General features: G+C 37.9%; 1 protein-coding gene across 1 annotated transcript; it reads right to left on the minus strand.

Annotated features, from left to right (window-relative positions):
* Positions 1 to 28,343: 28,343 nt before the first annotated feature.
* LOC120527779 lies at positions 28,344 to 31,157 on the minus strand. Its single transcript, XM_039751632.1, has 8 exons — positions 31,073 to 31,157; positions 30,855 to 30,952; positions 30,563 to 30,739; positions 30,336 to 30,472; positions 30,117 to 30,210; positions 29,329 to 29,497; positions 29,115 to 29,176; positions 28,344 to 28,664 (listed from the first exon to the last, which is right to left on the minus strand). The coding sequence occupies exons 1-8, from the start codon at positions 31,155 to 31,157 to the stop codon at positions 28,344 to 28,346; spliced, it is 1,143 nt and encodes a 380-aa protein (XP_039607566.1).
* Positions 31,158 to 72,089: the final 40,932 nt, after the last annotated feature.

Raw genomic sequence — 72,089 nt, forward strand, 5'->3', positions numbered from 1 at the left:
GGAGCTGAGTTAAAGAAAAGCTTATGTATTACTAGTATGTGTGTGAGAATGGAGACAGCTTTGTTATTTGTAAAATATAACAGTATGAAAGAATGCAACACATGTTATAATCAGGCCATCAAACAGGAGTACTTTAGTTTGAATTACTAGAATCTAAGTTGCCTAAATAACTCATCCAGCTGGTTGTGAAAAGACATCAGGGTGTCCATATTAACTGCTTTCTTCAAGATTTCTTAAATCTTTTTTGTGAATAATAACTTCTTTGATTTGAATTTGAATGTCGTTGCGATGACCTTATAAATGTAATGTTACAGTCAATATGTGCTTACAAAGAGTGGATAATCACCAGAGCAAAGTAGATTTAAGATCTTATAGAAATAAGTTGCAAGCTTGCAATGGACAAGTTCTGTGCTGCTGACAACAGGTATAGTGCATTACAGTGCTGTTCTGTTCCCAAATTGGCAGCTGTTACCTTGAGTGAATTTCACTATTTTAGATGGAATTACACCACTCGATCAGCTTTATCAGTGCCATTAAGAATTCTGGAGACTGGTTTTTTGCCAAACTAGTCTACACTGTTCAAGACTAAAGGCATTCAATTCAATTTGCCTTCCAGAGAAGACCAAACCTTTTACTACAGGGATATGCTAGGCTTGTTTTCTCTGAACAGCCTTGAGTCATGCTGTAGCTTTTTGGGTTTTGAGAATAATTATTTTAGACTTGCACTTAACAGTTTCTATGATATAACCTTACCTTTTATTAGCCCTTAAATTGCTTCTGCTCATTGCTTGGAGGGTAATCATGCATCAACATAAACCTTTAAATTGCATCTTGTAAATCAGTGTTGCCTACTGTGTATTAATTAGTTTTAACCGCCAGAATTTCTTCATACATGTTATCTAAAATTTGATTTTAAAATATTTATTCATTTTTGAAGTTAACCTGGATTTTTCCACAATGTTTGTTGTTCAGTCTTGGATACTACTCTGGCTTTATGTCTCTTGCAAATATTACACATTAATTATGCCTACATTTAAGAGTAACTTCACAAGTGTCGATTTCTAATGTGATCCATCAATGTGGAGTATTCTTCGCCTATTAGCACTTACTGATCCCTAACTAGCTAGGTTTAGGGTTTATCTTCTCAGCAAATAAATAAAATGTATTATTATTATTATTATTATTAAAACATTTTAATAGACCTTTCGAAAGTCTTCATAACTTATATTGTACTTATATTTTTCACTGTCCTTTTTTATTCTACTACACCAGTGAACAGTTTGAAAACGTGTAATATTTTCCATGACTGGGTCCTTCTTTTCTAAATATATGCAGGTTCTTATTTATTTTGAATATTTTGGTCAAGCAAGTAGTCTGCCAGCTTCTGATTATAGTATCTATTATTGCAAAGTGGATAGAGGAGTAGCAAGTCTAATTTGGCCACATATTTTGTGGGTTGGAGAATATTTTCAAAATTTGAATTACCCTTATTTTCCCATCCATCCATCTATCCATCCACCCAACCATCCATCCATGATTTCTATTTAATCTAATTTTCAGTTAAGAATAAAAGCTAATCTTTGCAGTACTAAGCAGTGACCATTCCTAAAAACTGTAACTAGTCTTAGGCTTTAAGAGCAGATATTTTAATGGTAAAATTTTAAATGGTTTTATCTAAATATTTAAATTAATCCCCATTGTATGCTGTATTTTTGATATTCCCCATACATTCTAGTTTGTACAAATATCCTTTGGTAAAAAGTAAAATGGGACATCCACCAGCAGCTAAAGACATGAGCAATTCGCTACGCTGCTGTTTAGATATGGCAGTGCCATGATGCCGGTGTATGTGCCCAAAAAGAAGTCTGTCTGCATTCTCATTACCATGCACCATAACGCAAGGTACAGGCAAGATAAAAAAAACATGTTCAAATGACAACTCATGTTCAAATGGCATAGCATTTCCAAATAGTGACGTTTTCTTATATGAATGTGTGTGCATGTGCGAGAGTGGCAGAGACAGATTCGATCTCATTCAAGTGGTTACTGGAATATAAAATAAATACTTTCTCAAAGGTATAAGGAAACAAGTGTGCTTTTATTCAAGAATGAAACTGAATACAAAAAATTCAAGTGACAACAAAATACCAAGAAGATATTCATCGTGTGTGTCTGCTGATATGCCTTCTGTGATATTTTTTACAGGTTGCAAAACTTTACACTAGCTGTTAAGGACTGAAATCACAGGCTTCTTCTTTTTGGGCACATACAGTACACTGTCATCATGGCACTGCCAGATCTAAACAGCAGCATGGCAAATTGCTTGTGTACTGAAGTGACTTTAGCTGCAGGTGGAAGTTCCATTTTACTTTATGGTGCCAGCAGAGTGCAGCAGTCTATTAGCCAGTGCAATCTCTGTGACAAAGCTGTCTGTTCTTATGGTTCTGCCTTTGTCCAGTCTGCTAGCAGTCAAAGGAACATCGTATTTATGATTGCCAGTACAACAAATAGTTCTGAGCAGGCATCACCCACAGCGCTGCTCTTGTGAAAAGAATGGAAATAAATGCCATCAACTCAGATAGGGAGAGGTAAGTTTGTTGTACCACGTAAACGTCACTGAGAGAATAAAACTGAATAATAAAAAAAACAAATGATATCAAAGCTTACACTGGGTGTTACAGACTCAAATCAAATGTATGTTTTTATTATAGTATAAAATAATAATAATAATAATAATAATAATAATAATAATAATAGCAGCTCACTACTCAAAATGCAGAGCAGCCAGTCTCAAACCTGGGACCTTTGGTTTATAAGGCTGCAGTTCTTACCTCTGCACCATTCAAGAATATGTATAAACTCCCTGTTGTTTGACATTTGAGCTTGGGTTTTTAACTCATTAAGAGAAACATGTAAGTCAATTTTTTTTTTCTTTGTTTATATTCTTGAATAAAAGCGCATGTGTTTATTCGATATTTGGGCTAAAGTCTTCACACATTATGCACTTCACGCCATTATTAGTATAACATGGAAAAAGTTTCTGCATTAGGTATGTGTTCTGCATTTCTTGCCTCACATTTATTTTCTTTCATCATACACTTACCCAGATCATTGTAGACACAGAACACACATGCATGCATGTATTCTAAATAACAATATACCATATTATTTACCCTATACAACTCCAAGCACTTCACACGCAGATAATGAGCCTTGGCTTGAACTGGGAGAAGTTTTTGCCAGAGTTAAGCTCTGTCAAGGCGGGGGATGGGACAGCTGGCTTCTTGCTGCTTGTGCTGATCGACACATTTACAAAACAAAAGACGCTAATGGAGAGGTGCGAAGGGATTTAAGGTGGGCCAGAATTCTGAGTTTTTTCGTAGGCTTCAGGAATTCCAGTGTTAATATATTCAGTTAGGATAATTTAAATCTATTGTGAGTTCCTACACCGCTATATTCTTTTCCACATTTATTATATATTACAATCATTTTTAAACATTTTTCTCCATTATAGGGTCACAAGGAAACAAGGCGTCACTCAGTTGCATCTGAATAGACCCCATACAAGAGGTCAGTCATCCTCAATCTCTTTTATTTTAGCTTTCATAATAAAATTAACAGAGTGAAGGTGAGAAGAAACTCAACTGCATATAAAGTACATTATCTGTTGGGAGGTACTCTGGGCATATTTGGGAAACATGCTAAATCTAAATCATTTAGTAAGACAATGAGTTTATGCTATGAATTAGATAAAAAAAAAAAACTTTTCTGACATCAGCAGACAAAGACATTTTTTTGCAAAACTTACATAACTCTATTGCCCTTGACTGAGGCCAAACTCAGGACTGTCATATGTGAAATATTACAGGCCTAATAATTTGCAAGGATGACCTTTCAAGTGTGAAAGTGCAAATAATGCTAAGTGGTTCTCTTCAAATATCAGTGCATGTTTTCTGTATGAAAGTGAATATTAACTACTACATATGTCTAACCATATATAAATGTGCATTAAATATAATTTCACTTAACACACTTAATAATGCAAAACAAAAAAATGTAATATGTCGAAACCTTGATTTTAATAGGATGTTGGCTACCTGGACAAGTTAATACATTTTACCTGTTTTAATGTAACCATTAATGCAAAATAGTTCATGTTATGCTTTTAAACACTTTAAGAAAGATTTGCCTTATGCTTGACATATACATTTAGCCTCCTCTGGTCAATTTAAGGCTATGGTTATAGTAGCCTCGGTAACTATGTTGTGTAATTTAATCTTTGAATTTAGAAGTAGCTGAAAACTACAGCTGTGCTAAGACATTTTAGCCTCTGATGTTTAGTACCAGACATATTCTCACTTTTGAGCATATCTTGAGGGCATTTAAGGTATCGGAGAGTGTTGACTTTGTCAGAAATGTTATTCTACACTGCATTTTCTTATGCATTTTCAAAGGTGAAAACTCTAGGGATTACTGAAGACAACCCCAAATGGCTTTAATCTCTTATTATGGTTCATAGAACATGCATTACTACTGGTCTCTGTCCAAACAAATCAACTTTATGTTGTTTAATTCCATTTCCTAAGGGAATTCATCTGCCAGTATTAAGCATTCCCTGTGTGACAGAAGCTGTTCCTAAATCTGGAGGCAGCCTGCTGTAACTAAGGTAACTGCAACCTACAGAGCATTATTTCTTATATTACCTACTGACAAACACCAAAGATAATAAAAAATTGCAATAAAATATGTTTGTAACAAATTGCAAATAATCTGGTAGCATCTTTAATGACAATGTCTTATAATATTTTTCATTTAATTAAAACTGTACAGTATGTGCTACTTTTAATTATAATGTTAAAAAATCTCCACATAGATAGATAGATAGATAGATAGATAGATAGATAGATAGATAGATAGATAGATAGATAGATAGATAGATAGCAACCTGTAAGGAGAGAGAGAGAGGGAGGAAGATTTTAATTTTATGGTTAGAATTTCCTCACTATTACATTGTTTTAAATAATTAATCAGTAACTACTTGCTTTTCTCTTCAAACATCAGTCTCTTCTCAACCTAATAATTACACAAACCTAAGGCTAAAGCAGGGTCTTATTATATTGCAGAATAACCAATCAAAGCACATCTTTCTGACAGGAATGTGACTTGTATGTCTGCACCAGGTCCTTCAAAGTGAATAATTTATAGTCACAAATGTATTTAGGGATTAAACTCATATCACTGATAGAGTACATCTAAAGAGAGAACATATATCAAGATGACACAATGCACCTTCATTTGTTCACTGTTTTACATTGTGCATTTTGAACATTGACTGAATCTTTTATACATGCCCTGCTTTGGCCTTTAAGTGAGTACATGGCTAAAGAAATGTAACACAGATAAGTATTGGGAGGTGGATCACATGCAACACTGAACTTACTGTAACACCAGGCCAGCATCAATTAGGAGGTGAAGTGCCAGGTGATGAGCAAGTGGCACCTCACCAAAATTGGAGTGAGCAGCTGCAAGGTCTTCTGAGTTCAACACAAGTCACACTTCTTGATCAGCCATGTGTTTCATTCCATGCAATATAAAGCTGTGCCTCTGCGAACAAGCTGTTGCCATCTTTTTCTCGTTCTAATGAAAAAAGAAAATTGCCTAATACCTACTGTGTTTCAATATTTATTTTTCAAAAATATGATTCCAAAATTGTTTGAACTTCAGTAACATTAGTATTGCATTGCAAACTCAGCTCTCAGCTGTGAATTAATTGAAACTGTCAACAGTTAAAGATAGAAGCACAAAGAAGTCAGACTGATTTACAGCACTTGACAATAGGAATTGTGCAATACTGCAAGACTCTTTCACCTTGAGAGGTATAATCTACCAAAGGAATTGTGAAAGTATTCTTCAAAGGCATTCGTTACCACCTGAAGTAAAAGATAATCAGTCAAATATTCATCCACTGGAAAGAAAACAATACAAAGGTTTATCTTTTTTCTGCAGTATATTCTGTGTTGTAATTGGTGAGAGAGAAAACAATAAGTGTCCTCATATATCATGTAGATGTGGACTTGATTTTAGTTTTTCAGTTTTTACTGAAGGAGTGGACAGAAATGTAAAAGCAGGGTTTCAAAGAAAGAAACCCAAGAAATGGCTTTAATAAAAAATGTAGGCATTCAGGGAGTTATTTTGCTTATGTCAAGGAAAAAACAGCAACATTGCACTACTTGTATGACATAATTAAATATACACTAAAACTTTGAATGCAAGGTACAAGTTAAATTGTATGTCATTGACCCTGTCAAGGATGTGACATACGAGAGAAGTCGTATCTCAGCATACATCCACTATAGATGTGGGCAGCTTGCTGGTGAGCTTTGCTGCCATGACTGTCATGTACTACAGTGCTGCCATAAAGCAGATAGACAATTTTATTTTTTGGTGACAGCTGCTTGCAGAAAATAGTGTTATATAAATAGACAGTCCTTAGTTAAGTTGTCATGATTAAGGTATAAAGCTAATGTTTTGAAACAATACTGCAGCATCCTGGTATTAACAACAACAACAACATTTATTTATATAGCACATTTTCATACAAAAAAAATGTAGCTCAAAGTGCTTTACAAAATGAAGAATAGAAAAATAGAAGACACAATAAAAAATAAAAATAAGTCAACATTAATTAACATAGAATAAGTAAGGTCCGATGGCCAGGGTGGACAGAAAAAACAAAACAAAAACTCCAGAGGCTGGAGAAAAAAAAATAGAATCTGTAGGGATTCCAGACCAAGAGATGATGCCCAGTTATACTTTCCTTTTGGACCAAATGATGTTTCCCTGATGTTGTCCTTAATTAGACGTGTTAGTGAGTTAAAGGAGTGGATGGATGAGAACTACTTGTCTTTGAACACCGATAAAACAGTTATGTTAATTATTAGAGGGAATGATGCTGATCACAATATTTTGTCATTATTTATTCTGTTGGAAACATCAATAGTTTTAGGCATTATATTGGACTTTATTATGTCATTTAAAGTGCACACTAATAAAAAACTATTCAAAATGTTTTTCCTATCTTAAAAATGTTGAGAAATTGAGGCATTCTCTAAATATGCACGATTCTGAAAAAATAATTAATGCATTTCATTTATTGACGATTGCAATGCGGTGTTTACTGGCTGCTGAAATCGTTCTTTATAAAGCCTTCAGTTAGTTCAAAATGCTGCTGCAATAATTATTACAAGTACGAGGTTGTACCTGGCTCCTGGTTAAATCTAGGGAAGATTTCAAAACTCACCTATTAACATATAAAGCCTAAAACGGCCAAGGCCCTGCTTACTTATCTGAACTTATCATTACTTATAACTCAGAGTGCACCTTAAGATCTCAAGATGCCAGTCTGCTTATGATTCCAAAGATTAATAAAATAACAGTAGGAGATCAAGCTTTTAGCTACTCGGCCCCGCAAGTTGTGGAATGGTCTGCCTAGTACTATAAGAAGTGCCCCTTCAGCTTCAGCTTTTAAATCCCAACTGAAGACTCACTACATCAGTTTAGCATACCCTGAATAGAGCTACTGATTAGCTGGGCATACAGAATCTCTGTGTTTAGTCAATAGTACTAAAACATAAGTAATATATTTATAAACTGTCCAGTTTTGTTAGAACCTGTGCCTTCTGCATCCTCTGCTTCCTGTTCTTGGCTGAAAAGAGTGCAGACTGACATGGTCTTCTGCTGTTGTAGTCCATTTGATATGTTGTGCCTTCTAAGATGCTTTTCTGCTCACCACAGTTGTACAGAGTAGTTATCTGAGTTACCTTAGCCTTTCTGTCAGATTTAACCAGGCTGGCCTTTCCCCTCAGAACTCTGTCATTAGCAAGGCATTTACATCTGCAGAACTGCTGCTCACTGGATATTTTTTCTGTTTTTCACCCCATTCTGAGTAAACTCTAGACTGTTGTGTGTGAAAATCCCAGGAGATCAGCATGTACTCGGACCAGTCCGTCTGGCACCGACAATCATGGAACAATCACAGAGGTTATATTTTATTCCTCATGCTCATGTTTAATGTGAACATTGCCTGAAGCATCCATCTATCTATCTATCTATCTATCTATCTATCTATCTATCTATCTATCTATCTATCTATCTATCTATCTATCTATCTATCTATCTATCTACATGACCGTATGTATTATGCTACTGAGACATGACGGGCTGACTAGATAATTACATGGTTAAGCAGGTATACAAGTGTTCCCAATAAATTGCACCATAACTGTATTATTCCATTCTCCACAAGGATTCAGGGAAAAATATTGTTTTTTGCTTTCCCTTCCAGGTGTAAGTTTGGCCTCGACCCCAATTACTGGAATGCCGGAAGTACATCCAAGTAGTGACTTATAAGGACTCTCCTAAACCTCAGTGGGGGAATTTGTTTTGCAAGTGTGATTGGAGTGTGATGGAATGCTGACCTGGCAAAATGAAACAGTTAGCCAAAGGAGGACAGAAGAAATAAAGTTTTGGAGGTAGAATTGATATTCAGATAGATAAAGACTGATAAATGATAACAAGGAGGACACTTTTGTTTTGTCAAGCCCCAACTGGGCGTCATTGTGTCTATTTTACCTGGTATTTCCTGCTGCTATCCCTCCATTAATAGCCCGCTTTTGTACTATGTTTACCTATGTAAATATAATTTATTTTGGAACTCTGGAGTCTCTCCTTCCATTTATTAGAATGCTACAAAAATCTGATATTCATTATTAATGTTATGTATAATAATTACAAGTGTAAACATTTGGAAAGAGTGTAGGAACTCAAGAAAATAATAACTTAAGACAAATATGATTCTACTGTACACTGAAGCCTAGTGAAAAATATATCATTCCCTTTTATTACACATTTGCTGCAAAAACTGAAGACACATATTCCCTACATTGTGTATGTAGAGAGAACTTCCATTGTCACTTACTATAATAATACTTGCCCTTATTCCTTAAAATCAAATGATAATTATTGGCTTAAAATGCTATATCAAGCTGTTAAAAAAGATGACCACTGTTACAATTTGGTATTATCTTTATTTAAAAGATGATAGAAAATCTCATAATTGAATGTCATGCCATAATACAGCTCAGTGTGAAAATCATTTTAAGTTCTGCAAGTGAAGAGTAGCTCATACTGTATTTATGTAGTGAGATGAGATCACGAGCAGTTCTGTTCGATTTGTATGACTCAAGCAGCGTAGGAGACACTGCTGAATAGATATGGAGGCTGTGAAATTTAGTTTGATTTGTGAAAAGCAGTAACTTTGTCCCCCTTATATTCCATTATGAGTGGAACCCTCCTGATTGGTTGATGCATAAAGACATCAAGACAAGTCAAGTGGTATATCATCTGTGAAGATTTTCTCATATCAGTGAGTAAGTAGACTTTGGACAAAAAAAAAAACTGAAGCCATTTCAAAGCATTAATTAGTAATTCTTATAACAACGATATGATTATAACCCATTAATGCAGGGAGATTTACTTGAAAGAGGCCCCAAATATTCTGTAATAATTCTAGCTAGGACAAAGCAATCTGTACAAAACAACATGCAATATGCTCATCAGTATATGGAGCTTCGAACAAGCCAGGATGCCCCTGCATCAGAGCAATGAGGTAGGCGCTGAACAGCTGTTGCAGTGTTTAACTTCCATTTGCAAATTCTGGGTGCATACCACCTGTACCCCTTCACTCAGTCAATTGACTTCTCATCAGGATGGTGGTGTATAGTACTGAGCAACACGTCTTCATGGTGCAAACCTATTAGGTCACCAATTCATTTAAGCATGTCAGATCATGAGTTAATGGAAGGTTACTTCCAGCACGATGGAGCAATGTGTCACACATCAGCAAGATCATGGCAGAAATTGAATCCTTCTTTGGCAACAAGGGTTTTGGCCACTATGGTCGCCAGACCTGACACCACCAGACTTCTTCCTTTGGGGTATGCTCAAAGGAAAAGTCTAATGGAACAAGCCTCACACTTTGGAAGATTTGAAGGAAAACATCCAATGTGAAATTGCAGCTATTACCTCCCGAGATGCTTGCCAACACTGTGACGAAATGTGTCTGGCAGAAAACGGAAACCACTTCTAGCATCGCATGTAATGCAATTGATTACACATACGTCAAGGTATATAGCGTATTTTTTGGGTTCAGATTGCTTCATCCTAACAGGAGTTACAACAGAATATTCGGGGCCTCTTTCAAGTGAATCTCCCTGTATCTACATTTATAAAAGATTTGTTGATGCAAAAAGTCATATTTTACCTTGCATGTGCAGAATGCAGAACTTACACATTGTTCATAAAAAGATATGTGTCATGTTCCCTTGTTAAAAAAAAAATTATTCTCTAGTAGGCATTCATTCACACATATTTAGCGTAAGAGTTTCTTAAATTAAAAATAAGGAACACTTTTTTTTCTTTTTTCTTTTTAAATCTCAGTGAACTAGATTCTCTGACCAGAACTCATTCCTGCCATATACCAAGTGCTGCCATGATAGGACCTATCACACTTTGACACTGAATTTGACTAAAAGTTCTTGAGATGGTATGTATTTATGAAAGTTATTTAAGGAGTATACACTATGCTACTATGCTATCAAATTAAAATATGATAACTCTAGCTAAGTATCTTTAGCAGCATGTGATTCTTGGCTAAAAATATTCAAGCAGATGTACACTTGGAAATTTGCATGATTTATTACTTGTTATAATGTTTTTAGCTTAGAGAGATCCAAAAATCATCAGCTGTTAATGAAGTAAAGCAGGTATTCCACAAGAGCGTGGAACAAAGAATCCTTGAGTGCAGCATATGCTTTTATAAATTACCTTGTCTTGTAACTGTTGCAGTGACCTTTATGATGAAACATATGAGAAAATCAATTTGAAAGATACATTTTTCAAAACAGTAGGCCTATAAGTAGATACAAAAACCAAGCCTTGTATAACTGTAGATTTGTGGGTGATCTTGTTCTCAGAAAGTCCTGTCTCAATTACTATAGGAAAATGTACTACTTTTTCTTTCTTTTTTTTCTAGCTAATAGATCTTTTTAATTTAGAGGCCTTCAAAGTTAAAGCTGTTCATGTATTTGCTGGGCATATTGCACTAGTATAAGAAGGAGTTGCCCCCTTTTTGCTTTTGTTGTGGTTCATTATTGTTTATGCTATTTTTTCCAAAATGCTACACACTATGGGATATGCTAATGCTATCTTATTTAAATTTCAGATTTACCTTGTCATGGCTGCTGTTCAATATTGTTCAATATTGTTTCTTTTTAGGTTCTTCAGGGTTTCACTCCACATACATTTTTTTTATAAATACCGCAGGTAAGGGGAGCAGTTTTCACTCTACAGTTTTGGAAAGTGATTGAAGGTGCGTATTAAAATTACATTGAGCAATCTTAAAGTCACACAAGTATTTTTGATGCAATGAAAAGTTAAAATACTTTCCTTAGCAAATAAAAAAAAAATACATACATAAATTATGACATACGCAGTGGAAATAATGAAAAAACATTTATGACTTTGTCAGGGTAAAATGCTACACATAAATATTTTTGTATTTAAAAAGGAAAGCAATCAGAAGAGGTGTCAGTCAATTAATTAAGTGTCAATTATCATATCTTAATAAAAATGCTTCCTGAAGTATGTACTGCAATCAAGGACAAATACAAAGAAATCTGACACAAAAACAGCCGTAGTATTAAACTGTAAAAACCCATTGATAAAACTATTCTTAAAAATAAAACATAAAGAAGTTGTTTATTTAAATCAAGATACATAACATTCTGAAACTCACTTAATCCAATTCATAGTTGTGGGTGGCTGTAGGGTAAATGGCAGCATCAAGCATGAGAAAGAAACCTGCTCTGGACAGATGGAATCCATTTCAGGGCCATCAAGATAAGATATAGCTGTTAATTTTAAAAATCCAAAAAGGATTTCCAGTATGACAGCACCTTAAATGAATCCTGTTTTTTAATCGACTCTGTTCACTTTCAGTGACAAATATTTGCAGTTTTTTTTCTGTGTTATGTTTTAATCTTTGGTAATGAAATGGTCTACTAGTTGTGCAATGATTTCATAATTCTGGTTAGTCTTGCCTTTAAGAAAAATACTATTTACAATGTTGTATATTAAAAATAAATGTTAAGTTTAATAGTCATTTCAAAAGTGCACAGTATCATACTTCAATTGTTGAAACATAAATATTGTCTTTAAGGCACTGATGTTTCACTAAGTAAATAAACTGTTAAGAAAATAAAATCATAAAGCTGCAATATACTTTAAAATAAATAAAACTTTACTAAGCACATCAATGCAGACAATGTTTTTTTAAAACAGATATTAAGATACTTCTTTTGTGATTTGCCTAAAAGCAAATGCCAAAGAGAGGAAAAACCACCGGAAGCCTTAGCCACAAAAAATAACCCCAATTATGTAATTCATTTTTTCAAAAATTTAAATAAAGAGGAGTTATCTAACACTTTACTGGGATGGGCGGCTAGAGCTCGAGCTACTTCCGCACTAAGTAGAGCCCATTATTTGACATTCTGTCACATCATACTTGTAACGTTTAACTGACAAACTGTGTAGCGCTACTTACAGTCACAGGGAATAAATGTCTTCTTCAGACCGGAAAACCTTTTCATTTGCTTTAACTCGCCACAGAAGCTGCAGCATCCTCCAATGGAACCCAGTGACACTTGGGAGTTGATGAGAACTCTCCTTCTTGAACAGCCTACCATGCTGAATAGTACAATGCAGATCAACTTCATTGATATACATTTCGACATGAAGGCTATTAAAGAGGTGCAGGTGAAACTGAATAGTGATGTACAAGCTTAATAATAATAACACTTTGCATTTATATAGTGCTTTTCTCACTACTCAAAGTGCTCAGTAATTACAGGTTAAGGGCCTTGCTCAAGGGCCCAACAGAGCAGAGTCCCTTTTGGCATTTACAGGATTCGAACCAGCAACCTTCCGATTGCCAGTGCAGATCCTCTAGCCTCAGGGCCAACATTTCGCCCTTTACTGTATCCCAGTGCACCATGGAGAGGATCACACTCCGGAAAGTGGCTGACTCTGACAGACAAGTTAAGAACTGAGGTACTCTAATGAAGGTGCTGAGAAGAAAAACCCAATTTATTTTCTCACTCAAATGGGGTCCAATTTTTTTTTTTTTTCCAAATCTCTCAAACTTTACCCCAGCGATCAACACTCTAGTTCTATATGTATAAAGCATTCCATAATTTAAATAAACATCTTTCATCAATCACATACAGTATATCACATTCAAAATGTCTTAAGTGTGCCTTGGGCAGTGTCATCTGGCTCCATGCAATACATTAACATAGTTCTATACAAAAATTCATTACATACTTCTCAGAAAGCCACAATCACTCCCAATTCATTACCAACAGTATTTGGTGTAGTCCAGGATCGTGTGATGCTCTGGGTGCCCCACAGTCTTGGCATTACCCATTTCCCAGGACATTAATAGTCATGTACTAAGATAGACAACAGCAATGAGGGCACAAACAAGCAAGACTGGTGCAAAAAGTGCTCAGTGCATTTTATTCACAATGTGTCTCCGAAAGTGTGCAGTGTGGTCTTCAGAAAATAAATAAATAAATAGTACAAGATAAAAACAGTATCCTTGTAGAGGTTAAAATCAATTAATAAAGGGCCAATAAACAATCAGGTTAAAATCAAAAATTAAAATACACTCAGGATTAGCTATTTTTTAACATCCTCAAGATCTCAAGAGCCATTGTGTCCCTCTCTTAAACCTGTCTCATCTGCTCACCAGTCAGGTCAGCTCAGCTGACAGAGACGCTGGCGAGTGCTGTCAACAACCTTCAGCTCTTGTCCCCACCACTATCTCTTGACATACATGGAGACCAATGAGCCCTGCTCCCTTGTCCCAACACCATTCTTCGGCATCTATGTATCAATCGCCAGAGTGATCGGTCACTCCAGCTTCTCTCCAGTGCTCTGGATGAACAACCCTACCTTTGGAGTGCTCTTCCTTTCACATCACATTGGTTTTCTTGACTGCCTTGCCTTCTTTCCTCTGCACCCATCTCAGCCCCAATCCTAACAAATTTCCTTCTCGTTGTCTTTTCCTTAAATTACCACCACTCTTTCAGTTTCCTTTTTGCTCATCCTCTCTTGAACTCATGCTATCAGACCTCTTTTATACCTAGTGAGTTTAGGTATGTCAGATGACCCATGAAGCCTTAATGTGGGAGAACTGTGCTAACTGCCTTTGTGCAAATTACGCAGAATTAGAGAATTCTGTCATCAACATATCAGCGGCTGCACAACTTTTTTCCCAAACACTCATACTCAAGGCTCTTGTATCTTACTGTTTTTTCCTAAAAACCCTTCACTGTTATGACATCTAAGGTGCTGAACCACAGATGGCATTAAAGTCCATAGATACAAAACATGGTGAAATTGCCCATACCATAATATTAGCATGTAGACTTACCTTGTTTAACTCGAAGAAACTTACCTTCTATAACTCAGTGGGTAAGAGGCATTCTTATTATCTCAAATTAGAAAAAGTCTAATTCTTATTTAAGAGAAAATGTCCAAAACCTTTTTAAAACAAGGCTAGAACTGATTAACAGAATTTTAGACTAAAAATGCCAGGCCCATAATTGACTCTTGTATTCATTGGTATATTATATTTAAAAAGTTAGATGCAGTTTTTGAGCTTTTTCTTTTGGCTGGGGGTTGAATCTTTTTTTTCTTTGAATTTCTATTTTACTTTTGTTTTCTCTGGATTGATTTTGAGGTAAATTGTTACATCGCTTATGTTATAATTATAAGTTTGATTGAGTTGTATACCTTTGTATTGTCATGCTTTAATAAAACAGGTTTCTGCAAAGTGGTCTAAATGTATAACACAAAGAAATTAACTGCATAAGTACTGTATTCAGCAAGATATAACTCAACATAATATGACACACCTAAATTATCCCTGGTGCAGCCAATTGGTTTTATAAGTCATATGATTAGTTAAATGGAGGGATTTCAACTGAAGGTAGTATAAATGTCCCTGTATGTGGAAGGTCCAATTAGTAGTGAGTCAGTATCATGGCCTAATCTCACACAATGAAGACAAAAGAACACTGTATGAAAAAGTGATTGAAAAGTACAAGTCAGGGGACTGAGACAAGAAAATATCCAAGTCACTAACCCAAATCTAGTTAAATCAGTTACTAAGAAATGGAAAGAGTGTGGCACAGCTGTAAATATGCCTGGAGCAGGCCATCCATAAAAATGTGCAAGTAGACTAGTGAGGGAGGCCAGTAAGAGGCCTACAAACTAAAGGGCTGAGGTTGTGGATTGTGCAGTGAACAACCATTGCCTGGGCGCTTCATCAGTCACAGCCTTAATGAGAGTGTGGCAAAAACAGCCACTGAAAAAATAATAGAAGAGGGCAAAAAAGAGTCTCCGGAATCAGCTGGAAGAAAAGTTTATAGTCTGATGAGACCACAATTAGTATTTTTGGGCCAGATCTGAATCTGATCACATTATGAAACACATACCTTCCGAACTGTAAAGCATGGTGGTGGCAACAGCATGCTGTGGGGATGCTTCTCTGCAGCAGTCCCGAGAAAGGATTTTGATGGTAAAGGGTAAAATGAATGCAGCAAAATACAGGGAAATCCTGGAGACAAGCCTAAAATAGATGTGTTTGCCAGGAAGACAACAATCAACAGCATAAAGCCAAAACTTCACAAGAATGATTTAAAAGCAACAATGTTAATGTTCTGGAATGGCCAAGTCAGAGTCCAGATCTCAATTCAATTAAGAATTTGTGGCTTTATTTGAAAAAAGCTGTTTAGTAATGGTCTACTGCAACATGACAGCGCTTGAGCAGTTTTGGACAGAAGAATGAGGGAAAATTGTAGTGTCCAGAAGGGCAAAGCTAATAAAAAGATACCTGTGTACACAGACTCCAAGCTATAATGATTGCCAAAGGTGCATACACTAATTACATCAAGGGGGTGAATACTTATGTAATCAATTATTTTAGGTTTTATATTTGTGATTAATTTAGATTAATCCACTGTGATTCAGTGTTGTATAACATAAAGATATGAAAACTTCCAAGGGGGTGAATACTCTTTTTTGGCACAGTATACAGCATATTGAAGCTTTAAATGAGACAGGAGATGCATTTTGTTTCTGGGTAACTCCGTACCCAACTCAATTTAATTTCAAAGTTTTATGTTTCGTTCAAAAATGTTTACTTACCTAATGAACATTATTTCACCGTGATAATGTTTTTGCACCTGTTTATATTACTCAGTGATTGGTTTCTTCCAGGGGAAATCTACACAGAGGAAAGGCGTTTAAAATAAGTAAATACTTGTACAAAAAGAAATAAATAACTTAAATAAACACAAATTCATTTAACCTAAATTGGTCCCTTACTTGCAACTGAAGGTGGCATTGTCAGACTTGCCATATTTAAAGTGGGCAGGTGCCAATGGAAACGTATTACAAAGCTTAATACACTGTTAAAAGTAAAGCTGATTACTCATTGCTTAAAAAAATGTGTTAAAAAAGTATTCTTAAGTGTCAGCAATGCAGATTCATGCACATACTTTTATAAAACAGTAATGCTTATGAAATATGTTATACAGGTTTACATTGAGGTATAAGTTTTACTTTCATCGAAAATAGCAGTAAGATCATTTGGATCAAACCTTACTTTTTTATTTAATGTACCCAAAAATCTCCCCCTTCATGAAATGTATAAAATATATTACAGAAAAGTATTCTGCTTGTTTGCAGCAGTTCTGTGCATTGTAGCTACTAGGGGGCGCTCTGCCACCACAATTCAGACACAGACAGGCGGGAGACAAGCTTGCCACACATCATACATTTGTTTACAGCATCTACCTACACAACGCAAGGCACCGCACCAACACCATTCAGTCCCTACTTGCCAGTCCTTCTCCCTCCACTCCTCCTCAGGCTTTGTCCTCTCCTCCCGACTCTGGCCCCTCATGGAGTGAGGCTGCTCCTTTTTATAAGGCACCTGGATGGACTCCAGGTGTCTAATGAGCTTCTTCCGGCCACACTTCCCTGGCGGTGGTCACAGGTTCCAACAGGGTTGAGCCTCCATGCTCATAACCGGTGGCCCCGCTGAAAACCAAAGGGGCTGCCCTCTATTGGCCCGGGCAAGAAACTGTCCCAGCAATCCTTTTTCCCCAGGTCCTTCCATAGTTTGGGCATTCAGGTCAGGCAAGGGTCCCAGCCATCCACCACAGCATAAACCAACATTAACAAGCACAACCTTATGTTCTCCTGGTTTTCCTTCATACTTACTACTGTAGTCCAAGATTATGGCATCAGGTTGCTTGTTGTGTTCCTAAACTTATTTTAATTGAGTATCTTTGTGTACTTGATTATACTCCTCAATACAATGGCGATTCATCTAGGGGGTTGTTTTGGTTTTTGTGCCATTTGCCTCTGATTTGCACAAGAATTATTCCAAGTACAAGTGCGGTTTATGCTACTCAATTGTACTGAAAAGGGAAACAGCTCTTTCATATTAAATTTGGCTCATTCTTTAACCAGTTATTTTAGCAGTTGATATTATGGATAATAACTTATTGAAAAACATCACACTGAAATTCTTTTGCATTGCCACACTAAAACCACATTCATGGCATGCTCATATGCCTCGTGTCAAGTACATTTTTTATAAACATGTTTTTTCCAACAAAGTTGGTAATCTCATCAGTCTATGTTAAATCCTAACCAGAACTGAGTTCACTCTGGAAGGGATGTTCTACAGTGAGATGCTGTTATTTGGCAGCTGGACAAAACCAGAAACACAAGCCCCTGGCTGAGGAGCAGGTGTAAATCTGCTTATGCTGATTTGTGTGACAGTGTCTTCATCAGAGGTTCCACTGTGACATAAAAAGAGGAGATCTGGCTTGGTACAATGTGGAAATAAATAGTGGATCATTTTTCTGTGGAGAAATTTAAGCTTTCAATTTAGAGAAGTTAGAAATTGTTCTTGTGCATTCAGTATTGTAGTAGATAGATAGATAGATAGATAGATAGATAGATAGATAGATAGATAGATAGATAGATAGATAGATACTTTATTAATCCCAAGGGGAAATTCACATAATCCAGCAGCAGTATACTGATACAAAGAAACAATATTAAATTAAATAGTAATAAAAATGAAAAAGCAGACAATAACTTTGAGTAATGTTAGCATTTACTCCCCCGGGTGGAATTGAAGAGTCGCATATTGTGAGGGAGGAACGATCTCCTCAGTCTGTCAGTGGAGCAAGACAGTGACAAAAGTCTGTAACTGAAGCTACTCCTCTACCTGGAGATGACACTGTTCAGTGGATGCAGTGAATTATTCATGATTGACAGGAGTTTGCTTAATGCCTGTCGCTCTGCCACAGATGTTAAACTGTCCAACTTTACTCCTACAATAGAGCCTGCCTTCTTAACAAGTTTGTCCAGGCGTGAGGTGTTTTTCATCTTTATGCTGCCACTCCAGCACACCACCGCGTAGAAGAGGGCACTCGCCACAACCGTACAGTCCCCTGCGGCACCCCTGTATTGCTGAACACAATGTCAGACCTGCAGTTCCCAAGACGCACATATTGAGGTCTGTCTGTAAGATAGTCCACAATCCATGCCACCAGGTGTGAGTCTACTCCCATCTCAGTCAGCTTGTCTCTAAGGAGCAGAGGTTGGATGGTGTTGAAGGCGCTAGAGAAGTCCAAAAACATAATTCTTACAGCATCACTACCTCTGTCCAGGTGGGAGAGGGATCGTGTAGCATATAGATGATGGCATCCTCCGCTCCCACCTTCTCCTGGTATGCGAACTGCAGAGGGTCGAGGGCGTGGCGGACCTGTGGCCTCAGGTGGTGAAGCAGCAGCCGCTCCATGGTCTTCATCAGATGTGATGTCAGAGCAACAGGCCGGAAGTCATTCAGCTCACTAGGACGTGATACCTTTGGGACAGGGTGATACAAGATGTTTTCCAAAGCCTTGGGACTCTCCCCTGTTCCAGGCTCAGGTTGAAGATGCGCTGTAGAGGACTCCCCAGTTCCAATGCACAGGCCTTCAGCAGTCGTGGCGATACACCATCTGGACCCGCTGCTTTGCTGGCACAAGTCTTTTCAGCTCTCTGCTCACATGGGCTGCTGTAATTGTGGGTGGGGATGTCTCACCTATGCTGGTATCAGCAGAAGGATGGTTGGAGGATGCAGTACTCCGAGGTGAGAGTGGGTTAGGGTGATCAAACCTATTAAAGAAGTTGTTCATTTGGTTTGCTCTCTCCACGTCTGTCTCGATGGCTGATAATCTTCATCCCATCCCACACTTCCTTCATGCTGTTGTTCTGCAACTTCTGCTCCAGCTTTCTCCTGTACTGCTCTTTCCCCGCCCTGAGCTGGACTTGGAGTTTCTTCTGCACGTGCTTGAGCTCATGCTGATCACCACCTTTAAAAGCCCTTTTCTTCTGGTTCAAAAGGCCCTTGATGTCACTTGTAATCCATGGCTTGTTGTTAGCATAGCAGCGTACTGTTCTTACTGGAACTACAATGTCCATACAGAAGTTGATGTAATCAGTTGTGCATTCAACAGCCTCTTCAATGTTCTCACTATGTGACCCAGCAATATATCCCAGTCTGTAGTTCCAAAGCAGTCTCTCAGAGCCTGCTCTGCCTCAGGGGACCACTTCCTGAATGAACGTGTGGTTGTAGGTAGCTCCCTCACTCTTGGTTTTTATTGAGGCTGAAGCAGAACCAGGTTATGATCTGCTTTCCCAAGCGCAGGCAGCGGGGTGGCGCTGTATGCGTCTTTAACGTTTGCATACAGTAGGTCGATAGTCCTGTTTCCCCGAGTGTTACAATCCACATACTGGGAGAAGGCAGGTAATGTTTTGTCCAGCGTTACATGGTTAAAGTCTCCAGCGATTAGCACAAGTGCCTCAGGGTGCTGCGTTTGTAACTTAGCAACTGCGGAATGGATGATGTCACATGCTATCTCCGCGTTCGCTTGAGGGGGGATGTAAACAATAACAGCAATCACGTGTCCAAACTCTCTGGGCAAGTAATAGGGACGCAGACTTACGGCCAACAGTTTGATGTCCCTGCAGCAAGTGGAGATTTTAACGTTTACATGTCCTGAGTTGCACCACTTTGTATTGACATAGAGAGCGAGTCCTCCTCCTTTCTTCTTTCCGCAGGTACTTGCGTCTCTGTCGCTCTAACTGTGCTAAACCGGGTAGCTCCACGTTAGCATCTGGGATGGTAGGCGTTAGCCACGTTTCACTAAAACACAGCAAGCTGCATTCTCTGTAGGTTCTGACATTTTTCACCAGCACAGCCAGTTCGTCGATCTTATTTGGTAGTGAGTTTACATTTCCCAGGATCACAGAAGGCACCGATGGTTTATAACGCCATTTTCTCTCAAGTTGTCTCGATTTAATCTTACCTTTTATCTTTGCGGCTCGGCTGCCCCGATATCGTCTTCTTACCTCGTCAGGTAAATAAGGAACCCCACCGGCATAAGCATTTCTTCTCAGTGCTTTAAGCTGACTACTTGAATAGGCGATTCTCGGAGTGTAAAAATCCATGTCAAGTAGTAAAAAATAGTAAAAAGTGTCCAGGGAGCAATTCCACATAAAAGAAAGTGGTAGAAGTGATCAGTGAAATAGAGAAAAATAGAGATAAAAAGGTAAAAAGATAAAGTCATATACGGAGTTGCTGGAAATGCTGCCACTTGGATGCGGGCCCGGAAATGAATTTGTACTTCATTTACATGTACACACGTAACCGGGATAAGATGTATAATCCAGTTAAGGCAGAAACCTGGTTTCTTAAAAATCTGCATTTCCATGAGCAAGTAATCTTGTTGAGTTCTACTTTCTGAAAACACTCTGATGTTATTAAACAACTTAAAAAAGGGGATTTAACTCCATCATTAGCCACCATGAATCTAAAAACTGGCGTGAAACCTTCTGTTTTATATACACTTAGTCAAATTAATAGTTTACTTATATGTTTCTGTTACTCTTTTTTGCTTGGTTGTGCGATTGAGCCTTGCTTGCATTCAGTTCCTATTTCAGCAAGGTAAGTGTTTTCTTAGATTACTTGTTACTTTAAAAAATAATTGGACTATGTAATGCACATAACTTTTAACATGTTACCCTACTGCTCTTTAGATTGTGTTGCTGAGTTTAGCACTGTGACTAACCAGGTTATTGAGATGTATGTAAAATGTGCCTATTGTTAAAGATATACAAACTATTGCCTTGCATATATGGGCATGCATAGTAATAGAGAGGAAATAAAGATGTTGTTGTATAACTCTTAAAAAGAACAACAACAACAACATTTATTTATATAGCACATTTTCATACAAAAAGTAGCTCAAAGTGCTTTACAAAATGAAGAATAGAAAAATAGAAGACAAAATAAGACATTAAAATAAGTCAACATTAGTTAACACAGAAAAGAAGTAAGGTCTGATGGCCAGGGTGGACAGAAAAAACAACTCCAGACGGCTGGAGGAAAACATAAAATGTGCAGGGGTTCCAGGCCACGGGACCGCCCAGTCCCCTCTGGGCATTCTACCTAACATAAATGAAACAGTCCTCTTTGTAGTTAGGGTTCTCACGGAGTCACTTGATGTTGATGGTCATACAGACTTCTGGTTTTTAATCCATCCATCATTGTTGGAACATCACGGTTGTGCCACCACCAAAACAACAACAACATTTATTTATATAGCACATTTTCATACAAAAAGTAGCTCAAAGTGCTTTACATAATGAAGAATAAAAAAATAAAAGATACAGTAAGAAAATAAAAAAGTCAACATTAATTAACATAGAATAAGAGTAAGGTCCAATGGCCAGGGTGGACAGAAAAAACAAAAAAAAACTCCAGACGGCTGGAGAAAAGAATAAAAGACACTGGAAAAGGAAACAGTAGAGAGAGTAGGGGTTAGTACAGTTTTTTTAGCCACCATGAATAGTTATTATAATGAGTTGGATATACAGAGTATCAGGATTTTAATTACAGTGAAGTTATGAGAAGGCCATGTTAAAGTAATGTGTTTTCAGCAGTTTTTTAAAGTGCTCCACTGTATTAGCCTGGCGAATTCCTATTGGCAGGCTATTCCAGATTTTAGGTGCATAACAGCAGAAGGCCGCCTCACCACTTCTTTTAAGTTTTGTTCTTGGAATTCTAAGGAGACACTCATTTGAGGATCTGAGGATATGATTTGGAATATAAGGTGTCAGACATTCCGATATATATAAGATGGGGCGAGATTATTTAAGGCTTTATAAACCATAAGCAGTCTTTTAAAGTCAATCCTGAATGACACAGGTAACCAAGAAGCAAAACTGATTATGCTGTAAGGCCTGATTGTGCTTTTAAAGTAATAATGTTACAAGAAGGTATGGTTAAATTAAAAAAAGAGGTTTTATGGTTCTAAATTGGTCTGTTATGATTAAAGTTGAATGTATGTCCTGTATTAGTGTCATTCCAGCTGCAAATGGTGAAGGACTGCATACAGTTACTGAATCCCTTCAATCTATAGTTCAGATGCACACTACATGAATTCAGTGTTTATGATTCAGCTTATGTGACAGATCAGATATCACAAGTTGTATGATTCATTGAATTAATATGTGTAAGATATACATAAGGATGGAGGCCATCTTTTCATTTGTCCATCTGACTTCTGAGCTTACATTTTCAGGGAAGGTAAGGTGGACTGTTAATACACTGTGACAGTAGATAGAACTATACCAGCGCTTAACCCGGCACAGACAGACACAAGATGCACTCTATTTTACAGTTCACACAGTGCAATGCACCATAAACAACTCACAAGGCTCAGTCCTTCTCTTAAATCTTCTGCCACCTCTACTCTTCTCCTCTCCTCATAAGCTCCATCCTCTTCCACCCAACTCTGGCTCTTTGAATGGAGTGAGGCGGCCCCTTTTATAATACACACGGATGTGCTCTAGGTGCTCCCTGATGACGTTCCTGCAGCCCTTCCCAGTGTGGTAGAAGTGCTACTTGGGCACCCAGAAGCACTCCAGGTGTACCTTTTTCCTGGTCCGGCAGTACTTCCCAGTGTGGCGGAAGTGCCGCATGCAATGGCTTCTGAACCATCCAGTCACCCCCTGGCAGTGGCCACAGGTCACCACAACGTTGAACTTCCCACCCACCAGGATGGCTGCCTTTTCGTGTTCCAGGAGAGGTACTGCTGCTCTTCCGGTTCTTCCATCCTCCAGGCGTCCTGACTGAACGTGAGCCCCAGCCATCCGCCACAACACATACACAATAAATACAGAAATTTTCAAATTTGAAGTTAATGGTGATCCAAATAAACAAAAAATAAATAAATATCACTGAAATATTGCACCTGATTTTTATACAGTTTTGCCAGAATAAATAAGCATACACTTGTACTGAAAAGAATAATTCCCCCCTCAAATCTCCCAATGCCTCCATTGAATTGAAGAAAAGACAGATCATCTTAATCTTCTTTCAGCTGCTCCCATTAGAGGTTGCCACAGTGTATCATCTTCTTCCATATCTTTCTGTCCTCTGTATCTTGTTCTGTTACACCCATCACCTGCATGCCCTGTCTCACCACATCCATAAACCTTTGCTTAGGCCTTCCTCTTTTCCTCTTCCCTGGCAGCTCTATCCTTAGCATTCTTCTCCCAATATATCCAGCATCTCTCCTCTCCACATGTCCAAACCAACGCAATCTCGCCTCTCTGACTTTGTCTCCCAACCATCCAACTTGAGCTGACCCTCTAATGTACTCATTTCTAATCTTTTCCATCCTCATCACACCCAGTGCAAATCATAACATCTTTAACTCTACTACCTCTAGCTCTGTCTCCTGCTTTCTGGTCAGTGCCACTGTCTCCAACCATATTCACAGTGGATCACTTTTTCCACATTTTGTTATGTTATGCCCTTATTCCAAAATTGATTAACTTTTTTCCTCAGAATTCTACACACAACACCCCATAATGTGAAAAAAAGTTTACTTGAGGTTTTTTGCATATTTATTAAAAATAAAAAAACTGAGAAATCACATGTACATACTGTAAGTATTCGCAGCCTTTGCTCAATAATTTGTAGATGCACCTTTGGCAGCAATTACAGCCTCAAGTCTTTGAATATGATGCCACAAGCTTGGCACACCCATCCTCAGCCATTTTCTCCCATTCCTCTTTGCAGCACCTCTCAAGCTCCATCAGGATGGATGGGAAGCGTTGGTGCACAGCCATTTTAAGATCTCTCCAGAGATGTTCAATCAGATTCAAGTCTGGGCTCTGGCTGTACCACTGAAGGACATTCACAGAGTTGTCCTGAAGCCACTCCTTTGATATCTTGGCTGTGTACTTAGGGTCGTTGTCCTACTGAAAGATAAACCGTCGTCCCAGTTTGAGGTCAAGAACGCTCTGGAGCAGGTTTTCATCCAGGATGTCTCTGTAAATTGCTACAGTCATCTTTCCCTTTATCGTGACTAGCCTCCCAGTTCCTGCCGCTGAAAAACATCCCCACAACATGATGCAGCCACCACCATGCTTCACTGTAGGGATGGTATTGGCCTGGTGATGAGCGGTGCCTGGTTTCTTCCAAACGTGACGCCTGGCATTCACACCAAAGAGTTCAATCTTTGTCTCATCAGACCAGAAAATTTTGTTTCTTATGGTCTGAGAGTCCTTCAGGTGCCTTTTGGCAAACTCCAGGCGGTCTGTCATGTGCCTTTTACTAAGGAGTAGCTTCCATCTGGCCACTCTACCATACAGGCCTGATTGGTGGATTGCTGCAGAGATGGTTGTCCTTCTGGAAGGTACTCCTCTCTCCACAGAGGACCTCTGCAGCTCTGACAGAGTGACCATCAGGTTCTTGGTCACCTCCCTGACTAAGACCATTCTCCCCCCATTGCTCAGTTTAGATGGTCTAGGAAGAGTCCTGGTGGTTTTCGAACTTCTTCCACTTACGGATGATGGAGGCCACTGTACTTATTGGGACCTTCAAAGCAGCAGAAATTTTTCTGTAACCTTCCCCAGATTTGTGCCTCGAGACAATCCTGTCTCAGAGGTCTACAGACAATTCCTTTGACTTCATGCTTGGTTTGTGCTCTGATATGAACTGTCAACTGTGAGACCTTATATAGACAGGTGTGTGCCTTTTCAAATCATGTCCAATCAACTGAATTTACCACAGGTGGACTAATTAAGCTGCAGAAACATCTCAAGGATGCTCAGGGGAAACAGGATGCACTTGAGCTTAATTTTGAGCTTCATGCCAAAGGCTGTGAATACTTATGTACATGTGCTTTCTCAATTTTTTTGTTTTTAATAAATTTTCAAAAATCTCAAGTAAACTTTTTTCAGGTTGTCATTATGGGGTGTTGTGTGTAGAATTCTGAGGAAAAAAATTAATTTAATCCATTTTGGAATAAGGCTGTAACATAACAAAATGTGGAAAAAGTGATGCGCTGTGAATGCTTTCCGGATGCACTGTAACACAGCTGGACTCACTACCGTCCTGTAGACCTTCCCTTTCACTCTTGCTGACACGCGTCTGTCACAAATTACTCCTGACACTCTTCTTCGCCCATTCCACCCTGCCTGCACTCTCTTTTTCACCTCTCTTCCACAATCCACATTACTCTGTACTGTTGATCCCAAGTATTTAAACTCATCCACCTTCGCCAACTCTACTCCCTGCATCCTCAACATTCCAGTGACCTCCCTCTCATTTACACACATGTATTCTGTTTTTTTCCTACTGACCTTCATTCCTCTCCTCTCTAGAGCATATCTCCACCTCTCCAGGGTCTCCTCAACCTGCTCCCTACTATCGCTACAGATCACAAAGTCATCAGCAAACATCATAGTCCACGGGGACCCCTGTCTAATCTCGTCTGTCAACCTGTCCATCACCATTGCAAATAAGAATGGGCTCAGAGCTGATCCCTGATGTAATCCCACCTCCAACTTGAATGCATCTGTCACTCCTAACACAGACCTCACAACTGTCACACTTCCCTTGTACATATCCTGTACAACTCTTACATACTTCTCTGCCACTCCCGACTTCCTCATACAATACCACAGCTCCTCTCGAGGCGCCCTGTCATATGCTTTCTCCAGGTCCAAAAAGATGCAATGCAACTCATTCTGGCCTTCTCTAAACTTCTTCATCAACATCCTCAGAGCAAACATTGCATCTGTGGTGCTCTTTCTTGGCATGAAACCATACTGCTGCTCACTAATCATCACCTCACTTCTTAACCTAGCTTCCACTACTCTTTCCCATAACTTCATGCAGTGGCTCATCAATTTTATTCCCCTGTAGTTATTGTAGTCCTGCACATTCCCCTTTTTCTTAAATATCGGCACCAGTACACTTCTTCTCCACTCCTCAGGCATCCTCTAGCTTTCCAAGATTTCATTAAATAATCTGGTTAAAAACTCCACTGCCATCTCACCTAAACACCTCCATGCTTCCATAGGTATATCATCTGGACCAACGGCCTTTCCATTTTTCATCCTCTTCATAGCTGTCCTTACTTCCTCCTTGCTAATCCGTTGCACTTCCTGATTCACTATCTCCACATCATCCAACCACTTCTCTCTCGTTCTCTTCATTCATCATCGTCTCAAAGTACTTTTTCCATCTGCTCAACACACTCTCCTCACTTGTGAGTATGTTTCCATCTTTATCCTTAATGCACCCTAACCTGCTGCACATCTTTCTCAGCTCGGTCCCTCTGTCTAACCAATCAGTACAGGTCCTTTTCTCCCTCCTTAGTGTCCAACCTCTCATACAACTCATCATACGCCTTTTTTTTAGCCTTTGCCACTTCTCTCCTCATCTTGCGCCTTATCTCCATTCAACAGTGTTTATAGTATAACCTAACATTTTATTTATCTTTTTTGTAACTACAGAACCTAAGAAAACAAAAAACAAACTATCAATAAAGTAATCAATTGCAACTTTTATTATATGAAAATTAAAGAAACTCCCTAATCTTACCAAAATCACACAGCAAAATCCAAAGTGTTAAATTCACACCTACAGAGTTAATTTTAACACTTCTTCAGATTTTATATAGGTCCACACCAAATCGAGTTAAATTTACACTTTGTGTCGTGTTATATTTTTTGACACTTTCAGGTGTTGAAATCATCACTGTAAGAGTTCATTTTTTAACACCAGAAGTGTGTTGAACATCCACTTGGTGTAAACTAAATTCCCAAGACACTCTGCTGGTGTTAAAAAAGTAACTCTTACGGTGTTGATTTCAACACATGACAAGTGTGGATTGGCAACATGTTTACACTCAATGAGTGTTAGTATATCCTATTTTAGATGCAATATCAAGTTGGGGCACCTCATTTTATTTAGAAGCTAATGTCTCATTAATGGAAAGTTTAATGTACACACCTTATACACAAGATAAAAAAAAAAAACAGGAATCAAGACTTTTCAAAATGCTTGTTTTATTAAACAAAATAGTTTACACAATATTTCAAAACCTATACAACAAAAAAGCTGGTTTCCCATCCAAAATTATTTAAATATATAAAAAAGTGTGGTCTCAGTGGCAATTTACAGGGGATCCAAGTGTTAATTGACATTTTTGTACATGTAGGTTACAGCAGCTATCAATCCTTTGGTGTAAACACTGGTCTGTAACATTGAGCACAGCCAGGACTAAGTAAAAATAAATACAAAAATAATATAAGTCCCATTTAAAAGGGATAACATTAAATAAATAACTCACCACAAATTCTGGTATAATCTATTGCCTCATCATAACTACAGTCCACTTTTGGAAAAATACATCCTCCATAAAGAGATTAAATAAATTTTTAGGCCAGCATGTGTCAATTGTAACCATCTAAAGAAAATATTTTTACATGCCAATTAAACCAACACAAATGGGGGTACGATATATTGACTCTCATCAGACCCATATACACTTTGCAAGTCAAATGGCCTGCGGATGACTGTGGTTCTATATAATGCAAACCATTATCCTCAAAATGAACACTGTTTAAATGTTTCCTAAACCCTGAAAAAGTACAAAACCGGCGCCTACAAATCGCCTTGCATACAAATCAACCTGAACTTCAATGAAGGATAGAAGCTGTGTGTAACTCGCAAGTGAGATATCAGCTGCTGGCTATTTGCATACAAACTCTCACAGCAAAAACATTTAAACATTGTTTAACAATTGCACACATAGTTCTCTTACTCTTGGCGACTCGTTTGTTAGACCTATGTCAATGTTGTAGACTGTTGTCTGTAGAAAGGTGTAGACATTTGCCAGGGATTCCTCATAGGTTAGGTTAAAGACGTAATGAACTTTGAAAAGTTCATCTATGGCACTCAGGGAGGTGGTTCCTAGACAGGGGATGAGCTGCTTGTCAACAACGACATAAAAATTGTCAATCCTCTTGTTGGTTCGTCCTACTGCAAGTAGGTATGGTTGGTGGCTTTCTCTTCCCATGAGATGTTCTTCAATGCTGGTACAGGACTATAAAAGAATGACAAGTTATATTTTACAGCTGATGAATGCACAGCACTTTTTTTAAAAAAAAGAAAAGAGAACAGAATTCTTTAATACATTAAACAGTTCAAACCATTTATCAGGGTGAAAATCTGAAAAGTGCTACAGCTAAAATTTAACAGAAAGTAAGTCTGGAGGTTATCTGCAACTACAAGATACATAGTGGTTTGTAATTCATGTCATGTCCAAAAGGAAGAAAATCTACTAGAAAAGACAGACAAGTGCAGGCCACTGTGACATGGTTAAATTTGATATCAAGTTTGCATGCCATCAATAAGTAAAAAAAAAATAAAAATGAACACTATATTTGCCATGGGTGAAAAAGCACGAGAATAACTTCCTTCAGTATCAACCAAATAAATGCATCTATGACTGTACAACACATTGCAAAGACATTGATCCCACGTTGTAATTCACCTTATGAAAATGTACAAGCCTGTCAACAGCATCAGTGGGACTGATTTTAACTTTCTTTCTCCCTACAGAAGGTGGTAGCAAATGCAACAAGAAAGAGGAAATGTCACTGTCCCATTCTGATGGAAAATGAGAAGTAGTCAATGTTCAGAAATATAAATTAGTATGTAGAATAGATAGCCTTGCCTGCCATTTAAAACCTCAAAATACCACTTACCGTGTTCAGACTGTTGTTTCTCTGCTGCACTGATGTGACTTTGAAGTTCTGCTGTCAAAGTGAGAGACTTTGCTTCTTCAATGACTTTTGGCTTGAATGCCATCTCCCACTGCTCAAGCAATTTTGCAGATGTTTCAGCATTAAACAGCAAAATAAAGTCTTGATTTACCTAATGATATTGCATACAACAAAACATAATGGCATCATGCTTGAATCACACTTAATCCCTTAAACCAAGAAATAAAACAGGAAAGGATTTTTATACTTACCAACCCTTTTACTTCTAAAAATCTTGGAAAGATTTTTAAGATGTCAGTTGACCTTTCCGGGTTATGAACGAGCTCTTTCCGATGCTTAAAGGTTTGCTTCATCTTTTGCCTAACTTCAGTCTCATCAGCGGTGTGGAGAAGGAGTGAAATGGCTTCTCTGCATGCATCTCCATCAAGTTGTTCAGTGTCCTCTATTTTTCTTCAACGACTTGGTCCACCAGTCTCATGAGACATAAAGTAAACACGTTTTGGATTCTTCCTTGACAGAGTTTTAAGCCGCCAAGAAATAAATCCTGTTCCCTTCTCGGGGTCATAAAAATGTTCCTAAAATGAAAGAACAAACAAGGAAGCAATAAAGTACATTTATCAAATCTCAATAGTAAATTAGAATTACATAAACACTGACATTGAAAATCACACCAAACGAAAAAGTGTTAAATAAAATCCAGGTATTTCTTTTAAATAATTGCAGTATTCAACTACATAAAAAGTACATGAAAGTGAATAAGGTGTGCTTACATAGCCCTTCGATGAATATGGGTCTCTTAGAGCAGGGAAAAGAGAAACAATGCCCAAGGCATACGTCTCTCTCTGTTTAAGTGTGGGAATCCTCCTGAAAATTGGAGAAGATTAAGTAGAACTTAGTCATTTATCCAATACTTAAACCTCCATATATGTATGAATAGACACAAAGCAAGCCTGATATTGTGTTGATTTATTAATTCTCTCATAGCTTACCCATGAACCTCTGTCATATGGCTAACAAGAACATTAACAAGCTGTAGTCTCGTGCTGTGCTTCAGTGTTTTAGTTAGCTCATATTCTTCGAGAACATCCAAACCACCAGGTTTCTCTTTCAGGGCATTTTGAACAATCTAGTTATTAAAGACAAAAAAACCATAAGGAATGGTATGATGACATCACACACAAAAGTTATCCATGAATGCAGATATTTCCACATTTACCTGTTTTGCCTTTTCAGCACTTGTGATTTCTCTGCCATTATTAAAGTTTGAGCTTGCAGACAGGTTCAGTTTAGTTCTCTCCAACCCTTCTACATCACTGGAGTTTGAAAGTGGATCAGTGCATGTACTTGGTGTTGAGGTAGCTGTGGGTGAAATTTTTTTTTTAAAAAGGAGAGATCAATATTGATTAATTATCAAATATTTTATTAAGTTGTTTAGTCATTTCAGAAAAAAAAATTAATACCACCAGAAACATCCAGATCAGCAAAAGTCCTTGTGGAGGACATTTTACTGTGAAGCATATCTGTGGGTTGCTCTGAACCAACTCTTGAAAAATATCTTCCTCCACATTAGTATTTGTCTCATCAAAGACTTGAAGTGCATCATTTGCTGTAAGCCCAAATTTTTTTTTTTACTAAAACAAGATACATTTGGTTATGAAATGTCAATAAAATTAACTTTTTGAATCAGCTGAAACATTATCCAACACATAATTAAATTCAAATTTACCTTTGTTTAGAAACTCCTCAAATGTGAACCCATCTTGCAATTTGATGTATTTCTTCACCTGAAGATAATTCACCTTCACCAGCATGATGAGACCTCATGAAAGAACTTCAATCTTAGCTTTGAGAGAGCAGTTGTTTAACAATCTCCGTACAACAGTTTAATATATTGGCTAAAGCAACTTAAACTGTCATTAAAATTTTTCAACTTTGTTTTTGCTACATACAATATATATTTCAGAACATAAATATATCTAATATGGAGGCATATTTTAGTCAAAATTAAATACGCAGACAACTAAATCTAAGAATAATTACATTTCAAGGTGTGTTTCATATCTTGTCGGCGGCATTGAAATAAGTAAATGGGTACATAATTAATTTAACACACAAAGAAATAAATAAGGAAATGCAGTGGAACCTCGGATTTTGATTATAAATTCGTTCCTAAAGGCTGTTTAGAAACCGATTTGTTTAAAAACTGAAACCATTTTCCCCAACATAGCAAATCATGTAAAATTGATTCATCCACTCCCGAACCCCATGACTGCTTATTTAAACCTTTATAACCACACTTCATGCATAAAATCGTATACTAGAACAATGGAAATGCATACAATCTTCCACAAAAGAATAAATACATAAAATATAGACGAAAATGTAACTTCACTTTACCTGAACGGAGAAGAGTTAATGTCGTTAAGTGGAAGATGGTGAGAAAGGGGTTTGTTAAAGGCAGATGTCGACTTTGTCCACATGAGGCACACGAGGGGCTCGTACAATCCAGATTGCTTCTCACGGTGACTTAATTCTTTTAATTAATTATTTTACATTTATACAGCACTTTTCTCACTACTCAAACCACTCTCCACATAGGGAAGACCCGGGAAGCAAACATGCAACAGATGTTTTATGTTGATCTATGTGTGAAACCATTGTTTGTAGTGCTTTTCAGAAAATAGATGTTAGTCGCCGGAGTTGGAGACAGCTAACACGCGTGTCAACACACTGCATACATCCACAGACGTTTTATGTTAATTTAGGTCAGAATCATTGATTTGTGTGTTTTTAGAAAATTCAGCTTTTTGGAAAAATATTCATCTCTGACAGAAAAAAAAAACTGCCATATATATATATATATATATATATATATATATATATATATATATTAGGCCCCGGCCGGGCTGGAGCCCGGCGGGGCCAGGAGGACGTGAGGAGGGCTTGTGCCTCCTCCAGACCGCGAGGGGGCGTCCGTCCTGGTTCTGTTGGGGGCCACGGGTTGAGGGCATGGAAGCCCTTCCCTGTAGGGGCCCGTGGTCACCGCCAGGCGGCGCCCCGATGCCGGTTTATCCCGTGCGGTTGCCGGTTGGGACTGGAGCCTGGCGGGACGCCTTGGAGGACCGGAGGAGGGCGAGTGCCTCCTCCAGGCGGAGTGGGGCGTCCGTCCTGGTTAGGCAAGGGGCCTCGGGTACAGGGCTTTGAAGCCCAGCCCTGTAGGGGACCCGTGGCCAACGCCAGGCGGCGCCCGGTGCCTAATTATCCGGGAGCCCGGCACTTCCGCCACACCAGGAAGTGCCGGGGGGAAGACTTTGTGTGGCACCGGAGAGCTGCCAGGAAGACAGCCGACACTTCCGCCACGCTTGGCGTGGCTAGGCGGAAGCACCTGGGGCTCATCCGGGGCATTATTTAAGGGGCCGCCTCCCTCCAGTGATTGGTGGAAGTCGGGAGGAAGAAGGACTGAGCTGGAGCGAGGACAGGAGGCGGCCAGGAAGGCACAAGAGACTGTGGGCCCTGGACTTTGGGGGAATCGGTGCAAGAAGGCACTGGGGTTGCGTGAGTGCACTGAACTTGTAAATAGTGTCAATAAAAGTGTGTTGGGTGCAAATATGCTGTCCGTCTGTCTGTGCCGGGGCGAGCCTTCACAATGGCGCCCAACGTGGGGCCAACCCCCTGCTAAAAGGGGGGGACCCCGTCTTTATAAATATTTTGTGAACGGCCCGGCGCAGCAGCGGACCCCACACACTGCACGGCCCCGCGGGAGCGTTTTACCCCGGAAACCGCCGCCGGAATGAAGAGGCCATCCCCGGGTGGAGGAGGAGGCGGGCCTCGCTGGGCGCAGCGGGCTCGAAAGTCGCGCTGTCGACACGGACAGCCAGGCGGCGTGGCGGCGCAAAGGCCACACCGAGGTGGGGGCCTCGCAAGAGCGGGATCCGGGAGGTGAGTGCCCTGCCCTGCAGTAATCGGCCCGCCGGGTCGGTCATACCTTGTTTTCCACAGGGAGGGACAGACCAGATCCGCGTCTGTGGCAGGAGTGCGCCGGGCCACGGGCTGTCGGCAGTGCGGCTACGGAGGCAGCAAAGGAGGCTGCGGAATCGGAGCCGCTGCGGCTCGAGGAATCGCTGCAGCTACAACGCGGTGAGGAGGCACGTCTCCGTACCCAGCGCAGGGGAGACAAGATGGCGCGGGCGGTGGTCCCGCCCGCTGACAGGCGCGGGATTGGCGGTGTGTCTTGCGTGCCGCCGATGATTGGATAGAGGCGGGCCCAAGGAATGCCAGTCTCGTGCCAAACCGAGACCCGATTGGGCCAGAGGGAGTGGCCCAGAGGAGGCAGGCGTCGCGTGGAGCTGATGGACAGGTAAGCCCACCGACGTCTGTCTCTCTCTCTCCACCAGCGGCTCGGCGTCGCGTCGGAGGAGTCCCCCGCCCGCCAAGCCGCCTTTAGAGGAACTGCTACGTGTTCTCGCCGCTCAGTGTGAGCAGCTGATGGAGATGGCGGTCGCGGCGAGAAAGCCACCGACTGAGGCGGAGGATCGCGGCGCTGGAACCGGAGGCAGGCAGAACACGGCGGGAGTGGTGAGTGTTGCCGTTCCCGTAGAGCAAGGGGGTTAGCGAACATGGCGTGACCGATTCACGGGGCGACCGGCTCAGTAGGCAACCTCCCAACAGCGGATGCGGCGGTGCAGACAGCTAGCGAGGCGAGGAGCTCGAACACGCAAGGGCTGGTAGGATCGGGGCTGCTGAGTGCCCTGGGTCCTAGCGCCCTGCGCTTCAAGCCTGCAGCTGTCTCCTGTCGCTCTGCCTGGCGCAGACGGGCGGGATTTGGGCTTTGCTGTGCTCAGACCCAGACCGTCAGCGCGTCCAAGAAAGAAGGAGGAACGAAGGGGGAATGCGGTTCCTCCGATAGGAGAGGACGCGGCGCTGGGTGCGCGCGTCCGGAGAAGGGCCGTCCTCTGGATGGGCAGAGGAGATCCCCTGGGCGGCTGGACGAGCTGCCTGCGAGAGCGGTGCCGAGGCCGGCGACGGGCGGGCGTGGAACCTGCGGCGGAGGACTTCAGCAGGCAAGTTGGGGGCTGTCGGAGGGGGCAGGAGCACGGTCGATCACGGAGACCGGCGGGCGCCGGGATGAGTGTCCTGGCTGTGCTTCTGGCCCTCTTTTCCTTTATTTTACAGGCCGAAGCCCGGCGGCGCTGAGGCCGGCGTCGACAGGGACCTGCCCTCCTGGAGCGGGCGCTCGCGGTGCTCCACGCCGGGAGGACTACGGTGACCCGCTGGGGAACAGCGAAGGCGAGCGGCGCAGACCACAGGGGCGTTTGCGCGGCGAGGGTGCGAACAGATGTCCCAGGGTGCCGTGTTGGACCCTGGGGACATAGTAGGACCCTCGCTGGGGGCGTGCTGCCCTTTCGGGTTGTGCCGTTGGACCCGTGTCCTCGCTAGCGGTGGGGCACTGTGGCCCCGCCGGGCTGGAGCCGGCGGGGCGCCAGGAGGGCGTGAGGAGGGCTTGTGCCTCCTCCAGACCGCGAGGCGTCCGTCCTGGTTCTGTGGGGGCCACGGGTTGAGGGCATGGAAGCCCTTCCCTGTAGGGGCCCGTGGTCACCGCCAGGCGGCGCCCCGATGCCGGTTTATCCCGTGCGGTTGCCGGTTGGGACTGGAGCCCGGCCGGGACGCCTTGGAGGACCGGAGGAGGGCGAGTGCCTCCTCCAGACGGAGTGGGGCGTCCGTCCTGGTTAGGCAGGGGCCTGGGTACAGGGCTTTGAAGCCCAGCCCTGTAGGGACCCGTGGCCACCGCCAGGCGGCGCCCGTGCCTAATTATCCGGGAGCCCGGCACTTCCGCCACACCAGGAAGTGCGGGGAAGACTTTGTGTGGCACCCGAGAGCTGCCAGGAAGACAGCCGACACTTCCGCCCGCTTGGCTGGCTAAGCGAAGCACCTGGGGCTCATCCGGGGCATTATTTAAGGGGCCGCCTCCCTCCAGTGATTGGTGGAAGTCGGGAGGAAGAAGGACTGAGCTGGAGAGCGAGGACAGGAGGCGGCCAGGAAGGCACAAGAGACTGTGGGCCCTGGACTTTGGGGGAATCGGTGCAAGAAGGCACTGGGGTTGCGTGAGTGCACTGAACTTGTAAATAGTGTCAATAAAAGTGTGTTGGGTGCAAATATGCTGTCCGTCTGTCTGTGCCGGGGCGAGCCTTCACAATATATATATATATATATATATATATATATATATATATATATATATATATATATATCAATTATAAGCATACAATTGCAATATGCTTGTTATTGTAACCATTTAACGATTGACAATCAATCATTTTTCAGTAATCAGTTTGTTAAAAATAAGTATTATTCTCACATTAATTTATTGGCCATTCTCGCAGTGTGTTCAGTAATGACCACAATAAAGAAAGGGGAAGTGCTGCTGCACTGCAGGAAATCAAATCCACTCTTTGGTGGTGTAATGTATACCTACTCCCCAAAATAACACTGAGTGCAAACACGGTGTAACACTCCAAGTGTTGATATTCTCAAATTAACACCAGAATCAACACTTGTTAACTCGGAAAAAAACAACTCTGCAAAAACAACACTAAACAACACTGAAGATTTTGCTGTGCATTGTGTTCTCCAAAGTTAGAATGACTTTTGGACTTCATGCTGTCTTTCAAAAAAATAATGTCTTTTTTCTATAGTCCCAAAAATTCCTATTACCTTTTGCAGCACATTTATCCATTGTTAAGATAAAAACATTTATTTTTTGAGCTGTCAGAGATTAAGTAAATTGCATTTCATTTTTATCACTTTGCTAATTAAATCAGTGGCTCTTTTTTGTGTAACTTTTATTGTAATGCTGAATGTTTCTATGGCAATGTGGCATTTGATGACATGGCAGTCATGTTATAAATGACCAGGTTGCACTATGTCTGGTATATGCTGTTTGCTTATTTAAAATTAAGATTAATTTCAACTGCAATTTATTTCCTTTTCTTGCAACTCATTTTCTTGTTTGATTTAATGATATTTTGAAATCTGTGCCTGTTTAGTGACTTACAACTTAATTTGGCTTCTGGTTTTATTTTTGATCTCTTAGTGAAACTAACCCTAGCAGACTACCTTCACTTCTTGATCTCCACCTATAACTTCAATAAAGGAATAATTAGCTTTTCTTCTCACTCGTTCTGTCTTTCTTAAAAAAAATCCTGCCAGAGCATTACATAAACATCTACTGTCACCACTCTGAAAATTTTAGATGACATAGTCACATTAAATGGAAACACATTTCTGTTTGTTCTGTCTGAGATTGGCATTGTTATATTTTGTTTATGCACTGAACGCTTCATTTTCCTTCAGTTAAACATGGAATTCATTTATTATGTTCCTACACTAATCTCAGCTTCAGAGCTGTCCTTGTTTCTCAGGATGACTCCATATTATATGATAATCTTGCCAGGAGATTTAGCCATCTCTTCTCCTTTGTGTTAGCTTCTGAAAAAAAGAGGTTTGGTTGTCAAATCAGTGCAAAGGACCTCTGCAAAATCAAAGTGCTGCTTAGTATTTTCCCTTTCTTGGTCAGCCAGATCAACAGAATTCAGGAGCTGTAATACCAACAGTTGTCATCCATACAGAAGACACTGAACAAACGTATAATGTGTACATCTTTGAAGACCAAAATATATCAGAGGAGCAGTTGCCATATTTTCAGCACGAAAGAAAAATATGATATAAGCTCTGACTTTTATAGACTACAAATGTTCAGTACCATAACCTTCAAAACATTTAAGCAGATCGAATTCTATATATCATTCATTTGCAAATAGCATCTTGCATGTTTGAAGGATGCTGATGGTCACTGGTTTATATAGTACAATGTTGTGAACTGATAATCTAGTAAATCTCATGAACTGCACTATATTGTGAACATAAGAAATATGTGCAGTATAAACTTGCTGTGTCCATCATGTCATTGTCCTGAAAGTCATTATTTGAACAAAGCAGGAAAAGAAACACAAAGGATCCCATGGATTTCCATTACTTACATCAAAATTTGGAATGCTCCAGCACAAAGAAAAACAAGCTATTTTCTATTACATAAAATTTGTTAATTAGGCAATAAATAGTTTGTTAGTTACAGGTTAAACCAAAATTGGAGACTCACCTACTGCTCCTAAGTTATACTTTATGATTTTTTTGAAAAGAAAAGTGTTCACTATAACATATTATTACCAATAATCTGTAGAGTATGTTGAATGACATTTTTTTATATATGCTCATACCGCTGCAGAGTTTAAAATAAATAATGACCACTTAGTATGTTTTACAAAATCATATTAAAAAGACGGCCAACAATTTATAGGTCAGAAAAGAGAGTTATTATTATTTTTTTGTACTTACATTAAGTCCCAAAAGGTCAAACATGAAGTGGATTTTTAATGTAATGCCTCTTCATTAATAAAAGTGCAGCACAGTTAATCAAATCTAAATGGCAAATGTTATTAATAGTTTTTCATTCAGTAATTAGTCTGTAGAAGTTAAAAGGAGGCAAGTCAAATTATGAATGTGCTTGATGACTAACAGTGTGCAGAGAAGACAAAGGTGAGAGAAAAAAATGGTTAATGGTGACAGTGGTAAATACCATGGAGGCCAAGGTTTAAAAAAAATCATATTGTTGCTGATTTTAGTCTTGCACTTCCAGTATTAAAGTAACTAATGTAAATTGTTTAAACATTAATTAAGCAATTTTAATGTTATTATAAACAATTTTCAAATAGCATTGTCACAGCACAAGTTTCTCACCTTGAGTGGAACAATTAAAAAGATACAGAAAATAATAATAATAATACAGTATAATGTGAAAAAGTGTACTAGTTATGCAGAAATCTAAATTACTTTAAAAAGCAATCCCACAAAGTACACTTAAATTTAAAACTTCAGTTAAATAAGTAATAAATACATGTGAATAATAAAATATTTGTTAAACATGTTAGCAAATTCTTTAAAACTACAGTATTGATTTGAACTTAGTTTTGTCAAGTTTAACTTGCTTGTATGGAATGTTACTTGCTTTTAATAAAACTACAGTATCATACACATCCATAGAAATCTTCCTAAATGGTGCAAAAACAAAAATAAAAATCCATTTATATGACTGTACAATGATCAGTCCTTTATCTAAAAACAGAAAGCTCTTTACATTTTCTCTGTCTGAACATGAGAAAAAAATTAGAATATTAGATTGGGCAAGAGAAAAATGACAAATAAACTTGTCCAGAAAATGGTCACTCTATAGCAGCTCTAATTTTCGGCACATTTGTATAGGCCCATGCCCTGCTCTTTGATCCTAAACAGATATGACCTCCACAGATCCTGTCTAACTTTCCCTCTCTACTATCAAATACATTATAATTATCTTGATCTCTATCATGTCTTTCATCTCCATACCTGGTCAACCCCAACATGTCTACATATGCACATACCAGACCTCCCACAGTTCACCACATCTCCCATCCATTCAGTTTAACTGCTGTTGGTACCTTTTATAGGTCAAACCACCACTTTTGCAACAACTCAAATTCAAAAAACTCTGATCTGGCACAGAAGGACACCAACAGGAAGCTGACTTGTAGAAGGCAAGTGTCCACACCAGGGGCCTCATGTATAAACAGTGCATATATGTAAAAGTGTTGCATATGCCTGTTTCCACACTCACATTGCGATGTATAAAAACTATAGCCACGTACTTTCTCATGCCAGCTCAAACCACTGCTACTCAAGTTTTCGAGTCAGTTTTGGCAGTTTTTTCCTGTGTGGTTTCCCTTTATTTTTTAGATTCACATCCCTGACACGGCTTTATCAAATACACTGAAATTAACTGCACATCATTTATTACTTTAAAGCACCTGATTGTAACAACAAAATTATCCACAGAATGGGCAAACTATTCCAAATACCATAGCTGCTTTAGCGGTGTTACTCTCAGTATTTTAACCCACTGTATCTGAGTGTGGACTCATAGCTCTACAGTAGGTGATTGGAAAGAGGATTATCGGGATACAGCATCTAGCACATCCTGTCTCAGCCATGCACACATTATATTTGAACTGCCTCTACTGTCTGCAAATGCTTAAGAGCCTTTCCTGTAGGTTCAAAAACAGTTTCATCACAAGAGCTATAAATGCACTCAATCAGTCTATCAAGTGCTCCTGGTAGAACTGTTTGTACTTATAAGTTTAATCACATCACTGTAAACAACCTGAGCCACTTATGCTTTCATATTATATATTTTTCATTGTTTTTTATTGTATTATTATTATTACCGTTATTTTATCATTTTATAGGAAAATAAGTTTATTGCGAATGTGTATATTGAATCTCATTTTACCTTATAATAACAATACAGGCATTCAATTCAATTCAATAAAAACTTGTATTTACATATGATGACAACTGGCTTAAATGTCGATTTAGATTTCTAAGCTTTATCTTCTTGGAGCTCTTAAACTAATTTTTGAGACGAAATACAGCAAAGTATGCATATTGTACTATACAGATACATTTTTAACTTCATTTAAATAATTTATATTGTTAATAGTTAAACGTGTGGAGATGGTGGACAGCGGTAGTGATGAACTGGCTTGCTGGGACTGGTGCGACTCTCGATGGAAAGAAGGATGGAATAATTAAACATGCACTATGAAGATATTTCAGTGTTTTTTTCAAAGTTTTGAAGAATTAGCATTCTAAGCTTAGAGATGGTTTTACATTTATTAAAGAACTGATTGTATGGCGATTGGTTACTTGGAGAAAGAAAAGGAAGGACAGGAAACGCGGGTGAGTATGTTTGAAAGACACAGTACTGCTGCAATAAATTATTTCATTGAGGGCAGCGCACGGCGCAGCAAACATCTTGCGGGAGGCAGGAACAATCTATGGATGGAGCACCAGTGGCTAGCACTGTGCCACTGTGCCCCCATGTTTAATACATCCAAAACTCATTTCATCATGAAGAGGATATCAAGTATACATCTTAATATTTAAATTGTTCAGAGAGCTGTAATATCATGATTGTGTATTCTGTGCACTGTCGACATAAGAGAAAGCCCATATTAGATGCACATAGTGATTCACACAGATAGAGCACAAAGAAAAATTATACAATAGAAAGCAATTTAATGTGCTACTTTAGTTACGATGGGATTTGAGAAACTAATAAATTAAATGATTTTATGATGAAGTTTATAATATTCTACTTTAATGACAAAATAAACAACATGATTAAAGTTGACATTTTGAACTTTTTTCCACTGTGTCCCTATTTTTTTTCTTTTCTCTCTACCCTAATAAATGTCCATATGACACTCAGATGGTGGGCTACGACTCACCTTTTCATGGCAACTATGATATCTGACCACTTCTAATTTATTTCGGGCACTGTGCGATGTTCTGAACTTGAACTTTCTCCGACACTCTATGTCACTCGACCAACTTCCTTTTGTTGATTATACCTGCTTAAACCAACATATAGCACATTTTTCTTTCCCTCCACTTGGTATTCGCTGAAATTCTTCTCTGTGCTTTTTTCATTGTCTTTTACAAAATGCCAAACGTAAGGGCAATTTATATTGATTTGCATATTCAAAGAGGCGCAATTCTGGGTGGAGTCGGGATGGGGCAGCAGGCGTGTGCACATGCGTTACCCTTCATGCTGACTGGGATTAATGTAGCAGAAGAGCGTGGAAGTTGCCATATGCACAGATTTATGCATCTGGAGTTTTTTGTGCGTACACACATTTCCAGTTTTGTGTGAATTCTATGCATGCCTTTATGCATGAGGCCACAAAAGACGGACACTCATACCACACTGTCAACTCCAAACACAAAGTCTTTCTTCCTGTATTTGTAAATAAATACCTATACAGTACATACACAAATAAATAACATGTATAGCAGGGATCTCAAACTCCAGTCTTGGAGGGCCACAGTGGTTGCAAGTTTTCATTCTGATTCTTGTCTTAATTAGTGACCTGTTTTGCTGCTAATTAGCTTCTTTTGAATTCATTTTAATTGACTTGTTTTTAAGATTTGTTCCATGGAATTTCTTTATTAGTATTTTGTGCCTTTTTAAGCACTTTTTTAATCTATAAAAACTGGAACAAAATAAACCAAAAAACCCTTCTACTAAGGGGTGAAGCTAATATTGAGTTAAGGGGCCTCATGTATAAACAGTGCATACGCACAGAAATATTGCGTAAGAACTTTTCTACGTTCAAATCTCGATGTATAAAACCTACACTTGGTGTAAAGCCACGCACTTTTCCACGGTACCTCATACCTTATCATACGCAAGTTCTCCGCTCGGTTTTGCAGATAGGCGGCACCCAGCGTCAAAGCAATGCTACTGTTCCTGTGTGGTTACACCTTATTTTCCTGACGCGGCTTTATAAATACACTGAAACTAACCGGATATTGTTTATTAGTGTAATGCATCTGATTGTAATTAACTTGTAACAATATAATGGTCCAGGGAATAGCCATAGTATTCCAAATACCATAACTGCTTTACCCCTAACTTTCTTCTTCTTTTTCTTCATCTTCTTCTTTCAGCTCCTCCCGTTAGGAGTTGCCACAGCGGATCATCTTTTTCCATATTACTCTCACTGCACTACTCGGAGTATTTATATCACTGTCTGAGTGTGAATCACAGCAGCAGCTGATCGGAAAGAGAATTATCGGTATATAGCTTCAAGTACACATTGTCTCAGATACGGCAAAACGTTTCAAAGCCTTTCCTGTACGGACCTCGCGGTTCAGAAACAGTTTCATCCCAAGAACTTTAAATGCACTCAATCAATTGCACCTTGTAGAACTGTTTGTACTTATAAGTAGGCTACAATCACCCCACTGTAAACTTGCACTACAGTTATAATATCGCACAACCTGAGCCACTTTATAAAGCGCGTATTTACATATGATGACGATATCATTTTTAAGGTGAAATGCAGCAAAATATGTTTATTATATTATACAGATAAAACTTTAACTTCATTTAAATAATCAATATTCTTCACTGGAAGTGTTGTGAAGGATAGAATAGTTAAACATGTACTACGAAGATATTTCAATGTTCTTTAAACGTTTTGAAGAATCGGCGCTAAGCTTACAGATGGCTTAACTTCTATTACAGACCTGATTGTGTGGTGATTGGGTGTTTGGGGGAAGAAAAGCAAGGACTACAGTGGCGGCTACGCCAATATATATTGAATATAAAACAGAAAGAGAAAATAAGAACACAGCTAAAAACGCAAAGACAAATTTCAGCAAAAGTTAAATGGTTGTGTCATGAACACGAGGCGGCTATGGAGTGTCTGCAACGGACATGGCCATCCACCGTGCATAAGCTACCTTACTGACATTGGCGGGCGAAAGAGCCACCGATTCTTTCTCTGCCCAGTGCCACCACAAGCCTAGAGCCGCCCCTAAGTACTGCTGCAATAAATTATTTCACTGCGCCGTGAAACTCATGTTTAATAACGTGCTTTAACTCCTATCATCATAAAAATGATATCACGTATACATCTCAGTATTTTAGTTATTCAGAGAGCTGTAATATCACAAATGTAATGGATTCTGTGTCCAGTTGGAGGAAGAGAGCCGGTTTAAGAAGCAAGTAGTGATTCACACACATAAAGCACATAGAAGATCAAATACAAAACAAGGCATTTAACGTGCTATTTTAATTACGATGTGATTTGAGAAACTGGTTATTTTTAAGATGAATTGATTTTAAGATGAAGCTTATGATGTTCTACTTTAATGACAAAATAAACTACATGATTAAAGTGGAAATGTCGAGATTGAAGTTGACATTTTGTGCTTTTTCCCCACTGTGTGCCTTTTTTTTCTCTTTACGCTAATAAGCTTTCATATGACACTCAGACAGTGGGCTACAACTCGCCTTTTCACGGCGACTTTGATATGTGACTTCTTTTTTATTTCCGGCACTGTGTGACTTTGTGAACGTGAGCTTTCAAATTTCTCCAACGCGCTATGTCACTCGATCAACTTCATTTTGTTGATTATACCACGGTTTAATTAAACAAATAGTATGTTTTTCCTTTGCCTCCACTTGGTATTCGCTGAAATTCTTATATTTTCCCTCATGCTTTTCCCATTGTCTTTTCACAGAAGGCTGAGCTTAAGGGCAATTTATATTCATTTGCATATTCAAAGAGCCGTAATTCTGGGAGGAGTTGGGGCGTTACATAAAGCGCGTGCACGAGCGTTACTTTTCACGCTGACCGGGATTTATGCAGTGGAAGAACGTGGAAGTTGGAATATGCACAGATTCCTGCATCTGGATTTTTCTGTGCGTAAGCACATTTCGGCTTTTGTGCTTACGCCATGTTATAGTGCGAGTTCTACACACAGCGTTATACATGAGGCCCCAGACCTCCAGAGGTCTGTTCCAGAAGAACAGATTAGACAATCTTAGATCCAAAATTAGATTCCAGTTTGCTCTTGTGTGATTTTGCACCAGCCAGATTAGCCAGCTCCAGATTCTGGATTTCAAACCACTCGTGCAATCCCAGATTGGTTGATCCCAATTAACATGCATTTGCAGAATTATTTACAAGCCCTTATGAATCGATCACTGAAGAGCCAATCAACCACAGACTACTTATCTGAGAAAAAGAGGAAATAACCTTCATGCCAGGAGAGAAAGAGGTGCTTGTTTTAGTACATGAAGATTATTAGCATATACTCCAAAAGTGAAGTAACACAGCAGCAGCAGCCAAGGAAATGGAGATGATGTGGAGGAATATAACTGATACAGTAAATGCATAAAACAGTTAATCCATGAAATACATGCAAACATGGTGTTGAAAACTGTTCTGCAAAATGTGCTCCTGGCAATTAGCACTGTATTTAATTTCTGTAATATTGATATCAAAAAGGTCTAAGACACACAGTGATAAGTGTTCAGCTTGTTCAACCAAGTATGTTTATTAATAATTATTAAGCAGTTATTTTTTATTGCCCTAACTTTGACTGGTGGTTTATTTAGTTTTGCCGTGTGTGTGTGTGTATGTGTGTTTGTATGCTGACACAACTGCAAAGTTATGCCCACTTTACTGATATGTATGACATTTAAAATTTTATGAAAAGGCACTGCCCTTTCCAAAAATAAAAGACAGGAAATGTCCGTGATTTGCATCAATGCCACCTCAAATCGACAATGTGCATGTGAATGTTATTTTTTACAATGTTGTTCAGATATATTAAACTCTCAGATGTAAAATGGTAACATTCATGAAGACACTTATATGTTGTTTGTTGAGGAAGGGGCATAGCTTTTTCCAACAGTTCCTCATTTTTTTTTGCTTTTTAAATACTGTAGCTGGAATCAGGACTTCTGACAGAACATTTATATCCTTTGATCTTTTGATTGGATACTGTGCGCCTTAAATATTCTGTTAATTCTTCATGTTAACTTGACTTTTTTGCAGATTACTTTCATGGCATTGATTGCCCCCATAAATAAGCTGAATTTCATCAAATTCTTTCTGGAACAGGCTGACCCTGCGCCCATCCCAAAAAGCAGGATTACTGAGATACAGGCATCTTTGACTTCATGGTTCACATAATTCTGGTTTAATCTGATCCAGAAACACAGGCTTGGCATAATGCATGTTTTCAGGAATGGAATCAGCCTGATTTCCATGAATCCCAACTTACTTTAACTGGATTTAGCACTAATCCTACTTTCTGTAACAGACTCCTGGTCTCCTAACAAATAAATAAGTCAGGCATTAAAAATACATAAAGACAGAAGGAAGCTGGAATAGAAAAACAAGAATATCTGAATTAAGAAAAGTAAAATGGTACTTTAAAAAAGAAACACAAACCACAAAAAAATGTGAAATGGCTTAAAGTGCACAAACAAACAAGAAACAAAAGCTCAAAAGAGCCCTGGTAAAAAGTGCTAAAATGACTTTGACTTTTTAATCAAAGTTTATAAGAGTTGACTACCTTAGAGTTTCTGAGACCCTTTTTATATGTAATATACCTATACTTGCCACCTGGGATTCCATGTTATAACTACATAGCACTGAAAATAAAAAAAAGAAATAACAATGAACTAAAAATGTTAGTGACCGTATTCTGCTATAAAACCTGACAGAACGGACTAAAACAGGGATCAAGCCCATCTATTTTGTATGTACAAATCATTTTGATTGGTCTGCTGGCAATGTGAATGTGATAAGCTGATAGGGTGGGGTAAACACACAGGGGGGGTACTTGTATCTTCATGAATCTGTAGTGAGGGTTGATATCAAAATTCAGATAAATAGTTGCCAAAATCAAAGATTTAAACTGTCAAAAAGAATAGGTAGAATGTGATAAAAAAGATGTACTGTAAACAAAACCTGGACACAAAACTGTTAATAAATTTGAAGGGAAAACCTCAATGAGTCAATAATCAAAACAAGTTCTGTCACAAAAATGTACATTGTGGTGTATGACCGCCAGGTGGAGCGCTTCCTGCAGCATGGAGGTGCCCTGAAGACCAGCAGGGCATCATGGACATTGGGGTCTTTATCCATAGCCCTGCTGGATACCGTGGGGGCCACTAGATGATGCTGCAGGGAAGAACGATGGTTATTTACCCTACGCCCCAAGTCACATGGACAAAGGGAATGACGTACTTCCGGGTTGAAGAAAAGAACTTTTTAGCTGACCCGGAAGTGATAGGAGATAACATGGACTGGGGATTGGAACACTTCCGGGTCAGGGAATATAAAAGGATTGTGGGAGCTCCCAGACGGTGAGCTGAGCTGGGTGGAAGGGTGGCAACACGTCTGGGAGTGGAGGATTATTTATGATTGTGTATTTGTGTAATTCAATGAGTATTGTGGAGAGGAGGGTGCTTTGTGCACTGTGCAGTTTGAATAAAGTCTACTTTTTGACTTTTATCTGGTGTCTGGCGTCTTGGGCAAGGGTTCAAGGGAGCGACAGCGACCCCTATCTGTCACAACATGTACAACTGTGAATGAAGCTGAAAGGAGAATTTCTATGAGTAAGTAATCAAAAAATGTTCACCACTGAGAGCACACACTGAAGGATTGGATTCATAATCTCACTTGCAGGATTATTAAGTGTAGTATAAGTGACATGACTTATCATGCCTTTTGGAAGTAAAGCCCCTAGCAACGGTGCTCTGTGACCTGACAACACAACCACAGATTGTTAAAACTGATAAAATGGTGATGCAGCAAACAAAAAAATAATGATAAACCCCAAAAGAAGCAAAAAAAAAGTAAACTAATAAAATGATCCCAATCATAAATGTATAAAGTAGTCTAGTAAACATCTATGACTCTTCATGGAGCTTATATGGTATTGTTTTAAGGGCCATACTCATGAAAATGTCTAATGTCAACAGGTGGGAGCTATTTTTCTCTAGAACTCAACACAGCATCATTCAGATGAACACAGAATGACTCTTTTAGGAGAGTTTAAAGTATGTCATTTGGAGTTTAGTATGTTAGTTTTAAAATCAACAGATATGCACAATTTTTACAGATATTAGCAATTGATGAAGAAGTACAGTACCGCGCAACAGTGCCAGACTTTCTGATATTCCATATTACACATTATTATTAGTTTTTTTCTGCTAGAAGTGGTAAAAAACAGTAATAGAATGTACAGTACAACTATTAATGAAATATAACCCTAGATAAGCGGTTCTTAAACTTTTTTCTTGCAACCCAATATTGTCTTTTGGGTGTCTTTGCGACTCATAAATTACTGTGGGACCACGGCCAAACATTGTGCCATTCCCCCATCCGCCATGAAGATCTGCTGACAAATGGCATCTCGGGAGTTTGTTTCAAACATGCATGCAGTGACCTTTTGCAAGGCTTTCCAGAAGCTGTTTCTGTTTCTGACATTTTCTCATTCACTACAATTGTAATTCACAACTCAGAACAACCCAATTTGAGTTATCTCGTGACCCATAGTCTAAGAAACACTGTCATAGACAAAAACCTGCACGAGTTGTGAAGGATATAGTCATGCATATATTCTGAACTGCCACAAATAAACAAGGTGGTGCTTTATGTTTTAAATTGCAAATTTTAATTTATTCTGGATGCATAGGGCCAATTATACATGCACCCATTTTTAGTATTAATTTAAAGGATTTATTAAATAGATTTCTCAAAATTTGATTGCCTAGTGTATTACTCCCTGGCTTTGATAAAGCTTTTCATAAATGCAGAAATATAAATGTCTTCTTTTAAAGAAGTCTCAGTTGCCACTCTCCATTTATTGAAACTGACAGTACTAGGGTGTTGGACTGTGTTAGCCACTATGGATACAATGAGAAGTCAAGCAAAATTACACCTTTTATTGGCTAACTAAAAACATTACATAATGTTTTTAGTTAGCCAATAAAAGGTGTCATTTTGAATGACTGCTCATTGAAACTTACAAGTAAACCATTGAGCAACTTACTTTACTGGTGATGGGTATGCCAGACCACAGTGGCCAAGTTCAGAGATCTGTCCATTATTGTGGACACAATAAAAGCAATGCATACTATGACAGTAGGGAAATAAATTGGTTGTTAACAAAAACATTAAAATCCCTTCAATTCCTACAATTATGTTCAAAATAAATATAATTCAGTTAATTTTCTTTCTACAAAACTTTTGGTTATTATTTATATGCAATTTCCTGAACCAATTCTTTTTTTTATAATACTTTATACATTAAAACACAGTAGTAATAACCTTAAACCTAATTATGTATGTTTGATTACCTAGACTATTTGATTATCAGAACCCTCCTTAATCCCAGATAGTTCAGATAATTCTACTGTAGCACATGGTACAAAATTTCCCAAACATTCCTGGAAAAAAAACTTGGAATTATAATGCAATAAAAATACTGTAGTCTTATTGTGAAGTCTAGCAAAAGTCAGTGTGTTTTATGTTGCCCAAAAACTGAGAAAGTAAATGAGTGCTGACAGAGTAATTCTTTACCAGGACAATCTTATGAATTGTCATCGTTCGATGGTTTTAGTCCCACTGTTATCTGGTGACATCATATTTAGACGTGTGTCTTCTGAATAGTCAAAAAGTTCATGTAATAATGCCAAATGGTTATTAGTCAGTTGACTTTGCTCATAACCACTCTTTTGTGTAGCCCCAAGTCTTTAATTTATACCACTCAAGCATAACATTAGACATCTATGGCGAAAAAATGATATATGTGTTTTTTTGTATGTCTACATTCAACTTTAAGTTTCATAGCCCATAGGTTTAGTTCAAATTTTTTTTACTTTTTGATATGAAATGGTATGATAAGCCTACCAATATGTTTAAATCACTTAGGTCACTGGCATAACTATAGGTACATGGTTGAGTGGTTTATTAATTTTTCTGGTTGTTATTGTAATGCTTAACTGCACAGTAGACTAGCCACTATGGTAAAATGAATTAATACAATCAAGAAATGAAACCATAGTCAAGAAACAGTCAGAGGTCTAATAACAATGTGTAGAAAAAAAAAAGTGCAACATAGTTCAGAACAAACTAAATGTATAAGTCATAAATACAAATCCTAAGTTTCTGAACCTAATCTTCAGATATTTCAATACAATAATTCTTTTTATTGAGAATTCTTTTATCCATATGCAGAGTCATATGCACTTCCATTTAAAATAGTGAGCACATGAGTATATCATACGCAAGAATAAACAACATGACACCACCCCAAGTCAAAACAGTAAGATCTGTCATTGCCTATATGGAAATTAATAAACACAACAGTGATACAATAATGGTGCAAAATTAAAACAATATCAAATGTAGTTGTAAAAGTAATGACAAAAAATTATATTAAAAATTAATAAAAACATAACCCAGACCTTTCCAAAATGAGTGCAACTGTAGAGAGACAGCTTAAGGAGTGTTGAGAAGGAAATGCTCTATTTATCAATTCCAATAAAAAAGAATAACTGTTTTGAATTTTAAATTTCAGTTTCAACTTTCAATATTGAACAAAATCTGCATTATGTCTGTGAAATTAATCCAAAAATTAAAAATGAGTATATTCTAACATATTTAAACATAACTTAAATATTCTGGATGCTACATATAGATTTCTGCCATAGGCCAATGTGCTTTTCTTCCCATAATACCAGCAGTCATACCACTTGCACTTCAGCACAGGTCATCTGCCTGAAGCTAAGCATGCTTGGGCCTGACCAGAACTTGGATGAGAGACCATCTAGGAAAGCTTGGGTTGCTGCAGACAGAGGTGTGGGTGAGGCCAGAAGGAGATGCATATCCTGTGAGTCCCAATGCACAAGTGCAGCGATAGGGACACTGTGCTGCAAACATGGTATTGTCCTTTAAAACTGGTCCTGACTCTCTGTGGTCATAAAACATCGCTGAGCATCCTTTGTAAAGAGTCGGGTGTATCCTAATGTCCTAGCTAAACTGCCCACCGTGGCCTAGTCATTCTAGCCCCCTAATCTTCCCCTGTCTTTAATTGGCTGTTTCTCTCACCCCTTCACAGCCTAACAGCTAATGTGTTAGGTATATAATGTTATTTCTCAAAAGTATTGCCTTATTTTGTAATAATTACTGTGTTACTTCACAAAGTTATTATGTTATTAGGCAAAAAATATTGTCTAGTCTGGTCGGTATCATTGTGCACAGATTTTCTTTGATGGCTAATGAGGAATTCATGAAGAATGTGCACACAAGTTACAAGAAGTGAATAAAAAATTAATTTCACACAGTTTAGAGTCACAGGGAAGCCAGTGACTGTCACAGAAGCACCAAATATAAAGCAGGAAGCAACCGGATGCAACCAGTAACATTATGCATGTCTGTGAAGGGAGAGGTGAAGAAAGCATGTAGGTTACAATCAAGGGACAATAGCTGAGCAAAAGTTATAGGCTTACATTTAATTTGAATCAGATTCCAGTTTGGAACAAATGTTATAACTTAGGCAGAGTGGTAGTGCAGAGAAAATGCACTCACAACGGTACCGACCACACCAGGTATAAAAACACATTGCTTTTGCATAATAAATGAATACTTTTGCTACAGTAACTATTGTGAAATAATGCAATACCTTTGAAAAATAACGTAACATTTTTTGAAAAATAATGCATTTTGTTTTGTTTTTTGAGTGGCAGGAATAAGCTCCTGTAAAAATCAACACTATACATAGTATTTATTTCTTACCAGAGTACCATATATGTTTCGTTAAAATTTGCCTTTAATATATGCCATTTTTAGCTCATAAAGTTATTGATAATGGCCAAGTATGTACATTTATTCCACTTTTAAATTAAAATAATTTTCCCTTGCATCTATGTATAATCTTTAGTCAAGGCATTAGAATAATACTGTGTGTTCTAAGACTCAAATCTTGTAGAACATACCCACACCGCACTGTAAATTTGTTAAATTTATTTATGGTAATTTTCACAATAAATATAACCATTTAGATATTCTAGATGGCCAGCTGAACAAACAGATGGTTCCATCTTTCTACATAACTCTGTCTACATTTAGTCTTATTTTTGACATTGCTCTTCACAGTATCACTGACATACTGTATTTCTTGAGTGTACTGTACAAGTTATGTTCCTGTAATTACATTTTTCCATCTCTACTAATTTAGCTTCCCATGTGTAGCCAATTTTTTTGCACTATATTATGCTTGATCATTAATATATTTTAATATTTTAGAATTTTGCAACTGACAATGATTTGCATCTAACCTGACACTGCTGATTACTGTAAAATGTTGCAGTAGTCACTTAGACATCTTTATCTAAATAGATGAAGATGCTCCCAAGGTAAAAAAAAAAAAGGTTGCTGTTATGGGAAGCTTTGTGTTAAAATGCATTACTGTAATCCTAATCTTTCAACAGACTGGTAATTAATTTAAAACAAATTAGAATTTTATCCGTTTTTCTTAGAGCCATGTATTCAAAAATATGCTCAGGATATAATGATTTTTAGTGTGTTTTAATACTGACAAGTAAAAAAAAATCTTTCAAACCCCTATGTCATGTTGTGAACACGGGCAACTATAACTTGTAATTTCTGTAGAGTGAAACATTATATATGTATTTTAAAATATATGTTATGTACAGCTAGCCAATCTCACCTAATCATTTCCTAACCTATATGTCAGCTGTTACACATAATGATAAGCAGGAAAACAGGTGGACTAAAAACATATATTTATTTAGTGAACATTGTCTTCTTTTATTAAGTTTATTTGGTTTTGGCTGGCGTTGCTCTTTTATCCCTTATAAAATAGTTTTACTGTGTTTTGAAAGACTTTGTAGTTGTAATCACTGTTTTTGACCATAATATTGTGTAGTGCTTTGGTAGTTGACGGATACCATTTAAATGTTACAGAAGAGAAAAAACTTTTGTTTAGTTTTTCTTTCCCCCTAGATCATGACAATAGCAGACTATTTCAGTTGTCACACGCGTGCGCTTGTGGAACAACTTACAGGTTTAGTTGATGACAATTTTATTCCAGGCCACTTGAGGGCATAAAGCAGTAACAGTATTTCTTCTTCTTTCCCCTCTGTAGAAAGGAAAACTAATGTGCCACCACCTATGATGTAACTTCGGGAACAACTCAGCTGTATATGTCTCTTCCTCCTAGGAAACATCATAACCGGAGCCACTGCCATCTTGGGGCAGACTCGATCGCTTTTGAGCCTTCTGTGCCCTTTCAATATATGGGGTTTGCCCCGTATGAGCCTCTTTTCAGAGTCAAAATTAAATAAATACACAAATAATAAAAAAAAATAGTGTAAGCATCGATAATTAAATGTGTCATGAGATATGTTTTTCTGTTGCTTACTTCTTTATCTTAACCTAGTTATTTCTTTCAGTGAAACCGCACACAACATGAAATACACCTTGCAATGAAAACTCCCATTTTCACCCGTTAAAGTCGAAGTGATGGGCTCTAGCATATACAGTATTTTGAATGGTGAATTGTTTGTAGAGTGAACGTAAATCTTCATCCATCAAGTGCCATATTTACAGCAGATAGTTTAATGCAGACTCTTAATGATGAACTCAGTTTCTTGAATTAAAGCAGCCACTTTGCACAGTAACTAGAGCAAACTTTTTCTTGCACTTAAAAGAACATCTGTTCTGGATATATACAGTCAAAACTTTGAGCATGCACTTCACCAACAATTTACCAATGTGAGAAGCAGTACTCATTAGAATGCACATTGGTTTGTGTTTTTAGGTGAACATTTTTGCCTTTTTTCCTGCTTTGTCTGATTTTCCGCCATTTTTTTGACTATTTAATAAATAGCAAGATTCATCGTTCAAAAGGTAGATTCAAAGCAAAGTCCACCCTTCTGTCTGAACACTGATCCTTAAAAGTAAGAAAATAAAGAGGGTTTGCTTTTGGCAGTTGTCTTAGTTATGAAGTATCTAAAAAACACACAATCAGCATGCCACTGGTGGTAGATGCATTTTTCACCTTGTTCACCAAACACATGAATAATCAGTTTTGGTCAATTTGCTGTTGGAAAAGTGTTTTCTTTCTAACTTTTACTTTTACATATGTAAACAACATGTGTTTATACTGATTTGTGTACAGACCTGGGGCCTCATGTATAAACGGTGCGTACGCACAGAAATGTTGCGTAAGAACTTTCCCACGTTCAAATCGCGATGTATAAAACCTACACTTGGCGTAAAGCCACGCACTTTTCCACGGTACCTCATACCTTGTCGTACACAAGTTCTCCGCTCGGTTGTGCAGACTGGTGGCACCCAGCGTCAAAGCAATACTACTGTTCCTGTGTGGTTACACCTTATTTTCCTGACGCGGCTTTATAAATACACTGAAACTAACCGCATATTGTTTATTGGTGTAACGCATATTGTTTATTAGTGTAATGCATCTGATTATAATTAACTTGTAACAATATAATGGTCCAGGGAATAGCCATAGTATTCCAAATACCATAACTGCTTTAACCCTAACTTTCTTCTTCTTTTTCTTCATCTTCTTCTTTCAGTTTCCTCCCGTTAGGAGTTGCCACAGCGGATCATCTTTTTTCATATTACTCTAACTGCACCACTCGGAGTATTTATATCACTGTATCTGAGTGTGAATCACAGCAGCAGCTGATCGGAAAGAGAATTATCGGTATACAGCTTCAAGGACACGCTGCCTCAGCCACGGCAAAACGTTTGAAAGCCTTTCCTGTACGGACCTCGCGGTTCAGAAACAGTTTCATCCCAAGAACTTTAAATGCACTTAATCAATCCTTGTAGAACTGTTTGTAATTATAAGTACAATCACCCCACTGTAAACTTGCACTACAGTTATAATATCGCACAACCTGGGCTACTTTATAAAGTGCATATTTACATATGATGACAATATAATTTTTAAGGTTAAATGCAGCAAAATATGTTTATTATATTATACAGATAAAACTTTAACTTCATTTAAATAATATATATTCTTCACTGGGAGTGTCGTGAAGGATAGAATAATTAAACATGTACTACGAAGATATTTCAATGTTCCTTAAACGTTTTGAAGAATCGGTGCTCTAAGCTTACAGATGGCTTAACTTCTATTACAGAGCTGATTGTGTGGTGATTGGGTATTTGGGGAAAGAAAAGCAAGGACTGCAGTGGCGGCTACGCCAATATATATTGAATATAAAACAGAAAGAGAAAATAACAACACAGCTAAAACGCAGCGGCAAATTTCGGCGGCTATGCAGTATCTGCAACGGACGTGGCCATCCACTGTGCATAAGCTACCTTACTGACTTTGGCGGGTGAAGGAGCCACTGATTCTTCCTCTGCCCAGTGCCACCACAAGCCTAGAGCCGCCCCTGAGTACTGCTGCAATAAATTATTTCATCGAAGGTCGCACACAATCACTGCATGAAACTCATGTTTAATAACGTGCTTTAACTCTTATCATCATAAAAATGATATCATGTATACATCTCAGTATTTTAGTTATTCAGAGAGCTGTAATATCACGAATGTAATGTACTCTGTGTCCAGTTGGAGGAAGAGAGCCTGTTTAAGAAGCAAGTAGTGATTCACACACATAGAGCACATAGAAGATCAAATACAAAACAAAGCATTTAACGTGCTACTTTAATTACGATGTGATTTGAGAAACTGGTTAATTAAACGATTTTAAGATGAAGCTTGTGATGTTCTACTTTAATGACAAAATAAACTACGTGATTAAATTGGAAATGTCAAGACTGAAGTTGACATTTCGTGCTTTTTCCCCACTGTGTGCCTTTTTTCTCTGTACCCTAATAAGCTTTCATATGACACTCAGACAGTGGGCTTACAACTCTGCTTTTCACGGCGACTTTGATATGTGACTTCTTTTTTATTTCCGGCACTGTGCCATTTTGTGAACGTGAGCTTTCAAGTTTCTCCAACACGCTATGTCACTCGATCACCTTCCTTTTGTTGATTATACCACGGTTTATTTGAACAAATAGTATGTTTTTCCTTTGCCTCCACTTGGTATTCGCTGAAATTCTTATATTTTCCCCCATGCTTTTCCCATTGTCTTTTCACAGAAGGCTGAGCTTAAGGGCGATTTATATTCATTTGCATATTCAAAGAGGCGTAATTCTGGGAGGAGTTGGGGCGTTACATAAAGCGTGTGCACGAGCGTTACTTTTCACGCTGATCGGGATTTATGTAGCGGAAGAACGTGGAAGTTGGAGTACGCACAGATTCCTGGATCTGGATTTTTCTTTGCGTAAGCACATTTCGGCTTTTGTGTTTACTCCATGTTATAGTGCGAGTTCTACACACTGCGTTATACACGAGGCCCCTGGAATCAAACCTCATATTCTGTCTCCACGGGTGCTGCTGCCAACCAAATAAATTCTAAAAAAAATCAGCCATGACCAAACTCAATTTTTTAAAATGAATATGCAAGATAAAGGCAAGCAAGCAGCTAAAACATATTTCAGCTCTACAGACCCCCTACTGATTTGATTTGATCTTTTGTTGATACAGCATGATAACTTGTGCAACTGTAGCATCATCTTGTTAAGAACACATAATGACGGTCAGAATATCAGATATTTATACGAGGAGCCCATCAGCCACTCATACCAGGGCCACGTGCTGGACGCAGGCCATAGTTTGCCCACCCCTGTTATCCTTATTAAGGTGTTCATGGCTCTCAAAGGCCTAATAGCATAGTTTTCTGAAGATGATACTAGAACATCCAAACGAATGGTGGCTTTTCTCATGGATGGTTTTTGGGACTGTTGATTGCAGGGATCTGGAAAGTGGTCAACAATTTGCCGCATTTCTTCAGCAATGTTTATTGAGGAGCTCAGTTATCTTAACCACTTTTTTGAGGATCTTGTTCTTCTACACTCCAATGTTCTTTATTCTTTGTCAACAAGGCTCTGGGTATTCTGGAGTTTTTCTGCATACAGAGTAAAAATGGTATTATCATCAGCATGCTGTGTGTGAACGTCTGGTTCTGATAAGTGCTTTCCCTAGGTGTGTGACAGTACCTGGGCATTAACTGTCTTATTTGTGTAAAGTATATCCTTCAAGTAAAAAGCGGTAAGGCATCATCATTTTTTTTTTGTCTGGCAAGGAGTAGGTCATTTTCTGTCCATCCATTGGTTTGACAAAAAGCAGTGGTTGTCTTGCTTATCCTGCCTCCCATCCTGTAAAAAGGTGATACTGTTGCATAGGAATCCATTGTCTTTTGTCAGGTTCTACAAGCTTTACAGCATATTCTCTTTCTTTTTACATGGAATTTTGTCAATTCTGTTTTAGGCGGATGGACCTGGTTTCTGTGATCATGACACATCACCTTTCAAAAGACTCAGTGCTAAAAGTTCCATTTGTAATCTACTGTCACAGATATGTGCATGGGAGGCAGCTGAAGGGCTAACAAGGGGATAATTCCATGCCAGACCAGGGGCTGGCAGGGTACAACAATCCTCCCTCTTTTTCATCAGCAGACCAATCAAATTTCGCCTGGACTCAAGGACGTCACTTTTGGTCCCGGGTCAAATGACAGCATTTCTGGTTCTGGGCCCAATGACATTACTTCCCCTGCCCAGATTTAAAACCACCATCTTTGCCTGTTATGATTGCTCTATTGTTGGACTGAAGTCTGTTGAGACCTGTCCTACATAACCAACCAGCCTAATTCAAGTATATGGGTGGCTGCCCCCAAACCTCTTCCTGTCCAATCTTTTCACACTACCTTTTAAGGTTACATTTAATATTTGAGTTGATTTTTTGTAAAGGTACAGATGGACTTCAACTTAACTTGAGAGGATCTTATCCAAAAAATAACAGAAAAATTGCCTGGTTCACTAATAAAACACTATTGAGAGATAAGCCTTGTCGTCTTAAATCACATATGTTATTCTCCAGTAACTGCTACCCAAAACTCCAGTATTTAAAAAAAACTGATTCAAGTAACAGAATGCAAATTATTCAATAGCTAAAATATAAAGATCATAAAATGACAAAGAGTTAACATCCTTCATGAACAGTACCTCCTTTAGCACCTTAAACAAAATAATTATAAAAGCAACCTGAAAATATATTATTAAGCATTAAAATGCTGTTTGCTGAGCTGCATATTCCTTCATAAATTTAAGGGATTTCATGTTTTGAGGTGCTCAAATTAGTTATTAAAAAAGAATCTGGCAAAATCATGATACTAATTTATAGACCATTTGAGCCAAATTCCTTATTTATTGCTGAATTTGGCAGTTTTCTCCATACCTGAAGTATGATCTTGTATTGTTGATTGACAATTTTAATCTTTACATAGATGTGGAACCTGACTCCTTTAGTAAATGTGTTACACAGTGCTACACTCGGTAAGGTTTTTACATATAGTTAAAAGCCAAACATATTATCACAATAAAAGATTGCACCCGATTATTTACTGAGCAGAAGTTTTATGAAATTCTGTTTAGTGGAGTAAACCTTAAATTTTCTGATTACTACTTAATTATATATCTTAACTTTTATGCCTGTTGTTCTGGAGAGCAAGTATCCACAAGATCTTCAAAAGAAGTGGGCTTGTCATCATTAAGCACAAACATTCAAGCTAATAACATTTTAACATGAAAACAACTCTTTTTATCCTACTTGAAAGTTTCCCCAGATTTTTAAATTCCTGCACTTTTTCCTACTAACAACTGCCTATGATGAAAAAAGCAACCATCTATCTGCACTGCTGGGAACACAGATTTAAGTGCAACCTGACAAACACGAATTGTAAATACCTGGTAGAAAACACAAAGTAATGTCTTCAATGTAATTTGTCACCATGCACATTTTACTTGTGCACATTTGTTGCTGTATTCTTTTCTTAGCATGCTTATGGTTCTGTGTGCCTTAGGCTCACTACCTACTAATGCAAACCTCATAGGTAAGTGAAGCAATGACTTTATCAATTACAGCATAATTTTAACTATTAGGTTTTAACTTTTTTTTTCCTGTAGCTGAATTGTAACATTCTATTAAGTATTTTAAAGTATACCTTTTTTTCTTGCCCATGGTTGTTTTGAGTTCCTAAGTTCTTAAAAATCTGCCACTTGCATGGCAAAAAAAAAGACTTTTAGCATTTATTTTTTTACATTGCTGGACTAAGACAGATGCGCCCTTTCAGAATCATCAAATGCCTTTCATATGCATTTACTTTAAGGCACATATATAAAAGGTTTACATAAGTGGAAGAAGGGCAGACTGTGTGTCTGTGTGTATGTGCGTGTGTGTGTGTGTGCAACATGCACATTTATCTAGGTATGCAGTCTTTTAGGTTTGTCTTACACCACTATTTGAGGAAAACTGAAAGCCTGCAACATATTTAGAAAAGAACATATTAACATACAATTATTTTATATAGTGCTTTCAAGTTACTGTGATTGCTGACATGTATACTATTCTCTATTTTGTATGCACATCTCTGTCAAAAATGCACTTCTAAACAGAATATAAATTGGTAGTTGTGTTAACCTTCATACCTTATTCTGCACGACAGTTGACACAGGCACCAGATGGTTGGACTAGGTTCTGATTAATGTGTGCTCATTCCAGTTGGACAAGGTTCCTACTGGGCTTAAACCAAAGTACACCTTCTGTTACTGATGATTGAGTTTAGTGTGGGCTGAGAATTTGCTTCTTGTTATTGCCCACATAAACCTATTTACTAGATCTTGTTGCTTGCTTTCTTTAAAGTAAAAGAGATTTGTTCCCCCTCAAGTCTATTTTTACTTTGAACGAATAGGTTAAAATTTAAACATATCAGCAGTCTGAAGAATAAGCCAGCAAAGGAGCAACTAAGTTCTGTTGATATATAGAGTGATAAATAGACCTCAACATTCACATTTATCTGTGACAAGACAAATGTGATGCTATCTGCAACAACAATTGAAGTATATGTGTTTCACTATGGATCAAGATGCATGAGCTTACAGGATATGTAACAAATACCTTTTTATTGCACCAATTACCCTTTCTGTATCCAGCCTAAACAACAGGGGATCAGAACAGGTCTGAATAAAATAATTTGCTGATCTATTACATGCTATAGTGTTTTGTAGAGGCATCTTTGTTGCAGTGTGTGGCTACTTGGAATGAATGCACTGTCAAAGCCGACAGGCATCGTGGCATTGTGCCTAAGGAGCTGGTCTATAAACCACAATGTTGCCAATTCTCTTTCTGCCAATGAGACACTGAGCATGTCATTCAAACTGCCTGAGATCTAAGGGAAAAAATTTATAAAAAGATTTTATAAACTGCCTTGGAATTTTGGGGGTTGTACTTGTTTGGAAAAGGTGCTTAGTTTTTATACTTTTATTTAGGTGTTCTTAGGGCATCTTTAATCAAGAGAAGCAAATGCGTTTGTGTGAAAATAGAACTTAAGTATTTCTTAATTTTTGCCTGTATAGTCACACACTGTAAGAAATATATTTTAAAATATTGGCTGTGATGTGACAGTAAACAAGAAAACTCTAGGACGCATTGTGAAGCACTGGTATGGTATAGCCATGTATACTTTACAGGCTGAAAGATTTGGCAGAGTTGGATCTAAATCAAGTTATTTGTTCCTTCCTATCAAGTTATTTGTTCCTATTCAATTTTTTTTCTCATCTTTTATATGCTATGCATGTGAGGTCAATGATAATCCATCCATCCATCCATTATCCAACCCGCTATATCCTAACTACAGGGTCACGGGGGTCTGCTGGAGCCAATCCCAGCCAACATAGGGCGCAAGGCAGGAAACAAACCCCAGGCAGGGTGCCAGCCCATTGCAGAAGGCAGAAATCACAGTATACATTAGTGCAAATGTGCAAATGGCCTTCTAGACTTACTTGTTGAGGTCATGATTTGTTTAAACAGAGAACTGCCAGAGGCAGCATCAACAGAGTGTGGGGGCAAGTACCAAATGGTAGGTAGGGCAGTCTTGTTTAGTAAAGTCTTAGCAGTAAGGGCAGATGGGGCACTGCCCTCTACGCCCAGCAGATGGCACTGTTGGGCTAAAATGAAATAAGTAATAAACTTGTCACAATAATTTTTGCTTGGCACCATTAGCCTGTTTCTGGGTTGCTGATGAAGAATATTCAGTCACATAATGTTCTAGGCATATGTTTGCTCATGTTTGCAAATAGGCAGCCAGATCTTGTCAATTTAAACCAAAGAATGGGTTATGTAACTTCTGGACTTTAAGAGCTTGAGCATCTCTCTCTCTCTCTCTCTCTCTCTCTCTCTAAATAAATAAATAAATAAATAAATAAATAAAACACACTCAAACACACAGATTCCCTTGTTATGGTCAGCTTCTCTGGATGGGGCACTAAGCAAACTCCTGTCAATCATGAATAATCCACTGCATCCACTGAACAGTGTCATTTCCAGGCAGAGGAGTAGCTTCAGTGACAGACTTTTGTCACTGTCCTGCTCCACTGACAGACTGAGGAGATCGTTCCTCCCCCACACTATGCGACTCTTCAATTCCACCTGGGGGAGTAAATGCTAATATTACTCAGTTATTGTCTGCTTTTTTATTTTTATTTTTTTTTCATTTTTATTACTATTTAATTTAATATTGTTTTTTTTTTTGCATCAGTATACTGCTGCTGGATTATGTGAATTTCCCCTTGGGACTAATAAAGTATCTATCTATCTATCTATCTATCTATCTATCTATCTATCTATCTATCTATCTATCTATCTATCTAAAGTCTCTCCCAGATCTATGTAGCTGCACCTGAATTTTCATTCCAAAATCTCCTTTACCCTCATTACTGGTGTCACAACTATGAAGAAGTAGTGATACAAACATACATATTGACCATTAACTTGGTATCCATCTTGAGGTAGCAGCTCTGAAGACCAAACAACCTAGTTTTCTGAAATAAATGTTAGACTGTCCAACGCAATGCTGAGTTTTCTTTTAGATGGTTGACTAAAGATAGCGTTGGTCCACTGAAATCTGGAAAGTAGTCAACAGCTTACAGCTTTTTTTTTCAGAGATGGTGATTGCTGGGGCACATTTACCTAAATTTCTTGTTTAAGGATCTGGGGTTTCTTAATGTTGAAGAACAGTCCTAGGTTCTGAGAAGTATGTAATTCTGCAGACAAAACAAAAATGGTACAGACATGAGCGTGTTGGACATCAAGTGTGTTTTATGCCGAGGCAGAGTTGGTTAAAGAATTTCAAGTGAAACCAGTTTTCACTGTTTCTAATACAGGAAGAGCAGACGGAGGATAGATTTAGAAAAACTTTCAAGATGAAAAGGTTCAGAACAATTGCATAATCATAAGTGAACCCTGTTCACTTATCTGTTTCAATCAGCATTACAGGAGATGCTTCCAGTTATGTGGTTGTACAGCAGTTTTACAAAAGTGAAAAGATTTTTTAAACAACAGCGTTTAAATAGGTGGGCTTCCAGAAACCCTTTAACCCAGGGGTGTCCAACTCCAATTCTGGTGAGCCACAGTGACTGCTGGTTTTCATTCTAACCATCTTCTTAATTAGTGAGCCATTTTTGTTGCTGATTAACTTGTTTTGCCTTAGCTTTAATTGACGTGACTCAGACCCTTTAGTTGTTTCTTCTTCCTTAATGATCAGCCAAACAATAATGAGACACAAAACAAGCCGTCACATGATCAGCAAACCTGAAAATAAAGAAAGGTGAAGGTCTCGGTCATGTTGGTCTGCTCAGGTCACCAACACATTTTGACGGTGGTCTTGGAAAAAACAGAAAACCAACAGTTTGCTGTGGCAGAATAAGAGCAGCAACAATTGGCTTCTCATTAAGAAACTGGTTGGAGTGAAATTGGTTGGAGTTTGAAATCCCAGTTTAGCTGGCCATCTGTTGGCTCATTTCACATCTCATTTCTGTTTGGCTGCCATTTAATGAAGAAACCAATCAATTCAGAGGACTGAATCCTTAAAAACAGGGCTATTAAAATGAAGGGAAAAGGAGTTAATTAGCAGTGAAAACTGCTCACTGATTAGGAAAATGGTTAGAATGAAAATCTGCAGCCACTACAGCTCACCAGGACCAGAGTTGGACACCACTGCTTTAAACAGATGTAGACAAAAGCCTTAATTAGGTTAATAACATCCATATACAGCTTTTGTGGCAACTCCAAGCATTTCTCTCGGTTATGTTAGGGAAGGGTGTTCCCAGAAGCGATCTCCTTGATTTTTTCCACACTAGTTTTTTTGCCCTTCTTGGAGATTGGGACAATATTGACATTTCTGAGTTATGGGGGATTTCTTTATATGTTAAATACCTTGATAGTGATTTTTTGAAACATATGTGCAACTACATTGATGTAAACTTTGAATATTTCTGTGACTATGCCCTCTGGTTTACAGACTTCAAGGATCTGGTATGCACCCAGGAAAGCAAAGATAATGACTGATGACTGACCACTTGAAAACTGTCATAATGGATTCACAGTTCAATATTCAGAATTATTTTTTCATCACTATAAAAGGGTGCTTGGTCCTTCATCATCTGAAAGAAACAAAATATTGCCACAATCTGTGAAGCTTTGTATCTTCTTATGATCCTTCTTCTGCTGTCTGGTCTCGATAGACATTGCCTATGTTTCTGTATGTGTTCCTCATATTCTAAGCAAGGGCTTATTTTAATACACACAGAAAGCAATTTCTTCCATAGGTAAAAAAAAAAATGTATGCCATTTGTGGCATGTGATTTATGATTTAAGCGTTCATTTTTAAAATGCACACATGTACAACAGACAGTTTAGATTTTTATGGTTCATAAGGCTTTGAAGTGATTAGCAACAATGTACTCACCAGAAGAGAAAACAGATCACCATATCAATTAGAGAGCATGTATGCAAAGTACATGGGCATTTATAAAAGTTCACTGTAACAGCAGTGTACAAAGATATTAAACAGTAACCTTATCATGCAGTAGTTATTACAATTTATAGGTAAGTGCCAATAAATTGCAATTATTTCTGTAAACTGAAGCTGCGTACAGTGATAGCTTATTATCCAAATATAGAGGTGTTTTATTGTGTTTCATATTCATCATGATTTAACTGGACAAACAGAAATAATAAAATATATACAAACAAAATTATTTTATGCTCAAAAGACCCCTGATAATTTAAATTGGCAGAAGCTAGGTTGCTAAGTGCTAAAGAAGATTTGTCAAAAAAAAAAAAACAAAACAAAGGTAACAGTCAGAATTTATTCAAATGTAAAATTTATTGTAGTTAGAATCAAATACTAGGATCAACAGAAATAAAACACTAAGTGATGATAAACTAGAAAGTAGGGCATCTTAAACCAGATTAAAAACAGATATTTAAAACAGTCGATGTGAAGCTGTCTGAACATGTACACATAATGGAGGTCAGCAGGTCAGACACAAAGCAGGTGGAATGACCAACTGTGCAGAGAAAAAGAAAAGACCCGATGATCAGTGAATCGGGCAGCTTCACTGACATGATGGAAACAAATCAAAAAGTACAAATGATCCTTAGGCCAATAGTCTGACAACTGCTCAGATAAACAGAAGCTAAGACATATGGGGAATTGGGCAGCTTGAGAGAAATGCTGAATATTTGAGTGGAGAAATAGAAAACTTGGAAAAGGTGACAGTCCAACACATTGGATTGTCACAACTGAATAAGGTGCAGATGATCTTCAGGAACCAAACAACTGTTTTGATTTTTTCCATTTATTTGTACTGCAAGGTGTCATTTTTTTCTTTGAGAAGTTAAATACCCAAAAGACTCTGCTTCTGTTTGTCTGTACAGCTGCCAACCTCATGTTTTTCCTTCCTGTATAGCGTATCCACAACCAGTCATCAGGTGTCCAATTTTTTGCTTGTCTATGAAACTGATCTTTTCATATTTTAAGCAGTACTTGTCTTACTTTGATCTTGTTTATATTTTATTTGCACAATCAGCTAATTCACTTAGATGTTAGCAGATTTGGGCCTGCACAGTCAGCCAGACCTACACCTACAGATATCATACTTACATTTTTTTCTCTGCCTGCTGCCCCTTATGGAAGCCAGACACTTGTCAGCAGATACTAGATGCCATGTTCTGGTATCTACACAAATTTATTTAGAATAATGGTTGTGGTTCTTAAACTAATTCATAGTTGAAGTCACACAGAATGATTCTCTGTGTCAAGCCAGAGATGGGTTTACACATTTTCCAGTGCTTTTCAATGGGAGATTTTAAAATAGCAGAACTTTGTACAGCAAAATCTGTTTGAAATATCTTAATAAAATCTTCCTTGATAAGTTTCCTTGAAAAATAACTGTGCTGCATTTCAACAAAATTGTTTCACTGGGGGCAGAGTTGTTTCTTGTAACAGTCAGGCAGACATGGCTATAACAAAAGGTCCTACTTGAATTACATGAAAACACGTCTAAAAAGAATAACTTGTTTTGTTTTCAAGGAAAAATCTTTATAGTGACTTTGTTCAGATTCCTCAAACATGCATTGAATAAAAAATTCAATTGATTCAGTCTGGTGTGCAGGCTTTTTAAAAAATATATCTGTCTGATAGTATATACTGAGAAATTTATAAATAAAATAAAATGCATCTAAGTATCATATACAGTAAAGTAGATGTGTGTATTAATTTTTCAATTAAATTATTCTGTCTTTTAATCCCATATCAGCATTTTGCATATGCTACTAAGATCATTTCAAAGATGCAGGATTTGTATGATGTGTATAATATTTATTTGTTATAATGTTCAAAGAGATCAAGCACAGAGTTATAAGAACATTATTAAATACTTTGTAATTTAGGCCAAACAAATGTGTTTAATTTTCACCATGCAGTACTTTTCCAAAACGGTTTCTTCTTGACAGCTTATCATTAAAGATTACTTGCAGTAAACTTTAAAATAGCAGTTGCAGATGATTTTATGAAGGTGCTGTACTATATGAAAGTGTTGGTTATTGTAATTCTGATTAGACACATTTCCTAATGTTTAAAAGTGCAATTACAAACAACTGTAGTCATATTTAAGACCTTAATTTTACTTGGGGCCACAATTTTAATGAGGCTGACTCATTTATGTTTTTTTTTTTGCTTACAGCTTTATGCCTAATACCTTTCATCTCCACTCAAAGTTTGGATTTCTTTACACCCTTAAATCTTTCTTCTAACTATCATTCCTTTTTTTAACATTTTGTATAAAAATTAATCCTTCTACTGGATATTAAACCTGAAAAATTTATATTGATCTCCAGGTGAAAATACCTTGGGGTGATAACTATGAGGGCACAAACAGGCCATAAATCATATATTTGTGTGTGTAACCTATTGGTTTACTATCAGTTTGCATGCATTCTTTATTGGTTTGCAAGCATACAATACTGGTTCACACATTCATATGAAGTGTATTGATTTGTGTCCATATGTCATCGGTTTGTGTATGAACTATATAAATTTGTACATGTATATCACTGGTTCAGGTGTGTTTACTATTGGTTTATGAACTATATTTGATTGTGTTCATATGCTGCTCTCCTTACATAGCAATGGTTTTATGTAAGCACTATATTGGCTTTATTCATGTTTATCCTGATTTCATCTGGGTAATATATCGGTTTCACGTATGAACTCTATTGGATTTGTGAATGCATCAGATCAATTACATGTTAGTTTTGTACTGGTTTCATGTGTGTAATACTTTGTATATCGGCTTGGTGTAAAAAATACATTGGTTTTACAGATGCACTCTGTTGGAGCTTTATGTGTGAAGTATATCAGTTCTGTGTAGAAACTATATTGGTTGTTCACATGATCTTCAGTGGCAATGAGTGGGGCAGCAAAAAGTAACTAAAGAGCTGATTGAGTCACTTCAACAGTGTGAAGATGAGTGGGCAGAAAGATACAGGATAAAACAGTTGAAGTTTTGTCTTTTCTCACATAGGCTGTGAAGGGGCTTTGGGGTAATTATTATTTCTTTAACTGTATTTGCCCATAAGCATGAAATAAATATGAAGCTGAAGTAAGGTATGTATTTGGCTGTTTTTCTTATTCACTCCTAGCTACACATTTACTTGCAGCCAGCTACTTATTAACACAGCTTTTGCATGCGTATTGTTTTTTTCCTATGACAAGACAAAATATTCTACAACTTGTACATTAACAAACTGATCCATTATTTGAAAAAATAAATACTCCACATTTTAAAGACCTATCTGGATAAAAAAGAGTTACATCACATTACACCACATTAATTTTCAAACTTTTATGACAAGGCAGATTCCTGTTAAATTTAAGTGGAATTTTAACTGATATAGTTATTAAATGAAATCGATATATTACACACATGAATCCAGTAAAGGTTATGCATGAAAACAATATAGTGTATACACTAAACCATTGTTGTGTAAGCCCACCAGCAGTATATGAATGGAAGCCAGTATAGTTCATATGCAAACTGATGCAGTTCACTCACAAACCAGTAACAAATGTGCCTGAACCAGTGATGTACAAGTGCAAATCAATATAGTTCACACACAAACTGATAGTATATGGTTATGAAACAATACAGTTGAGTACCAACATGGGGCATTCTTGATCTTGATATCATTTCTAGTTAGACGGATAAATATGAGAACTACTGCCGTTACCTTCTTAAAACACTTTATTATATGATTGAATTGCTTTATTCCAAAACAGATGAGCTGCATTTATTATATTTTGCTTCTTTTCTTTCTTGCTTTATTCAGTGAGAAGTTAAGCAAAATGACACATTTTACTGGCTAACTAGAAAGATTACAATATGGAAGGTTTCGAGGCAACTCAGGCCCCTTCTTCAGACAAGATGTAATACAGAAACTGGAATTCCCTGTGCTTATATAGACACTAGGACAGATGCAAAAATATATTTCCTTCTTTTGCTGTGTTCTGAAGTTCCAAAATGCTGGTTAAGTCTTATCATTAACAAAATGGATTCATTGAGAGTCTGAAGCATGCAGTTTAACTAAAAAATCCACGGACAAGTAATCTATCACATGTTCAAGTGTGTAAGAATACAGGACCAATCAAAAGTTGTATAGTTGATTGACATGCAATACATTGTAACATCCATCCATTTTCTAACCCGCTGAATCCATGCACAGGGTCACGGGGGTCTGCTGGAGCCAATCCCAGCCAACACAGGGCACAAGGCAGGAACCAATCCCAGGCAGGGTGCCAACCCACTGCAGACATTGTAACATAGTTTTGTTAATTATTTTTACTAATTTGAGGCAAAAAAGTGAAACTAAAACATGAAATATGTTTAAATATGACCATCAACAGTAACTTTTAACTGTAACTTATCTTTGAAAATTGCAGCGAAGGGTGCAGCACATACTGATTTAAAAACAATGACAATGAAGATAGATGAAAGAAGCAGACTATGCACACATGAAAAAGTAGTTCACATCCCATGGTGTACCAATCTGATGTTTGTGACACTCTTTGATTTTGTGATAATCACTGTGTTGACCTATTAGGCCTTCATTCCATATGACCCACAGTGTTGGCTGCCATCTTTGTTGTATGGACACAAGGATTTCTGGGTATCAGTGCATTGCTCAAAAAGCCAGAAATACAGCCATTTTTTTCAAACTATTTAATTGTGCAACTCACATAAGCACCAGTATTGCTCCCCAAATCACTTGCATGTTAACCTGAAGATGCATCCTAGAACTTACAACTCCACAATCAAAATATAATGTTTCAATGAACATCCAAATCTTCTGTCTAGATAATTAAGAAAACAAAGCAAAATATGCACTGGGTTATCACTTTTGCCTAACTTGATTACATTAGCTGCTGCTAAAACCAGGATGGGATTCTTTATTCATTCACAGGGATGATAGAGATTTTCATTAAAATTAGAAACTTCAAAACAAAAAACAAAGAAATATTGACAGGCTAAGTGTAGCAAGGCCAAAGTTATATTAATAGAATAAAATAAAAAAAACGTAGAAAAACTATTAGAGAAAAGATTCATGTCTAAGGATTTAGGAACAGCTTTGATATTTTAGCTATCCTAAATGTCAGCATCTTGTTTCAGTGATAGTGTAACACCAATAAGAAAATTAAAAGAAACACAACTAAGTACAATGCAGATTTTAAAGGGCTGACTATTTTATGATTCTTTGTATATCAGTTGCAGTTAACGTCTTTTATTTGAGCTGTTTAGAGTATGCTGCATCCTTAAAATGTAAACTGTAATGTTCAAAAACCATCCACCTAACAAGATTCTGCTGTATCTGCTGGGATGCGGTCTGACTGCTTATAAGGTCATACTACTAATAATACCTATAAAATGCTGAAAGTACAGTATGTAACTGCTGGGTTAATTCAATAAGAAGTACTCTACATGATGTAGCTTTCTTCTTTATTTATTCTGTAAATGGGTTGTAGTAAAGGAAAAGGAAAATTGTTTTTTAAAAATCCAATAAGAAAAACACAAATTGTACTTTCAATATCTAGATCTTCGTGGAAAAAAGGACACTTACTGGAATGGTTACATGGCTTTACCTTTTGACAGACAATCTAGGCATTTTAATTCCATTTTAATTAAGGGCTTTTAATTTGTTTAACTCCACTTTTTGATTTATTAAGGACCACCACAAAACAATTTTTGTATTGGATTGGGTTAGATTTGCATTTTTTTACCTGTCCCCCTGTTTCACTATTCTATTATGTGAAACAAGTAATTTGCACTTGTATATTACTGGTTCAGGTACTTTTTTTATTGGTTTGTATATGAACAATATTAGCTTGCATTTAATGCTACTGGTCTGCTTAAACAGCAATGGTTTTGAGTATTTATACTATTTACTGTAGCTATGGAGAACCCTATGAGAAGCATGTTATTTCTAGACAACATTCTATGGATCATAATAGTATAATCTGCCATATTCCATTTGAATACTATCCTTATATAAAAGTAGTGATTAGGGATCTCCGGGTGTTACCCTTGCTTAGAACAAAAAGTTCCAAAAATGAAATTTTTATGAAAGATAATTTGTTAGTATACCACATAGGAGAAAAACTCAGGCCTTAGTTCCAAAGCGTAGAAGCAGTGGCCTTTAAAGCTATCACACAGAGCAACATGAAAACTCATACAGCATCTTGTTATAGGTTGGATCCAGAAGTGTTTTAAAAGTGTTATTTATTAACTGATTTTATTGGCTTTTAAGCACGGCATAGTGTCACATCCAATGATGAGCAGTTTGCAGTAACGTCAATGGGGAAAGACTAAATTAACAAGATTTGACTTGGGTATAATGGTGTAGTCATCTTTAAAGTGTCCTTGAAGGCTAGGGAAATGTCAGCAAACTATACTGGACTGAATATTGTGGCCAAAAACGTGACCTGAGCTGTGCAGCAGCAGTGTCAACCACTGCACCTCCATGCCTCTGTGATTTCAAAGAAGAAAGTAAACAGGCAGGGATGCATATTCATAGATATCATCCAAACAAAGCGGAAATGCTGAAATTGTAGTTAAAAGTCAGAAAAAACATGTAGGTCTTTTAAAGGCAGAAAATTCAAAGTGGTGTGTCATGATTGAAACTGCAGGCTCGTTCTAATTTTTTGAAGTCGCACTGAAGGCTCTCTAAACTGTCTACTGATGCGTTGCAATTTTTATTCTGTCAAAAAGACAGAAACGTCTTGTACATAGTAATAAATCTTTCATTATTATTATTATTATTATTTCATAGAGTCTCCTCTGTTTGGGGAGTGATCCGGCTCCTTCAAAGTTTGTTTTATATCTGCACATGGCTAATTATTATGCATACTTAGGGCACGTGTCTCCTTCACTTATGTTGATGTGGAACTTGGACCTGCACATTTGGCTACAACAACAGATAACTCGTCCTCAATATTCTGTAAAGCAAATAATCAGCACTATATACCCCTTGGTGGTCCTATCCGTTTTGGCTGTTAAAACTATGGAGTACGACACACTGACCTCACAAAGAATTACCAAAAAAATAAAAAATCAGTAAATTACCAGTAAGTAATTGAACAAACAAGGGTGAATGCAGCAAATTCGCTACAAATAACACTCTGGCAAAATTCACTGATTAACACTAGTCCCTGGGGCTTGATGGGAGAATAAATGAGAATTCACTACGGATAAATTATTGAATTTCTAATGTATTTACTTATTTGGATTCACTTATTCATGAATATTTTTGCACACCCACAGATATTACTTTTAAAGAAAAACTATTTACTGATTTAATTTTTTCAATATTGGCAGTTTAATTATACGTTTTAAAGTACATTTCTGCTTTACTTCTGCAATGGAATTCTGGCAATTCTCCCTCAATTTACCATGATCCATTTTGGTACATGACTACTGATGTTCTGAATTAAAAAGTGGTGCCCATGACTACTGACTAAACAGGGCATCACAGATGTCCAAAAGAACTCAAACAGTACTAACACTACAGATCCTTCCTCAACAATAAAATGCAAGATGTATAGTAGTTGCCCTTTATAGGAGATTTACCGGAATAAAACGGTGTATGACGTTTTTAAAACACCATCTGGACATTCTTGTACATTTTAAGAATATTCACAAAGGGTTTGACAAAGATATAGTATAAATTACCTCATTCCCATTGTCATGCACAGGGTATTTTATTGACCCTGGACCATGGCACTGCCATCATTGAAAGTCAACCTAAAATATTCTGTGAAACATCAAGCCTTCTTTAGTAAGCCTAAAATGTCAACTCCAGCACAACAATTATAATAAGAACTGAACCAAATAACCAAAGCATATTAAAAAAAATCATTTGTATTTGTAAATGTTCAATAAACCTTTACAGCTAAATCAAATAAAAAAGTGAGCATGTATACAGGATTTCATGCATATGATCTAACACATTCAGAATGGATGAAACAGTTTAATAAGACAAGGCAGTACTGGATGCAAGATGAAAACCACCACTGGACACAATGGCAGTCTGTTACAGAGCAATAAATAATACAAATATTTTGCTTATTTAAACAATATAGCATATAGGTTTTAGCTGTATCTTTTATTTGGGCGATCTTCTTTAATGACTTGAAACAAGGAAAATATTTTTTATCTTTTTGTTGAAAAAATTAAAAATAAATGTCACATAAACTTCATAAACAGACTTTGTGATGTATCTGGATGTAGGATATACAAGCATATGTTTGGAAACTGCATGGGAGTTGTTTAAAAGCAATCAAGGGAAATCTAAAAAAAGAAAAGTTTAACAGATGAAATACAGCAATACAACAGAACTCACATTAGATTCTTCTTTGCTCAGCTCAGGAGAAAGTTCAGTAGAACTTCATCTCTTCTTCCTCAGACTACAGACAGATTTCTAACAGCATTCAGAAAAAAGGGAAAGTGTCAAAAAGAAATCTTCCCCTTGTGGAAATTAAGAAACTGTTTAAAGAGATATGAAGCGTCATTTAAAGGTTTTAGTTTTCATGATATACTAAGACGTTGCAATTCTAGTTGCCATAAGACAGAAGCAATAAAAGTGTCTCTGAAGGTTTAATAATGACACATGCAAAGGTGGAAGGGAAACCAGAAAGATATAGCAAAGAATGTCTTTTAGAAAACAGCAGGCAAGGTTCTTACAGCTCCTAACCTGATTCCACTTTGGGAATTGTTTAATCAACATTCTTTAGGCCAGATGAGATGTGCCTTCTCTAAAGTACATCAGGGGATTTGGTAAAGGTGAACTGAATCCCTGGATTTCTCTGTTAGTTATTGCCTATAACAAACACAATTCTTAAAGAGAAAAACATTGATAAGTGTCCCTAGTACCAGAGTATCTTGGGCCAGAGGTCAATAATTGTCTTTGTCATCCTGTCATTCGATCTGAGACTGTTCTAAATATTCACGCAAAGAGAGATGTTCAGCTGTCAGCTGACTCAAGGATTGGGATTACCCAAACAGGTAGTGAGAGTGTGTTGGAAATTGCTATCAGATGTCTCTGTTTATAATGAGTTAATCTCCCATCTGTGAAAGTGTGCATCTTGGAAGTGGTCACGGTCACTTAGAAATGTCTGAAAGGACTTTTATCTAGACATTCAATAGTAGAGGTAGCTACTGTATAAGGAGTTGTGCTAAAAATACACCATTT

This window comes from Polypterus senegalus, chromosome 1 (genome assembly GCF_016835505.1).
Source record: "Polypterus senegalus isolate Bchr_013 chromosome 1, ASM1683550v1, whole genome shotgun sequence".
Classification (NCBI taxonomy): domain Eukaryota; kingdom Metazoa; phylum Chordata; class Cladistia; order Polypteriformes; family Polypteridae; genus Polypterus; species Polypterus senegalus.

Excerpts from the sequence above, each read along its gene's own strand:
- LOC120527779 (XM_039751632.1), bottom strand. The coding sequence starts at position 31,157 with ATGCTGGTGAAGGTGAATTATCTTCAGGTGAAGAAATACATCAAATTG. Across the intron at positions 30,953-31,072 it reads TGAGGAGTTTCTAAACAAAG|CAAATGATGCACTTCAAGTC; the intron begins GTAAATTTGAAT and ends TTGGGCTTACAG. Across the intron at positions 30,473-30,562 it reads GTGCTGAAAAGGCAAAACAG|ATTGTTCAAAATGCCCTGAA; the intron begins GTAAATGTGGAA and ends TTTAATAACTAG.